Raw genomic sequence first — 72,089 nt, 5'->3', positions numbered from 1 at the left:
AGTAGAAATCAACATCAAGGAAATAAGCAACTCAGTCAAAAATATGGTGTAAGACTAAACAGAGCAGGAAACACAGATAGCTGAGAAACACCCTTAAACTATTCAACATCCTCAGTCATCATGAAAACGCAAATTAAAACTACTTTGAGATCTTTACCCAGTCATAATAGCTAAGATTTAAAAGAAAGGAACGGCATATGCTGGCACAGATACACAGATACAGGGAAAGGAAAACACTTATTCATTGTAATGGAGTGAGAACTTGTACACAACTATGGAAATCAGTTTTCTAAAGAAATTGAGGTTCCTAAAGACAATGAAGAAGAGAGAAAAAAAGAGAGAATGAAAGAAAGAAAGAAAGAAAGAAAGAAAGAAAGAAAGAAAGAAAGAAAGAAAGAAAGGAAGGAAGGAAGGAAGGAAGGGAGGGACAACTAGAAACAGATCTATCAAAAGATCTGTACCAAGGACTTCACGTAGTAAGAGAGCCAAGGACTTCATCTTACTACAGAGATACTTGCTCATTCATATTCATTGTCCCTCTATTCATCACAGCAAAAGATTGTAAACAGCATAAATGTCTACCAAAAGATGAACTGATAATGAAAATATGACATGTTTACACAATGGAGTATTATTCATCTGCTAAGAAAAATTTAATTATGAAATTACAGGTAAATGGATGGAGCTGGAAACAATCATCCTGAGTGAGGTAACTCCAGACCCCAAAAGACAAATATTGCATAATTTTTTTATAGGTGAATGTTAGCTTTAGATATTTGTGATTCAATTAGAATAATCAAAGAAGTGAGTAGCTAGTAAAGGACCAGGAAGGGAGGAGGGTATTTTCTTCCATGAAAGAATAAATAGAATATAGTGTTATAGAGAAAGGACAGGAACTGGTAAAATGAGGAGGAAATATGAGAGGGCAGAGTAAAGGAAGGAATGCCTGGCAGGAAATTAACACTATTGGTTTTTTTTGTTTTGTTTTTGTTTTTGTTTTGTTTTGTTTTGTTTTGTTTTGTTTGGTAAAGCCATATAGAAATCCATCACTGCAGAAGCTTCCTAATATAGTAACATATACTAAAGAAATGTAAACGGAATCACCATATAACAGGGACACAATGTAACCAAATAAAACTTTCAGGGCAAGGAATGAATTACATCTCCTGAAGCCATTGGCCAAAAGAATCCCATAGACTATCTCCTCCCAAATCACAGGCAGTTGGCAAATCTATGGTTTTCTTTTATGGTTAGAATAATAATGACCTCTGTAGGCTCGAATATTTGAATACTTGATGCCAAATTGGTGGAACCATTTGGGAAGGTTCAGAAGATGAGGCTTTGTTTGAGGAGGTGTGTCACTGGGAGTGAGCTTTGAAGTTTTAAAAGCTCACATCATTCCCAGTTAGCTCATTCTCCCTCACTGTTGTATTTCAAGATGTGAACCATCAGCTACTGCCTGCCTGCTGCCATACTCCCTTTCATAATGGTCATGAAAAAATATTATAGGATTTACCAAGCAACCCTCTGATACCATAACCTCCAATTTCAACACTTTATGTTGTAAGTTACATTGGGCATAGTGTTTTTATCACAGAAATAGAAGATAATAAGAAAGTTCCCCTCTACAACCTCACAATAAGGCCCTATTACTGAAAGTCGCACTTACTTATGTCACCAAACACATAGATATTTAGCCCATGCTCAATTAAAACCTTTATCCCTACTGATTAACATTTGTGGTGCTGGAAAGCACTTTGTATGTTAGTGGAAGAGAAAAATAATCATTGGTATCACCCAATTACAAATGCTGCAAACTACAGCAGCAACCTACCTGCAAGGTATACTGATGTAACAGTGGCCCAAATGTCATGGGATTAACAAAGCACTTTTTGATTGGATTTAAGACCCATGAGATGGAATTCATTCTTCATACTACTAAACTGGCTGAGGACCCAAGTCTACATAGGCCCTGAGGGGAAACCACTACTATTATTCTGCTAAAGGAAAATAGCAGTAAAATGACAACCAATTACATATTGCTATACCTACAGAACAGTTCACCACCCAGACCTCATCAAGGAAGGGTGGTGGTGGTAGTGGTACTGGTGGTGGTGGTGGTGGTGGTGGTGGTGGTGGTGGTGGAGGTGGTGGTAAAATAGATGGTAGTTAACCTATACCCCAATAGCTTGACAAAGTGTAGAAATTGAGAGACGTAGAAACCTTCAGCCCTAAAGGGAATCTTTTCATCAGTCTCCTTCTTTCAAGGTTCAGGGATCTATGTCAAAAAGAAAGTAAAATGAATGTAAGACCCAGAAGTGATAGATAACTCCAGGGGAACAGCATCTTCCAGGACTGATACATATATGAAATCACAGAGAATTTAATAGCACTCACAAGATTTGTACAAGTTCAAAGCAGGGGGGAGAAATCCAATCATGAAGAAGAGGAAGTGGACACAAAGACCCACCCCTTGTCAAGAATCTATTTGCAATCCATTGGGAATATCAAGGACATTCTTGGTCAGGACTCATTCCCAGGGATAGTTAGATACTCAGCCAATGAAAAACAAATTTCTGGGGTTTTGTGCTTTTTGGTTTGGTTTGGTTTGATTTGGTTTGGTTTGGTTTGGTTTGGTTTTGATTTTTTGTTTTATTTTGTTTTGTTGTGTTGTTTTGCCCCATTGGGTTTTTGCTTAATATTTGTTTTCTGTTTATTTGTTTAGTTTTGATTTTGATTTTTGTTTGTTTGGGGTGTTTTGTTTTGTTTCTTTTTGAGAGAGCTAGAAAAAGAAAGTTTGGTGGATAGGAAGGTAGTGAGGATCTTATAGGAGTTGGGGGAGTAAGAGTAGATGGAGGATGGTAATAAAAACACAGCATGCTTTGAAATGAAATAATTTTTCAATGCTTTAGATGTAAATAATTGGTTAATAAGAAACCAAGAAAGTGGAACAAAGAGAATTTCATCAATGTAGACTGAATACCTAAGTGTACATTTTTTAAATGCTACCAGATACTGGTACATGGATTGTATTGGGAATATAGCATCTACTACTTGCAATAAAAAGCAGAAATCTAAGTACTTCTGCTCACTCCATCATGTCATTGGGGTCACCTTAGTGACATAGTGCTTAGTGGCCTGCTTTGTTTTCTCTTGTGTGGGAACCTAAGAACCTCACTCCCTCCTTGCAGTGGACAGATATAGTATTGTGGTAGGCCAGGTGACAAAGGGCACAGATTTAAGCATAGGAAAAGGGTACATAATGAATCTGAAACAGAAAAGGATATTCTCACACAAGTTTTCAATTCCATCATAGACTGTTAAGACTCTTTATCTTTTGGTAAGGAAGGCCCAACTCGCATTCTTATATAATAAGGAGATGAATGTTTCACATATTGGATTGTCTTCCACTACAAAACAGCTGTTCCTCAGTATCCACAGAGGAGAGGTTCAAAAACTCTGTTTTACCATTCCTTCCGCAGACACCAAAATCCATACATGCTCAAATTTCTTTTATTAAAAATGGCCTAGTATCTCTATAAAACCAACACACAGTCTCATATCCTTTAAATTATCTCTAGGTTACGTATAACACCTAATGCAGGCCCAGTGGCATATAAATATGTACATTGCATTGTTCAAGAAATTTTAGCAATTAGAATTCTACAGATTTTCAGTATGTATACAAATTTTCTGAGTTTTTTCACCCCAGAGTTGACTAAATCTATAAATGCCAAACCTATAGATGAGGAAGGCTATCATCCATGCCTGATTTGAACGACCTACTTTTCCTATAGAGACAAAAAGTTTTAAAGATATACTTTCAGTATAATTTGTTAATCACTACAAAGTGAAAAATCTTTAAGCAAGCATATTCTAAGAATAAGTCTTCTTCATTCCTTACTGGTTGCTCATCATATAAGCATTCTGGCAATGATAATATAGAACAGAAAAGTGGCAACAGCAAGTCTCAATTATACAGAAGTGTCAAAGATCAATGAAGAATTTTCTCCTAAGAAGTGAGAGTCACATGACACAAATGCTTAAGAAAAACAAAGAGAAACACTAAATATGAAAGAGAAAAGGTACAAGATGATAGCATCAAAGAAGCACTGTGAAGATAAAAAATAACTTAAGGAAGGAAAGAATTATTTTGGCTTCTGGTTTGAGGTTACAGTCCTTTGTGGCCAGAAGGTGTGGTGACAGGAAAATGAAGCAGGAAGATACAGTGCCTTATTTCTCCTTTTCAATTGACATATTTCTCCTTATCATTCAGAGACTTCAACCAATGGGGTTGTGTCACACATCCCTACATGCAAGGTAGGTTTTTTCTCCTTACTTAAACATCTAGAGACACTTTCAAAGATGATATTTCCATGGTGATTCTTGACAAGTTGACAATGAAAATTGACCATCACAGTAGGATAATGTTTGAAGTAAGAAAATGCAAAATCAGAGTTTAAGTATTATTTTAATTAAAAACTAAGTTATGGTCATAATTTTAATCCCATTAGAGATAAACCTCAAATATGAATAAAATTATATCATTTTCTTCAAAGATACAGCCACCAAATTGCTTGTACTCCACTGAATTATCTCCTACCCACACTCATAGAACAACGCTAATGAAACTCAATGTATCACAAAAACTAGTTCTAAAAGTATAAGGGGGGTTAGTTAAGAAAGGTGGTGTCTTCAGGGGTACATATGTGTGAGAGACTGACAAAAATCTAATAAATAGGTACTTAAGGGTCTGGGCCCGAGCATAGAGCAGGTCACAGGCGGCAGCTCCGTACCCAACCCCAGAAAACCGAGAGGAAGAGGGACTCGAGGAGCTTTAACTCAGGCAGCATCCCAGGTAAGGAAAAGCAGCACTTGCCACAAACAGGGAGCAGCCGGGACCCACTGGGACCCAGGAATTCACTCCTGGCCCGGAGCAGGCTCCATCTGGTCTGGGCCGGGCCGAGCACTCGGCAGATCCCAGGAGGCAGCATCCCAGGTAAGGAAAAGCAGCACTTGCCACAAACAGGGAGCAGCCGGGACCCACTGGGACCCAGGAATCCACTCCTGGCCCAGGGTGCGGGTTCCTTCTGGTCTGAGCCAGAGTAGGCAAACTAAGGGATCAGCGCTGCACCCAAACTCACAGCACCCAGAGGAAGGAGGGATCCCAGAAGCTCTAACCCAACCAGTGTCTTAGGCTAGGAAGCGGTAATACTTACCCCAATCGGGGAGCAACCAGGACCCACTGGGACCCAGGAATCCACTCCTGACCCAGAGCCTGGGCCCCCTTCCGGTTTCCACCTGAGCACGGAGCAGATCTTGGGCCTCAGCTCTAACCCCAGCAGAAAAACCCATCCCAAACAACTCTGACACAACCTAGATAATAGGAAAGAGAGGCTCCAGTCAGAGACAGCACAGATTGCACAAAGGCAATCCAGGTGGCAAAAGGCAAGCACAAGAACACAAGCACCAGCAACCCAAGGTACCTGCCATCATCAGAACCTAGTTCTCCCACATTAGAAAGTCCTGAACTCCCCATATCACCAGGAAAGCAAGAACTACATCTAAAATCACTTCTAATGATGATGACAGAGGACTATAAGAAGGAAATAAATAAAACTATCAAAAAAACTTGAGGAGAACACAGGAAAACAGGATGAAGTCCTTAAAGAAACACAAAAATCCTTTAAAGAATTACAAGAAAACACAAACAAACAGATGAAGGAATTGAACAAAACCATCCAGGACATAAAAATGGAAGTAGAAACAGTAAAGAAATCACAAAGGGAGATTACCATGGAGATAGAAAACCTAAGAAAGAAATCAGGAGTCATAGACACAAGCATCACCAACAGAATACAAGAGATAGAAGAAAGAATCTCAGGTGCAGAAGATACCTTAGAAAATATTGACACAACTGTCAAAGAAAACGCAAAATGCAAAAAGTTCTTAACACAAAACATCCAGGAAATCCAGGACGCAATGAGAAGACCAAACCTAAGGATAATAGGTATAGATGAGAGTGAAGATTCCCAACTTAAAGGGCCAGTAAATATCTTCAACAAAATTATTGAGGAAAACTTCTCTAACCTAAGGAATGAGATGCCCATAATCACACAAGAAGCCTACAGAACGCCAAACAGACCAGATCAAAAAAGAAATACCTCCCGTCACATAATAATCAAGGCACAAAATGCGCAAAACAAAGAAAGAATTTTAAAAGCAGTAAGGGAAAAAGGCCAAGTAACATATAAAGGCAAACCTATCAGAATTACACCTGACTTCTCACCAGATACTATAAAAGCCAGAAGATCCTGGACAAATATCATACAGACCCTAAGAGAACATAAATGCCAGCCCAGGCTACTTTACCCAGGAAAACTCTCAATTACCATAGATGGAGAAACAAAGACATTCCATGACAAAAACCGAATTTACACAGTATCTTCCCACAAATCTGGCCCTACAAAGGATAATAGCAGGAAAGCTCCAATACAAGGAAGACAATCATACCCTAGAAAGAGCAAGAAAATAATCCTTTTCCACCAAACCCGAAAGAAGATAACCACACAAACGATGTCTCCACTATTAGCAAAAATGACAGGAAGCAACAACACCCTCTCCTTAATATCTCTTAACATCAATGGACTCAATTCCCCAATAAAAAGGCATAGGCTAACGGACTGGATATGCAAACAAGACCCAGCTTTTTGCTGTTTACAGGAAACCCACCTCAGCAACAAAGACAGATACTACCTTAGAGTAAAAGGTTGGAAAACAATTTTTCAAGCAAATGGCTCTAAGAAACAAGTGGGAGTAGCCATTCTAATATCGAATAAAATCGAATTTCAACTTAAAGCTATCAAAAAGGAAAAAGGAGGACATTTCATACTTGTCATAGGAAAAATCAACCAACATGAACTCTCAATTATGAATATCTATGCGCCAAATACAAGAGCACCCACTTTCATAAAAGAAACCTTACTAAAGCTCAAAACACACATTGCACCTCACACAATAATAGTGGGAGACTTCAACACCCCACTCTCAGCAATGGATAGATCATGGAAACAGAAACTAAATAGAGATACAGTGAAACTAACAGAAGTTATGAACCAAATGGACTTAACAGATATCTATAGAACATTTCACCCTAAAGCAAAAGAATATACCTTTTTCTCAGCACCTCATGTTACCTTCTCCAAAATAGACCATATAACTGGGCACAAGACAGGCCTCAACAGATATAAAAAAAATTGAAATAATCCCCTGCATCCTATCAGATCACCATGGTCTTCAAAAATGACAAAGACAATGGAAAGTCCACATTCACATGGAAACTGAACAACACCCTACTCCCTGATAATCTAGTAAGGGAAGAAATATAGAAACAAATTAAAAACTTTTTAGAATTTAATGAAAATGATGACACATCATACCAAATCTATGGGATACAATGAAAGCAGTGCTAAGAGGAAAATTCATAGCTCTAAGTGCCTACAAAAAGAAACTGGAGGGAGCATACACTAGCAGCTTGATGATGCACCTGAAAGACCTAGAAAAAAAGAAGCTAATACACCCAAGAGGAGTAGACGGCAGGAAATAATCAAACTCAGGGCTGAAATCAAACAAATAGAAGCAAAAAGTACTATACAAAGAATCAATAAAACCAGGAGCTGGTTCTTTGAGAAAATCAACAACATAGATAAACCCTTAGCTACACTAATCAGAGGGCAGAGAGACAGTATCCAAATTAATAAAATCGGAACTGAAAAGGGTGACATAACAACAGAAACCGAGGAAATTAAAAAAATCATCAGATCCTACTACAAAAGCCTATACTCAACAAAATTGGAAAATTTGGATGAAATGGACAATTTTCTAGACAAATACCAGTGACCAATGTTAAATCAGGACCAGATAAACCATCTAAACATTCCCATAACCCCAAAAGAAATAGAAGCTGTCATTAAAAGTCTCCCTACAAAGAAAAGTCCGGGACCAGACGGTTTTAGTGCAGAATTCTATCAGACCTTCAAGGAAGACCTAATTCTAATTCTCTTCAAAGTAATCCACAAAATAGAAACAGAAGGTACACTGCCCAATTCATTCTATGAAGCTACAATTACACTCATACCTAAACCACACAAAGACCCAACAAAGAAAGAGAACTTCAGACCAATCTCCCTTATGAACATTGATGCAAAATTACGCAATAAAATTCTAGCGAACCGAATTCAAGAACACATCAAAACAATTATCCATCACGATCAAGTAGACTTTATCCCAGGAATGCAGAGTTGGTTCAATATATGGAAATCTATCAATGTAATCCACTATATAAACAAACTCAAAGAAAAAAACCACATGGTCGTATCTCTAGATGCTGAGAAAGCATTTCACAAAATTCAACACCCCTTCATGATAAAAGTCTTGGAAAGATCAGGAATTCAAGGTCCATACCTAAACATAGTAAAAGCAATATACAGCAAACCAGTAGCCAGCATCAAACTAAATGGAGAGAAACTTGAAGCAATCCCACTAAAATCAGGGACTAGGCAAGGCTGCCCACTCTCCCCCTACTTATTTAATATAGTTTTGGAAGTCCTAGCCAGAGCAATTAGGCAACACAAGGAGGTGAAATGGATACAAATTGGAAAGAAAGACGTAAAATCTCACTATTTGCAGATGATATGATAGTATACTTAAGTGACCCCAAAACTTCCACCAGAGAACTCCTAAACCTGATAAACAACTTTAGCAAAATGGCTGGATATAAAATTAACTCAAGCAAATCAGTAGCCTTCCTCTACTCAAAAGATAAACTGGCTGAGAAAGAAATTATGGAAATGACACCCTTCAAAATAGTCACAGATAATATAAAATACCTGGGTGTGAACCTAACCAAGCAAGTAAAAGACCTGTATGACAAGAACTTCATGCTCCTGAAGAAAGAAATCGAAGCAGATCTCAGAAGATGGAAAGATCTCCCATGCTCATGGATTGGAAGGATTAATATAGTAAAAATGACTATTTTGCCAAAAGCCATCTACAGATTTAATGCAATCCCCATGCAAATTCCCACTCAATTTTTCACAGAGATAGAAAGAGCAATCATAAAATTCATTTGGAATAACAAAAACCCCAGGATTGCGAAAACTACTCTCAGCAATAAAAGAACTTCTGAGGGAATCACCATCCCTGACTTCAAGCTGTACTACAAAGCAATAGTGGTAAAAACTGTGTGGTATTGGAACAGAGACAAGTGGGAGGATCAATGGAATAGAATAGAAGACCCAGAAATGAACCCCCATACCTAAGGTCACCTGATCTTTGACAAAGGAGCTAAAACCATCGAGTGGAAAAAAGACAGCATTTTCAACAAATGGTGCTGGTCCAACTGGAGGTCAGCATGTAAAAAAAATGCAAATTGATCCATACTTACCCCCTTGTACAAAGCTCAATTCTAAGTGGATCAAGGACTTCCACCTAAAACCAGCCACACAGAAAATAATAGAAGAGAAACTGGGGAAAAGCCTGGAACACATAGGCACAGGAGAAAAGTTCCTGAACAGAACACCAATGGCCTGTGCTCTAAGACCAAGAATTGACAAATGGGACCTCATAAAACTGCAAAGCTTCTGTAAAGCAAAGGACACAGTCAATAGGACAAAGCAGCAACCAACAGATTGGGAAAAGATCTTCACCAACCCTACATCTGATAAAGGGCTAATATCCAAGGTATACAAAGAACTGAAGAAATTAGACTCTAGACAATCAAAGAACCCTATTAAAAAATGGAGCACAGAGCTAAACAAAGAATTCTCAACTGAGGAAGCGCGAATGGCTGAGAAGCACCTAAAGAAGAGTTGAGCATCACTAGTCATCAGGGAAATGCAAATGATGACAACACTGAGATTCCACCTCACACCAGTCAGAATGGCTAAGATCAAAAACACAGATGACAGCACATGTTGGCAAGGATGTGGAGAAAGAGGAACACTCCTCCAATGTTGGTGGGATTTTAAACTGGTACAACCACTATTGAAGGCAATCTGGCGGTATCTCAGAAAATTGAACATAGTGTTACCTAAGGACACAGCTATACCACTCCTGGGCATATACCCAAAAGACGTTTCAACATACAACAGGGACACATGCTCCACCATGCTCATAGCAGCCTTATTTATAGTAGCCAGAAGTTGGAAAGAACCCAGATGCCCTTCAATAGAAGAATGGATGCAGAAAATGTGGTACATTTATACAATGGAGTACTACTCAGCTATTAAAAACAATGAGTTCATGAAATTCTTAGGCAAATGGATGGAGCTGGACAATATCATCTTGAGTGAGGTGACCCAATCTCAAAATAACATACATGGTATCCACTCACTGATAAGTGGATATTAGCCCAAAAGCTCACAATTTCTAAGAAACAACATATAGACCACATAAAACTCACATAGAAGAAGGAAGACCAAAGTGTGGATGCTTTGGTCCTTTCTAGAAGGAGTATCAAAAGTTTCAACCAGAGCTCCTAAAGTCTAAACCACCAGCCAGAGAGCACAAAGGGAGGGACTCATGCACCTGTATAGGGAATTGAGGGTGACCTAGTTAGACTACAGTGAAAGTGGAGGGCCATGGTCCCCAAAAGTTTGGATCCCCTACTGTGGGGGAATTTGAGAGCAGGGAGATGGGACTGGGAGGATGTTTGGAGCACACCCTCACAAAAATTAGTAGGAGGGGGTATGGGAAAAGAGGTTTTAGGGGAGAATGGGAGAGGAGATAACATTGAAAGGTAAATATGTATAATATCCAATAAAAAAGCCACACAGATAAAGTGTTTAAAAAAGAGAGAGAGAGAGAGAGAGAGGGAGAGAGTTTACTTATTTTTAAATTATTGTCAAAGGTTTCTAGGAGTTGCTAATTGGCTAAGATCCTATTTTAAGCTCTCCACAAAAGAATTTAAGTCTCTGTTCAATATTCTCAAGAGAGATGTAAATCTTAATTTTCCTCAACAATTAATTAACAAAAGAGAGGTAATCTCACAAAAAGTAGAAGAAGCTATTACTAATCGATATATTATATAGTCTGATTAGTTGTCAGTGGTGCTATAACAGTCCTTTGACAAAAGATTATTAATATAGATTTATATATCCTTAAATAGGGTCTTCATGACTCTCTGAGTGTGGAAGGAGTGACTGTTGGCGCTTCTGCCCTGATTTTACAAGAACTATGAAAAGTTGGCTTTAAAAACAAAAGAGGGGGAACGGTACCCCTCAGAAGGAGTCCCCCTGAAATACTCTCCATCATGCCTTGTTCACTTTTATCTCTCTAAAGCTGAAAGCTCATGGCAAATCTGCTGCTGACTGCCTCTGGCACCACTGAGACCAACAAAACTTTGCCAAAGATATGGGGAAGGACCCTCTTACCCTTAAAGGGAATGGCCCAGACCCAGTTCCCTTATGGGGCCGAGGATTGATATGCCTGTCTCATACCACAGAAGACACAGCTAACTGGCTACCAAAAAGATTAATAAAAAAAAAATACCCCCACAAATCCAGGCCCAACCATAAATATGATGAACAACAATTTACATCCAGGGAAGAGAAATCTCCCTGAGAATTCCCTTCTTTTTCCTTTCCAGGTAAAAATGAATCACCCGTGATGTCTGCTGTTGGAAGTTCTAATCCAGATACTGGCCTCCAAACTTACACTACTCAGACCTTTGAAGGGCCACTGACAAGAACATCAAACAGCTAGAGATTGCAATCACTAATCTGAAGAAATCCCTTGTTTTGCTGTCTGAAGAGATCTCCTAAAATCGCAAAGATCCTTATTGGACTTGATTTACTCTATTACAATAGAAAAGGCTGTGTACAGCTCTTGACTGTGTGCAGCTCTTAAGAAGAAGGTTGCCTCTACATAGACAAGACAAGGAGGGTTAAAGAGAGCATGAAACAGGCCGTGAAGGCCATAAGAAAAATCAGAGAGATAAAGAGACAGTTGAAGGCTGGTACAAGAATTGGTTTTCAGCCTCTCCAAGGTTGTCAACCCTATTTCCTCCCATCTTGGGACCATTATTTGGGTTCTTTTTGCTTTTTTCTGCTGGTCCCTGGCCCTCAAATAGGAGGACTAACTCTGTGATACAACAGATAAATAATTTGGTAGCAAAACCTACTCAGATACATTATCACTAGTTAGCTATGTCGGACCACGAGACTCAAGATGAGGTTGTTAGTTTATCAGGGTGTTTCCAAAACCCATCTCCACCCAACCTAAAAGGGGGGACTTCTGCCCCTAGACCAAGCAGAGAGGGGCCACCCAGAACCCCCTCTGTCAGGCGATCTGAATTCTTTCTTAGGTTGCAAGGATAAGCACTGCAAGGGAATATAAATAAAAGATAAAAATACCTATCTGGGTTCCCTGAGGGACAAGCCTGACTGCATAGGGGTTGATGTCAAAAGTATCCCCCCTCCAGGAAAAAGACATCGGGACGGATATGCCCTCATGCCTACTGGACAATGACAGGGTGACTGGAGCCATTACAAGGTCCCCTTCAAATACTGGAGGTCAGACCTCTATCCCCGCCTTCGCAAGTTTAGAATTGCCACAACCCTTCTATACTTAGAGAAGGGAGGAGATGTCAGGGGCAGCCCTGCTTACACACTGAAGGTCTAAAATCAGCCATAGGCCTAAAATACATGTATACATGTAAATAGGCCTGTCATACATGTATACTAACACCAAGTCTTGGGTCTCAGTGGAAAAACATTGAAACAGATGGCTATAAGCTAATGTAAACAGGCAGCTTTTATGGAAATTTATAAGCCTGAGTAGTCATAGATCTTGTAAATAGGTAGCCTTGGCAGACAATACCAACTTAGATAAGGACAAGTGAGTCGTAGGCAGAGTCATAGTGACTTGTCCCCTGAACCTTCCCCGAGCTGATACCTGGTTCTGATGATATCTGTATTCCTCCTGATCACCCACACTCCAGTCTTCCCCACATCCTGCCTTTCTGTGTTTATAACCCCTGTGTGAACGAATTATGATTTGAGAAAAAATAAATTATAAAAAAAATCTAATACATATACAAACAAAATTAATGAACAAAAATGGAAAGGGAGATCAAAAGGTTGAAATGGAGACAGAGAAACTGGAAAGAGAGCAAAGGGTACAGACATTGAAACCTGCAAGCTGAGAAACACATCTATACTTTTTTTTTTATCATGACATATAGCTTTTTAGTTTCCTCCTGTCTCTCTTTTTTACAGAAAGAAAGAAAGAAAGAGAGAGAGAGAGAGAGAGAGAGAGAGAGAGAAAGAAAGAAAGAAAGAAAGTTATCTTTAATCTTTTTTTACAGTCCACTTGTTATTCCCCTCCTTGTCCCCACTTCCACAGTTCCTCATCTCATTCCTCCTCTGCCCTGTCTCCAAGAGGATCTCTCCATCCCACCATTCATCCTACCAGGCCTCCCCACTCCCTGAGGCCTCAAGTCTCTTGAGAATTAAGTGCATTTTCTCTGACTGAGTCCAAACCAGGCAGTCTTCTGCTGTATATGTGTTGGGGATCTCATATCAGCTGGTGTATACTGCCTGGTTGGTGGCTCAGATCGGAGAGATTTTAGGGGTCCAGGTTAGTTGAGACTCCTGATTTTCCTATGGGATCACCCTCCTTCTTAGCTTCTTCCAGCCTTTCCCTAATTCAACCACAAGATCCCCTGCCTTCTGTACATTGGTTAGGTAAATATCTGTATCAGTCTCAGTCAGCTGCTTGTTGGGTCTCTCAGAGGGTAACCATGCTAGGCTCCTGTCTGTAAGCACTCCATAGCGTCAATAATAGTGTCAGGCCTTGGAGCCTCCCCTTGAGATGGATCTCAAGTTGTGTCTGTTACTAGACCTCCTTTCCCTTAGTCTCTTCTCCATTTTTGTCCCTGCAGTTCTTTTAGACAGGAACAATTCTAGGCCAGAGTTTTTGACTGTAGGACGACAGCCCCATCCTTCCACTTGATACTCTTTCTCGTGGAGGTGGACACTACAAGTTCCCTCTCCCAATTGTTGGGTATTTCATCTAAGGTCCCTCCCTTTGAGTCCTTAGAGTCTTTCAGCTCCCACATCACACTTCAGTACTTAACTGGAAATGTGACAGGATCTGCAGATTACAACTGTGTCTTTTCAGAGTAGAAGAAGAATAAAGACCAAGTATGGGGTTATTTTCAATAGAAAAGACAAATGATTTTTGAGTTATATGATCCTTTAAATACTTTTTTCTATTCATATTTAATGTACTCATGTCTATAGCTATACATATTTTTTAAAAAATCACATACTATTTAAAGTATTTGACCTTTACAATATTATAAGCATCATTGAACTTGATTAAACATACACACACAGTGCTGGAAGCTCACACATTCTTATCAACTATTCTTTCAACAATCTACACTCACTCTCCTTTACATTAAGTTTTAATGCCCATTTAACATTTCCACAACAGGCAATATAAGCTTATTCAACTATCCTATTGTGAGCAACATTTGAATTTTCAATATTTCAATAGATACTGCTGTACAGACTAACACTGTAAATAATCTCTGCCCCTACACATGAAAATTTCACTATGATTTTTCTAGAACTTGAATTTACGGGTGAGACTGTAACTCAAATTCATAAACTTCATCATGCATTACTGCATTGAATGTGGCAACAATTCAAACTCCTTCAGCCTCATGGCTGTTACCTAGGGAGATTTGTATGGGTTACATATGACAGTGACATGCTTCTCTCCCCAAGTTTGTTAGTGAGCATTCTTGTGATGTAACAATGTACCAGTTGCTTCTATTGTTTCAGATTATCAGAGGTAAAAGCTAAAAGATGGAAGGACATGTTAAGTTTGAATGTTAGGTTCACTTGGTAATTGGAAGTAGATCACAGATTTATCTATTCTATTTATTAGTAACATGAATAAAAATAGATAAAAGTTTCTTCATTCAATCACCTATTGATCCATCCATCTTACCAAAATGCACACTTGATAGCCATGAAAAAACTGTTCTGTGGCCTCAGGAATTATAAATTTAAAATAGACTTTTTCTTAATTTCTGTTCTATTGCTGTGAAGACAAACCATGATAAAGGCAATTCATCAGAAAAAAAAAAAGTTTAAAGAGAGCTTGCTTGTAGCTTCAGAAGGAAGCATCCAGGCATAGTACTGGAACAGAGAGAGAGAGGGGGGGGGGGGGGAGGAGGGGGGGGGGGGGGAAGAGGAGGAGGAGGAGGAAGGAGGAAGAGGAGGGGGGAGGAGGGAGGGGGGGAGGGGGGGCGGGAGGGAGGGAAAGCGAAACTAGCTTTGGTATGGGCTTTTGAAGTGTCCCTCAGTGTCTCAGCTAGGGTTTTACTGCTGTGATCATGCCTCATGAACAAGTCAAGTCTTCCTTCTGTTCCAGACATTTTCCCACCTCATTGATTACATTCCTGACTATTGCACCCCAAAATTCTGCTCAAATAGACACACGTACTCACAGCCATCTACAATTCTATATTGCCTTCAATCTTCCTAACTGTAGAGTACAAATGGCTATAATAAATACACAGCTAAAAAGAAATTTATACATCCTATCACACCAATAAACAGGCTAAATGCTTTCAATGATCCTCGAAACAAGATCTTGGCTAAAGAATAAACAACAACAACAAAAAAGGCAGTTGGCCCTTCTCTGTAGTGTTTTCTTGCTAGCTGTTTGGCTTTCTTGGATAAGGGTGAGATCTGTTCTTTCTATGCTACCATTTGGTCATAGAAAGTGGGTATTCTACCTGTTCCTTCATCAGCCAATCATAATAATAAAGGATGTTGACACGTACAACCTAGCCATACCCTGTGTTCATCATATCTATCTTACCAGTGTGACTTCTCGGTGTTGTTTCTGTAGTGAAACAGAAGATCACTTAGTTTGTATGCCTATTTCAAAAGTTAATCCTGACAAGGGTACCTCTAAGACAGCACCTTCCTGTATCCCTTTACTTGGTGCTAACTATATAGAGATTAGAGGTAAATGATACACCATGGCTTGTCTTAATTCCAATTCCATGAAGCCTTAGGAATGGATTTGAACAATAAATGCTGCATAAGAATGACACTGCTATTACTCTGCTTCCTTTTATCTATTTCCACACCCTCCCTAGCTCTAGTTCATGTAGTCATTCTACACTTGGTTGGATATTTTTAGTGCCCATATATGAGAAACAAATACGTGGTATTTTTTATTCTGTGTGGCTTATGTAATCTGATATCCTCCAGTTTATGAGATCCTCAGATTTCTGTATTGTTATATAAATTATGTTCTGTGCGACTGAATAATATTCATATACATGTATGCATACATAATGTATATATATAAAATATTCCATTTTCTTTGTCCTGTTATCAAATAACATTTAGATTGACTATATACTTAGCTATTCTGTATAATACCATATTTAGAGAGAAGCAATAACTTCTGATATTCCACAACACAGTGGGATAACTGTAGTTTAGCATTATCTAGTGTGTATTTTGTGAAGATCTAAACAACGAAATTTGAGAATGACAAACACAGAGACATTGTGAAAATTAAATTCCAATTACCTTCATTGGATCTGTGCACATTTCATGCATGTGCTGAAAACGAACACTAACGTCCTTTAATATGGGCAATTCATATATATTAGCTATATATAAATAAGATAGTAAAAAGGTTACAGAAGACATGCCCCCACATATCAAAGCATTTACCCAAATATTTAAATCCATATGAAAACTCTAGCAGCTGAAATGTTCTATGCATCTCAGTGACTAAGTGAAATTCTGAACTTATACATGGGTTTTAGTGTATGTGTGTGTGTGTGTGTGTGTGTGAAGCAGGTGTCATTCCATGTGTGTATAAATGTGTGTGGTATGTATGCATGTGGCACATGTGTATGTGTGTGGTATGTGCATGTATGTGTGATATGCGTGTATGTGTCTCTATACGTGTGCACATGTGTGTGTGTGTGTGTCTGTGTTATGTGCAGACTTCTTGCAAAGAAAATCCCTCCTAAAGTGTAAGCGATCCTCTTGTTGCTCAAGACCTGTATTGATCATGGCTATAGAGATAAATTCAACAAGCTGTGCAATGGCGTGTCGGGAGGTTGATGGTCTTATGCATCCAAACCCCACAATACTCCACACAGCAACATTCTTTTAGAAAGGGAAATGACACATCTTTCATGAAGAAGCCAAGGTAGACAGTGAACTCTCTCCCTCATAATTCTTCTTACTAGTCTTTCAGATTTTATAATATGATATGCTCTGAACCTTTTAGTAGAACGAAGGTTTCTCATTTCAGCCTAACTGCTGCTAATCTATTCCAAATGTTAACAATTCGGGTAAGGTCTGGTAACCATCCCTGAGCTGAGCTGATAATAGGAATAGAGCTGGTCACCATCTGGTTTGGTTCAGAGGAGAACTTGCAGCCTAATAGTGCAGAATTTGAGTTGGAAGTCCCTTGCATTTCATGAATGCCACAAAAAGAATTTAAACAAACGGCACTCCCCAATAGACATGAGTCCTTATTCATTGCTCTGTAGGTTTGCTAAATATGGAATATCATATTACTAATTTTAGCAAATTCTAGGGTACATAAACAGGCCAAAACCTCTTAACGTAAATTATGCCAGAGCTATTTAATGATAATTTACATGGTGATGCCTTTTCAGAGTTATGACAGAAACACATTTTAGAAATAAAAAGCAAAATTTAAAATTGTGTTTTTCTTTCATGCCTTTCTTCCCAATGCTGCTCTTGTAGATCTATAAAAATGTGTTCTATTGTACCACATCATGCATAAATTAGAAAATCTGATTTATCTAGAACTACTAGTGATTTTTAAATGGGCTGTTGGTCCAGACTAGAGAAGTGTATCACCAGTCCTTTTCAATTACAAATAATTTCAGCAACAATCTAGATTTATACAAAGGAATCTTTCTTCTAATTATATTAAATTATAACCAGATTCAAACTTGTCTAAGAGTTTGGGAGCTCAGACCATGGATATTTAATAATCTGATCCATGCTCCTCAGAGTCTCATTGTGTTGCCAATACTTTGAATTATGCCTGGCACAGTAAGCATCTCCTAAATGAATGAAGCCCGAGAGACCTATATGGAAATTAGCAAAGCTTTGGACAACATTGTTCTACTTCTTGAAAGTTCTGCTCCTTAGCCAGGGACATTTTTTAAGTTAATCAGAGAATATAAAGGTTTTACAAGCCTGGATGGCTTAGGCCTCTGTATGTATAACATCTACACTGGCAGATTAGCTCTATTCCCTGTAGATCAATTTCTCAATTATTTATGTATGTATTCCATCCTCAAACAAAAGCACAAATAGGGGAGATAGGATTCTTTCACAAACTCATTTGCTGTATGTTGACACATGTACAAATACCTCAATTCCCCCTTTACTGCAAGAAAACAAAATTTGTATAGGCACTTCCATGTCAGAAGGAAAAGAGCCCAAGAGAAGGCACAAGAAACCAAGAGCCATTTGCTTATACACTCAGGAATCCCATAAAAACACTAAAATAGAAGCCATAGTCTATATGCAAAGGATGTGATGCAGACCCTTGCAGGCCCCGTGTGTGCTGCCTCAGTCTCTGTGAGTTCATACGTACTTCGACCATGTTGATTTACAAAGTATTGTTTAATTGGTGTCCTTCATCCCCTCTGGTTCTTATACTCTATCACTCTTCTCTTCCCTGAGTCTTGAGGGGAAAAATTTGATTTAGGCCTGAGCATTCCAAAGACTCTCATTCTCTGCATAGTTTCTGGTTGTGAGTTTCTGTATATGTTCCCATTTACTGCAAAAGGAAGCTTCTCTGGTGATGGCTGAGTAAGGCATTGATCTGTAGGTATAGCAGAATGTCATTAGGAAGCATATTATACCTATATATTCGGGTAGAACGGTTGTATTTCATTATTATTGTTAGTGGTGAGAGAAAACTGTGTTTTTTCATGGATTAAAAGGTTTGAATATAAGGCTGAATTTGCAAGACCGAAATTTTAAGTCATCAAACACAGGTTTCTGCATTTATTTTAAGGCAGATCCATGTTCAAAAGTACTAAGAGTGATATAAATTTATCACTAAAGGCCTTCAAATTTGATATTTTAAGGTCATCTGATGAATGATCTTCCCAGAATCCTCTGAGATTAGGCAGTTCTTTAACTTTATTTTTCTTCTATGCCTTCTAGCTCATCTCTCTGCTCTAAAAAGGTCCTCTCATCTTCTGGCCAAAAATCTAACATCTATGATGTCTGCTTTTCTTTTAACTGTGTGCTTTTTCTGATTTGTATAATTAAGCAAGGTTGAGGTCAAGCAGCAAACTTATTTCTCGGTTCTGTTTTCTTGCTTTTCTTTCCAAACTTTCTAGCCTCTCTTTTTCAAACTCTGCACATCATGTATCAGGAGCCTGTTGTGTGTTTGCTTTGACATCTATTAAATCTAACTCTGCTGATGGGAGTGGTACCTCTGTAGCATAGTATAACTTGTGCCAATAAATCCCCCATGGTACCAGGAAAATTCTTTTGTACCGTGATGAAGGCACCTTCTAAGAGCCAAGAAAGGAAACACTACTCCACATCTACACCTTAAGAGAAACTTCATGTACTTTGTTTTTCTTTTCTATCTGACAGCTCTGCACTTTAAGAAGTGAAGCAGAGTTGGGTCTGTTTAATGCTTGGAAAGAAGGCAGAGACACTCAACAGGGTAGGTTTTCAGCCCACCCCACATCGTGCTGACCTCACCTGTTAGAACAGTGTGGCAGAAAGTTAATACAGATTCAAGAATGCTCTATACATTCTAAGCTCTCACTGTGCCCCAAATCTCAGGAGAGATTTTTTTAAAGACTCAATTCTAAAATTCTAGAATTGAGTTTCCTGATAAACATCTACTTGTCCATAGTATTTGGAAATGTACTAGAATGAGAAGTAATATCACTCTGCTTGAAAGGTAAAGTTAAATATGTATATTGTAATGTTGGAAATATCTCTCCCCTTAGCCTGCTGTATGCTCAAATGCTACTGATACAACACACTCATCTCTGCTAAACACTCCCTTTCCATTAGGACTACCCAACTCTTGAATTCAAATTATCACCACCTTACTGAGTTGTCTTCTGGAACTCAAAAAACGGGTACAAGCATAGGTCTGACAGTTGAATCTTTAAAATGTGTGTGTGAGCTGGCTTTTACCAGGTGACTGTCTTATTTCATAAAATCTAAATCTTCCACAGTGCCCAACATCCTTCTAGCTAAGTCATTCTGTGAAAAACAAACAAACAAACAAGCAAAACTGTCATGAATGAAATGGCAAAAGAACAGAGCTCTTAGCTTTACAGAATCAAGAACCTCAATCAAGGGAGCAAACATGGATTTAACTAAAAGAAGCTAAGGAGGTTTGTTTTGTTTTGTTTTGTTTTTTTGTTTTAGTTTTTTTTGTTTTTTGTTTTTTGTTTTTTTGTTTGTTTGTTTGTTTGTTTTGTTTGTTTTTTTTGTTTTTTCGAGACAGGGTTTCTCTGTGTAGCCCTGGCTGTCCTGGAACTCACTTTGTAGACCAGGCTGGCCTCGAACTCAGAAATTCGCCTGCCTCTGCCTCCCAAGTGCTGGGATTAAAGGTGTGTGCCACCACCGCCCGGCCACTTAGTGAGTTGTGAAGAGAAAAATAAACCAATTACCAATAAGCTAAGGAGAACAGATCTTCCCATGGATACAAATGCGATTCCACTTCTTAGATTCTAATGATTTTGATTAAAATTTGAATTGCTTTCTTGTGTATTCTCTGGGTAAATTCCAATTGTTAATGCAGTTCTTTATTATACAGAGAACTTTGTATACAACCATCAGTAGTTTATTACAGAACAAGGCTGTAGAACGTTTGTCTGGGATTTGAGTTCTTTTTTATACTCAGGCTACTCCATCTGCCTAACATTTGAAAAATTTTTGCCTTCTTACTTTTGAAAGGAAGTATGTGGCTTTTGGTCTATGTAGAAAGTATAAGCATTTTTAAAACATATGTTATCAAGAGATAAAATTCAACAGTTCCAGCTTTCCTTTTGTATAATTTATCCCTTTAGAGTCTTCCTCTTGAATTTTTAATTTAAAAAAGTTGCTTAGACTGAGGTACCACGAATAGATATAGCTATGCTTTAAAAAGAAAGTGAAACAACACCTTTCACAAGAGTCACAAATAATATAAAATATCTTGGTGTAACTCTAACGAAACAAGTGAAAGATCTTTATGACAAGAACTCCAAGTGTCTGAAGAAAGAAATCAAAACAGACCTCAGAAAATGGAAAGATCACTCATGCTCATGGACGAGGAGGATTAACAAAGTAGAAACGGCCACTGGACCAAAAGCCATCTACAGACTCAGTGCCATCCCCATCAAAATTCTAATGCAGTTCTTCAAAGATATGGAAAGAGCAATTTCATATGTAATAACAAAAAAACTTAGGATAGTGAAAACAGTTCTTAACAATAAAAGAACTTCTGGGGAAACCATGATCCCTGACATCAAACTGTACCACAGAGCAATAGTGATAAATACCCCATGGTATTGATACAGAGACAATGTACCATTAGACTTGAGCTTTGTGCAAAGTGACAAACATGGATCTATTTTCATTTTTGTACATACAGACTGCCAGTTAGACCAACACCATTTATTGAAGATATTTTCTTTTGTCCATTGTATATTTTTGGCTCCTTTGTCAAAGATCAAGTGTCTGTAAATGTGTGGATTTATTTCTGGGTCTTCAATTCTATTCCATTGATCTATCTAAAACGATCCTGAGATTCCACCTTATACCAATCAGAATGGCTAAGATCAAAACCTCGGGTGACAGCACATATTGATGAGGATGTAGAGAAATAAAAACACTCCTCCACTGCTGGCGGGATTACAAACTGGCACAACAACTCTGGAAATTTATCAGGGGGTTCCTCAGAAAATTAGAAATAGATCTACCTGAAAACTCAGCTATACCACTCTTGGGCATATACCCAAAAGATGCCCCACCATACCACAGAAGCACATGCTCCACTATGTTCATAGCAGCCTTATCTGTGATAGTCAGAAGCTGGAAACAACCGAGATGTCCCACAATGGAAGAATGGATATAGAAAATGTGGTTCATTTACACAATGGAATACTATTCAGCTATTAAGAGTGAGAATATCATGAGTTTTGTAGGTAAATGGATGGAACTAGAAAACATCATACTGAGTGAAGTAACTCAGACCCAAAAGGACATGCATGGTATGGTATGTACTCACAAAAAAGTAGATATTAGCCAAAAAAGTACAGAATACCTAGGATACAAGCCACAAAACTCAAGAAGATTAATAAACAGAAGGGCTCAAGTGAAGATGTTTCAACCCCACTTGGAAGAAAGAAGAAAAAAATGACAGCAGGCAGAGGGAGGGAGGAACCTGAGTGGGAGACAGGAGAGGGAGGGAAAAGGAAAACATGATCAAGTAGAGGGCAGTGAAATAGGAGAGAAGCTCTGAGGGCCAGTACATTGAATGGAAATATGCAACTAGGAGGTGTGGAGCGGGTCCTCTAGAAAGTACCAGAGACCTGGGAGGTGAGAGACTTTCATGACTCAAAGTGAGGGACCTCAGATGAAATGCCCAGCACTGGGGAGAGGGAACTCCTAGAGTCTGCCTCTAGTAGAAAGACAAGACATCAAGTAGAGAGTTGGGGTTGTCATCCCACAGTCAAAAACTCTGGCCCAGAATTGTTCCTGTCTAAAAAAATCTGCAGGGACAAAAATGGAGTAGAGATTGAGGAAAGGCAGTCCAAATTGAGATCCATCTCAAGGGGAGGCTCCAAGGCCTGACACTGTTATTGATTCTGTGTGCTTATAAACAGGAGCCTAGCATGGCTGCCCTCTGAGAGATCCAACAAGCAGCTGACCGAGACTGATGCAGATACCTACACCCAACCAATGGACAGAAGGCAGGGACCCCTGTGGTTGAATTAGGAAAAGGCTGGAAGAAGTTGTGATGGAGGGCAATCCCATAGGAAGACCTCAACTAACCAACTAACTGGGATCCATGAAATCTCTCAGACACTGAGCCACCAACCAGGCAATAAATAGGAGCTGGTCCAATGCCCCCCACCCCCACCCTGACACATATGCAACAGAGAACTGCCTGGTCTGGCCTCAGTGGGAGAAGAGGTGACCAATCCTTGAAAGACTTGAGGCCCTAGGGAGTGGGAAGGTCTGGTGGGAGGGTGTGTGTGTGTGTGGAAGGGGAACATTCTTTTGAAGACAAGGGGAGGAGGAATGGGATGAGGAAGTGGATAGTGGCAATGAATGGACTGTAAAAAAATAAAAGTAATTTTTTAAAAAAGGATTTACTAAGGAGAGAGCTTGCCATGTAAGCATGAAAAGCTGCTTACATGAACTCATGAAGTATATGTTCAGATACCCAGAACCAATGTAAAAAAACAAGCTGAGTGTAGTATCTGACTCGTAATCCTGACACTGGAAGAAGCAGACAGGACATCCTGAAGCTTGCTGGCCTACCAGTCTAGCTGAATTGAGGAGGGAGTACTAGGTTGTTAGAGATCCTGGCTTAATAACAGAGGTGAAGAGTAACTGAGGAAGCCATGCAACATCAACCTCAGGCCTTCATACAAGTGTCCACATGTGTCCACATGCCAGTATACCCATGATACACACACACACACACACACACACACACACACAGAGTGTGATAAAAAATAAATAAAACAGAGACACTAGTTTATATTCCCAGTCTACAAAAATAATCCAGATCTTATTTTATCATTTATTCTTAAGAATTAAAGGTCTGAGAAGCAGAAGGCAACATTTAGTATGGTAATGAGCTGCCTCCTTGCCTCATTTCCAAATGCAAGCCTCTTGTGGAACAGTTGTGTCTAACTTCTTCCCACCTCTTACATATGGGCCAGTCTCTTGTTTTTCCAATGAATATTTTCACCCAGGGTTCCACTGCAGTGTTGCTAATCTCATTCATTTTCTTGCTAAAAAGGTTTAGCAATTTTGTTGAGCCTCAGTAATATTTTAAGTCTTGCATACAACTGTGTGCTAAGTAGAGAAAGTAGTGTTATCATTTATAGATGTGCCAAAAAAAAAAAAGGTGCTCTTCATTTTCTTGGTTTCATGCGAATCTATTTGACAGTGTTATGAATCAAGACAAATCTGAATATTCCCAAATAGAAGTTATAAGAGTTAGTTTCCTATTAAATATTGTAAAGGTGCTATTCTCACAAAAAAAGAAACATCATCTTCAATATGTGTATTCCTTGCATTAAATGGATTTTTAAAAAAATGTTTCACGTACCTTTCTGAAAGAACATTTCCAGATGTCATAAAATCCAAATTCTGGAGCATTTAATATAGAAAAATATCTGTAGATTTGAAATGAGCGTCTTTATCAGAATCTATGAATCAAAAAATGAGAAACAATGAAATATAACTATATACATGCAAAATAAACTATAAATATAAACTATGCATGCAAAATAAAACATAAATATATTTCTGTTGTTGTTCAAGTCTTCCCATATATTGAGAATTTTCAAATTCCATTAAAGATGTACAAGTAAGAAATACAAGTAAGAAAATTTTTTACAAATGGTGGGGTATCATAAGATCTAAATATTGAAACCAAAGTTTCATTTGATGGAAAATCAGGGTGCTAACAAAGAATGTAGGCCACTACTATTGAAAGTCTAGATACTAGTTTAATAAATAATATTTTAGCATCTTAAAAAATATTCTAGGGATTGAATCACATATTACCGTAGCATGTATGGTAATTTCCTCACCATAAGGACAAAGTTGAAAACTTGTGGAAAGACCTTTGGGCTCACTCACAATAAGATATTTTCTATATGGGACTACATTTGATCTGCACCACAGTGAGTACTATAAGCCACAGACAGGCTTTTGGATTTCCCCCTACAATATGACCCCTAGAAGAACTCTGTGCAGAAGAGAAATACAAGCTCAGTTTAGAGCTACAAAAATAGGCATTGTTCATTGTCCATCCTCAGAACAAAACTATCAAAAATAGCAATATCCAAACCCATCTTAAGTTCTCAGTCTTAGTTCTTTGTCTCAGTTAGACAAAATCAAGACTACAACAGAGGTCAAATATTACATTCTGTTAACAACTGGCTCAGTGGATAAAGACACCTGTCACTGAAGCTAGCAACCTGAGTCCAATCCACAGAACATACATGACAGAAGAAAAAATTCTTACAAGTTGTATTCTGATCTCCAATTCAAGCCCACTTTCTTATACACAAACTAGATAAATATACTAAAAATATTTTTAAAAACCAAACCAAATTCTGTACCTTCATGTCCAGTACTGGAGTATGTGGTTGAATAATACAGACTGCTATTGGAAGGCCAGGTGACCGCTCTTGTGTGCTGACCATTTGCTGCTTACAGTTCTCCTTCACAGATATTACATGTGTCTCAAACACTGGAATTACAGTTGTGTACCATCATGTGTAGCCTTTTAAAAGCATAAATGCTAGGTATTCAAACTGAGATCCTTGTGTATCTTTGACAGCCATCCCTATAACCTCAACTCAGCGTTTTGCTCAACATTTCTATCAGCATTTGGCTTTCTGAGCTCTCTGCAGACAGCATTTAAGGTGTATCTTATTTATTCTAAACTGTTCCCACAAACCACTTCAGAGGCTTCTGAACTACATGGTTATACAGTCACTGAAAGACCCTGCTTCTTGCACCCGGTGTCTAAACTAAATAGACTCTTTGCAATTGTGACAAAATATTTGACAGAAACAAAGGTTAATTTTAATTCAAAGATTTCAATCTAAGGGACCTTTCCTCTGCATCTCCTGACCCTGGTGATATAGCACCTGTATTTCAGGAAAGCCTTTTATCTTGTGACAGCTAGGACGCTGTCTTGGTTGTTTTTTCCTGTCAACTTGACACAAACAGAGTTATCTGGGAAGAGAAACCTCAACTGAAAAATAATATCCAAAGAATGCCTGTAGCCAAGCATATAGAGCATTTTCTCAGTTATTAACATGTGAAGGCTCAGCTCACTGTGCATGATGTCACCCCTGGGCAGGCAGTCCTAGGTTGCTGAAGCATGTAGAACTTAGCAAGTCATGAGAGGCAAGCCAGTTATCAATGTTTCTCTATGCCTCTGCTTCAGTTCCTGAATCCTGATTCCTGCCTTGAATTCCATCAGTGATAGAGTGTGACCCGAGAGCTTTAAGTTAAAATAAACTCTTTTTCTCCCCAAGTTGCTTTAGGCAATGGTGTTTTATCACAGCAGTAGAAACCCTAGCTAAAACAAAAGCAAAAGGCATATGCTTGTGGTGAATAACTAATTTTTTTAAACTCTAATCTAAACTCAATCTAATGGCTAGAACTTAAACACTAATTGTATGTTAGTTAAAAGTACTTTTCTGCCTGTGTTTTTAATACATTAGTTTTTGGTTTTCTAAGGTATTTTAAAGAAATTATTCAAATGTCATCTTCTTTATGATTCCAATTTAAAAGAGGGATAGTATTCCGTGTAGGTCACATTTTAAAGGCCACATTCCTATTTTAAAAAACTTGTAATAAATATGTATGTTACCTCTATTTCATTTCCTATTAAATGTTGTATCATTAAGGTAGTCACATACATAAATGAAAAATATTTTTTACTAGACTGTGTGTCTCTCAATACAGCCAGATCTTAAGTTTTAATATTTGTAAAATTCTGCTAATGTCCCTCTTTTTAATTCCTCCATGTTTCCTTCCGATGCCTTAGGCAGACTACTCTAAGCGCTGTCTCCACCACGTCAGGTCTGCTTCAAGTTAACAATAGTAAGACAATGCTACTCCCAACATTTTAGTAAATTTCAATTACGTAAACAATAAAGTATACATTAACCAGTATAATATACAAGGAAGGCTTTGGTAATGCAACTGTTTTTCTATTTCTTCTTTTAGATTCCTGTGACATTCTACTTTTTTTTCATTTTTTTATTGGATGTTTTATTTACATTTCATATGTTGTCCCCTTACCCCAACATTCTACTTTTAATTTGATAGATTCTGAACTGAATTTTGTCTGGTAATTGCTGGGGATTGTGTTCATATATTTCCCTTGTTCATTGCTGTTTTTTAGTTTACAAATGTGCACTGGGTTGTACTAAATGGTTTTCTTCACCTGTTGACCAAATATCAGCATTGCACATTTTCATGGATGTTCTTTAAATTTTTTAAGTTGCCATCTATTTAAAAAAGACAAAATATGACCCGACCAAATCAAAAAGTCTGCTTAGTAGTGGTGTTGAGTCACAATGGCTGTAAGACCCATAGTAAGACAGAAGTAGAAGCCACAATCTTCCAGAATTATAGAGAAAATCAAGGTGATTTAATTACTATCAATCATTTTGCTCTCCATTATTTAACAAACATGTTGTCTTATTTTTCTGGCCTTTAAATTATGTTCTTTGAAGCCCCCCCTACTGTATTGTCATTTGTGGAAATCTAATATTTATGAAATCCTTAAACATGATCATCTTAAGACTTTTCTGACTAGAAATCAACATCAGTTATGTACTACCAAGTCAGAGTTTGGTATGCATTCTGAGTCAAACTCCACTAAGCCCTGAGTATGCAAGATAACAAGGAGTATCATACAACACTCACACCATAAGACTCATTTCAGATGAGAAAGCAAGAAATGCTATTCATAATACCACAGAATGTGGCTTGCCTCTTTTTCATGTTGAAATCTGTTTTGAGGACTCTGACAATTGTACCACCTCTGAGTTCTATCCTTCCTGCTTATATTGCACACAAAGACCAGTAAATTATATTTTCTACATTTTCTTTCCTTTATAATTATTTTTATTCAACTCTCAAAATTGTAATAAGTCTTACAAAACCAGTCCTTAACTTCCTGCTCTCCTCTCTCTGAACTAAAATTTTCTTAAACCATTATTTGGGAATTTTCAGGTCACCAGGTTCTAGAAGATCATGATTTCATAAGAAGACAGTTGTATTTGTCTTAGAATGGACATGAAAGCTAATTTTTAAATTCTCACTTAAAAATGAAGCACTCGAGTAACCTGTAAGTACTGCAGAGCAAACATTTAAAGAACTGTTCAATGTCCTTAGCCATTAGGGAAGTGAAGTTCAAAACTATTTTGAGATTCCATCTTATATATGTCAGAATGGCTAAGATCAATAATACAAATAACAGCTTATGCTGGTGAGGATGTGGTATAAGAATAATATTCCTTCATTGCTGGTGAGAGTGCAAACTCATCTAGCCACTGTAGAAATCAATATGACTGTTTCTCAGAAAACTGGGAATCTACCTCCCTCAAAATTTAGTAGTACCTAGATATCTATTGGACATACACCTAAAAGATGTCCAGTCCTAGCATATGGACACCTCAAATCTGTTCATTATTCATAATAGCCAGAAACGGGGAACAATCCTCGACCAAATAATGGATAAAGAAAATGTGGTACATTTACACAATGGAGTATTACTCAGTTGTTTAAAAACTGACGTCATGAAAATAGCAGGCTAATGGAAGGAATTAGAAAGAAAAATCATGCTGAGAAACACAACCCAGACCAAGAATTACAAACATGATATGTATTGAATTAGAAGTGGATATTAGCTGTTAAGTACAAGATAATTATACTATAATCCACAGACCCAGAAAAGTTACATAAAGAGCAGAGGTCTAGGAGGGATACATAGATTTTGGGGGAAGGAGAACTAGAATAGATTTTGTGGGTGGACTAGGAGCAGGTGAGAATGGGAACAAGAGAAATCAGGTTGGGATAAGAGGGATGGGATGAGAAACCACAGGGAGAGACAACTGGAATAGGTGAATATTTAGGGGGTGATAAGAAAATCTAGTGCAGTGGAACCGTCCTGGAGTTGATGAGGGTTAGCCTAGCAAGCACTATGAAGGATATAGAGCCTGAACTGGAAATCTTCTGTAGCCAGGCTAGGTTCTTGGTGGTGGGACTGGGACACCAACCCCATCACAAAACCTGTGACCCACAACCAGTACTGCCTGCAAAAATGCACTAGGGCAATATGGCTCTGAGCTTGTGGAAGCGGCCAATCAATGACTGGTCTAACTTGAAGTCCAAGCCACTAGAGGGAGCTCATGCCTGACACTGCCTGGATGGCCAGTATCCAGAAGCTGGATGGCTCAGAGACCAAAGGTAGGACCAAGCACAACAATGAATGACAAAAATGAATAAATGAATGAATCAATCAATCAGTCAATTAGTGTGTGTGTGTGTGTGTGTGTGTGTGTGTGTGTGTACATATGTCATAGATGGGTGCCGAGTGATCATGAGAGAGGCTTTCTCCAGTAGTTGGTGTGAGCAGATGCTGCAACCCACAGCCAAGAATTAGGTGGAATTCCAGGAACCCTTGAAGAAGAGGGGGAGGAAAGGGGGGACCCCTTGAGGAAGTGGGGTGGGGTCAGGGACACCATGAAAACATGGACCACAGAATCAGTTAAGCAGAGCTCAAGAGAGGTTCACAAAAACTGAAGCCAGAACCACAGAGACAGTATGGGTCTGCGTTAGGCCCTTTGCATACCTGATGTGGTTGTTTAGTTTGAGGGGTTTGTTGGACTCCAAACAGTGGGAGCATAGGCATCTCTGACTCTTTTGTCTCTTGTAGGACCCTTTTCCTCAGACTGGTCCTCCTCATCCAGCCTTGATATGAAGATTTATGCCTAGTCTTATGGTTTCTTGTTATGCTGTGTTTGATTGATATCACTGGTAGGCCTGCTCTTTTCTGAAGGGAAATGGACAGACAGTGGCTCTAGGGGAGAGAAGAGGTAGGAGGTGGTGAGTGGGAGGAATGGAAGCTGCTGTAGTGATTTAATGTATGGGAGAAGAATAAAGCAAAAAATCCAAAAACATAGAGTTAAAAAAAAAAGAATGTAAATGACCAGTGACAAGTCCATGTGCTGTCACAGCTGGTGTGTGAGTCAGAACATCTCCACTGGCCATCAGGAAGGCACAAACATTACTTAGTTTTAAAGTTACTTCCAGTCTCTTACAGTGACATTTATATGCCTCATCAATGCTTGATGAAAGATAACGCAAGAAAATGTCGCAATATAATAAACGTGCAAATTTTTCCTCGAAATGATCTTAGAACCATGTGCTTGTCCATTCATAATTCTTTAAAGTATGTCACTACTTCTTTATGTAAAAGTGATACTGGTTAAATATAGTGATGATTTTATGCACCTGAACTTAAATAGGAGTAACAACTGTCACATATGGTACAGTTGTGGAGATACACTAGCAAGTAACAACTGTCACATATAGTACAGTTGTGGAGATACACTAGCAAGTAACAACTGTCACATATAGTATAGTTGTGGAGATACACTAGCAAGTAACAACTGTCACATATGGTACAGTTGTGGAGATACACTAGCAAGTAACAACTGTCACATATAGTACAGTTGTGGAGATACACTAGCAAGTAACAATTTTTCTCACACACCGTCTCCACCGATCAAGGTTATCTACAGGAAGAGAACAGAGTGCATGCATTAGAAAAGATGATTGACTAAAATGGCTTACATTGCTATGGACTGGATAATCCAAAAATGGACTGCACACTGGCAGGTTGAGAACCCAGGAGCAGCTCATTCCACAGAGTACATTTTTGAAGGCCTGGAAGATTCCTGTAAAATCCAAGTTCTTCAGTCCACGGAGGAACAAAGATGGATATTTTGATAGACGTGAAGGGTGTCAGCTTTAGTAAAAATGATGGGATAGTTACACTTTGCAAAGGGGAGCAAGGCAGGAAGACAGTGTTCTCCTGCAACCTACCCTCTTTATATGTGGACTGAGATTGGAAGGGGCTGTCCCACTCTTGTAGAGTGTCTTCTTCCTCAGTAAAACTTCATGAAAATTTCCCCCCAGAGATCTACCCATAACCATTACAACACAATTTGAGAATAAAATAAAATTCTGAAAGTTTGCTTTTGCTAAAATATCTGTATAACATGCCACGGAAAAACCAGAAAATAGGCTTAAATTCTTGAGGTGTCAAAATCATGCAATATTATGAAAGAGGTTATTCATTTAAAAAGTTCAGAAATAAGCATCTAATCAGTAGCACATAAAAGCAACTGTATGCAACATTTTAAGATTCGTTTTTGCTTTTTACTGTTTTAGAAAATGATGCATCATAATGTTCTATCATCCAAAAAAAAACTTACTACCAGATTTTATTGAGCACTGTCATGAAACTTTAAGTGTTCTTCAAATGAGCAGAGATAAATATTTTTAATGAATAAGTGTGGTTATTTAAAATAAAAATATAGAAATAGAAGACAATATTGAAATTTAAACCAATCAATTCTCTTCCATAAAACTACAGTCAGTAAAACATTTTTCTTAGATAAGGGAAAAAATGTAAGAATTGATGTCACTTTTGAAATCATGTATTTTACCTTTAAAAGAAAGCTTAACATTCTCTTTAGATTCTCTTTAGCTGTTATAGTCTATAATAATAATCCCCGGTGGTTTTAGTTGTATATTTCAAAAGTAATAGTAATAAAGATACTGTCCCACAGGTACTTTATAATAGATGAAAATTACACAGACATTCCTTATACATTTTAAAGTGTGTTGGAAATACCTATTCTATTCTGCAGACGTTGGGCCTTAGCCTCACGTCTCCCCTGGCTTTATAAATGCTTTATCCTAGCAAGAAGGACATACAATCTGTCCCTTTAAAATGTTTTGTTTTCTCATCCTTATAATTGGGGCACGCCATGTAATGGTGGGACATTCTGGGAAGGAGCCACATACTTTTAATCCTAGCACTCGGGAGGCAGAGGTTCAACACCAGCCTGGTCTACATAGCAAGTTCCAGGACAGGCAAGGTTACATAGAGAAACACTGTCTTAAAAAAAAAAAAAAAAAAAAAAAAGACCGGCATGCAAGTGATCACAAAACCTCCCAGCCCTTTGTATCAACTTCATCTGATGGTGCTATACATCGTAAACATTCATTTATGAGACGCTGGACTTTCACTCTTGCATTGACTTCCCGGAAAGTTGGTTAGTTATTTAAAAAAAAAAAAGAATGTTTTTCTTATTGACTGTCTTTCAAACTAAAAGAAAGCTCCATGAGGGCAAGAGCTAAGAATGAGATCATTATCTGTGGTTCCATTTTCCGTTTCTTCCCTCAGGGTGTTCAGACTCTGCCGCATACCAGGTAGGGAAGAATGGCAGGCAGTTCAGAACTGATTGGTCAGCAGGATCCAGGGCTGACAGTGAATGCAGCAGGCAGAAGGCTTCCTCTGAGGATTTTAGTGTCACGGCTCTCTTACACCCTATTCAACGAAGTAGCTCGTTCAGACAAGGTCCAGTGAAACAGTTTATGCACGTACACTTTATTCGGGTTAAATCAAGGCTATACACATGAAACTTGGAGAGTCGAAAGGGCTTCCTAGGTGAAGTTTCATTGGCTGAGTGTTCTGGAGATACTTCATTTGCATGTAGAGACATTCCAGAAAAATCTATCCTGTAATTTTGCCAAAGATTTCATGACATTCCTCAGGTAGAAGAGATTGGGGGTAGGACTCTACAGGTCAGGTGGAGAAGAGGAAGACCTGCTAAGAAAAGGGAGTACTCTATTTTCCACCGAGCTCAGGAAAGCTGTCCGGATATGGTAGACTACAACCTCAGTAGCGAGGTGCAACAATGATCTATCACACTTTTTACACATATGTATCATCATATCTTGGACATGAAACATTATAAGTACATGATTAATCAAATGCTGTCTTCAATACTGCAAACATTAAAATTTAAAAAAAAAAACACAAAATTACAGTGGATATAATTTATATACCTATGTTGGGTTATGGTTGTCAGGAGGCAGGATGGGGGAAGTTGACTGTGCTTATCTGCCTGCTGTCGCTGGGCGGGTGTTAGGCTATAGGAAAGCCCACCAGACACCACCCTGGGGGTGAGAAAGCACAGTCTGAGGTGAGAGACAGCTGGAGTTGGTTGCCCCCTATCCGCCCAACCCCCCCACCCCCCCACCCCCCGCCATTTGGTTCTCAGACTATTGGACATTCAGGCACCGCTGGAAGCAGCAGCGGAAGAAGGTAGAATGGAGTGGGGTCTGAGGGCTGAATCTAGCCTGGGGCCTGGGGAATAAGCAAGGGGGGGGGGAAATCTGGCTGGTCCCGCCAGGGGACTCTTTGGCTTGACAAGCAGCATTCTTAGACTTGGGCTTGGTGGTTGTCACTGGGAGTGTAGACAGGCCTTCTACTGGAAATTAGACAGTGGCTCTGTAGGCGATGGCCTACTCCATGGCTCCCCACGGCAGATCTTGATGAAAAAAGGCAGTCTTTGGTTTTAAGATATTTATTGTCATTGCGGAAAGTGGTTGTGTAAAACCGTACGCCACTTCTCAGGGTGGGCCTAAGATTAAATACCTTTTGCAGGAAGGAGTGTCTGAGAAGGAAAGCTTATTGGCTAAGCCCTCCAGGCCTTTAGGTACCTCCTTAAAATGGAGATCTGTCTTGAGATCTGTGATTTCAGGTCACATCCTTTCCTACCTGTGGGAGGTTTGGGGCGTTACCTTTATGTGACTGATGGCCGCAAATCTATGGTGGGCTGCAGCTAGTGACAGGGGCCTGGTATCCAGAAATAGGCAAAGCGCCTACCATCCTTTGAGGGTCTCTGGGGCTTCTAGCCTTAGTTCAACCAGGAACCAGGCTACCTTTCACAGCCTCACATCCCTAAACATTAATTCTTTATATTAAGGACCCATACTAAAGTGTTTCTGTATTATTTATAGTTCTTGGGATGCCTGATAATAGTTGGATGATGATCAAACAGGGCTATGTAGTAGACATAAGCAGACTTGTAAAATCGGACTGCACGACACATATGATAAATCTAAACCGAACACTAGAATTTATTTTTAAGAAAAAGATAGCAGACACTAAGAAATTAACTGTCATTTCTATCTTGATTCTTGCATTATAACTGAAAGCAGAAGTTTTAATTTAGTTCATTTAGATTTTTAATTGCAGTTGGGTGATATAGTAACATGCTATAATCTCAGTCCTTGGGAGGTTGAGAGAAAGGGATCAAGCATTCAAAGTTAGGTTTGGTGGTACGGAAACCATGCCTCAAAAATCTGAAAAAAATCTCCCACTTGTTTAAAGTAAATGATACATTACATGCTATTGATGATTCCTCTTTGGTAAACAAAATTGAGATATTCTACATGGGCTAATTCCTCATATTAAAATTCCAATTAAAAGCAAGTGCCCTGTCAACTGACTGAGTGTAGCGTTCTTGATCTTCTGGATTTTTATATTATTATAAAAGCCTGCCCCATGTATAGAACAAGGGAACACGCCTGCAGCTCCGGTTTGTGTTCTTGGAATGAATAGATGCTAGTAACAAGAAGCTGCAGCTTCACTGCCAAGAAGTCAAGTTTAATTTGCTTTCCTTTCCCTTCTCTTCAACCGGCTGAAACACAAGTTCCACTGCAAATGCAACAACCACCAAACACAGATGCCATCATAAATATATATTGTGCCAAGCAGAAAACCCTACACTGACGAACAACAGAGCTCCCATAGCAACTGCAAGATACTCTGGGCAGCAGCATAAAGCCATAAGGCAATATTATAAATAAAATGTATATATCTTTTAGAACTGAAAAGTAAGTTTTGGTTTAAGGGTTTTTTTTTCTTTTTTTTAAGCCACTGACATTTACTGTAACTTGGTGGATAATTTTCTGTCTGGTTCATATTCTTAGCAGATTGGGAAATTTCATAAATCTTTCACTCTGCATTTCTGCAAAATGTAGCTGCTGTCAAGGAGTTCTGCTGGGCTTTAAGCAAAATTTGTCATAATCAATTAAAAATAAACCCAGAATACAACTTTCAAATGTTGCTAATTAAATTCACAGTCTGATAACCTCACTTTGCATGTTGAGAAGCTTAGCACTTCTCTGATACTCCTTGCGGACATCAGTTGGCATGGAGACAAAATATGAAGTCAGCACACTTTCCAAAAGCATTCTCTTTAGGACAAGTATATGTTAGAGGAAAAGGGAAATTGAAACAAGAGACATTCTTACTGGGAGCTTTTGCTCTAGTTGGTAGAAAACACAGATTCAGAACAGCAGCAAACGAAAGCGCTGTTTCAGCAAGCAACCTGAACTCAGTGTGGCCCATCTCGTAAGCAATATCTTTTGTCCTCAGACATTCCAATCTCGAAGTAAAAAAACTGCAGCTGTTATAAGCGCCATTTGTAAGAACTATGAGGAATGGGGATTTTTTTTTTTTCAAAGATAGGATTGAGGATTTGGGTAGTTGTAAGTAGTTAAGGTTTCAAATTTTGAACTTTTTTTTTATCAACGTTGATGAAATCTTTATCATAATCTCTAGTATATAGCAATGCTTTCTCTTTTTATAGCATTGCCCAGCTGAACAGCCTAGAGAACTCAACATCTTAAGCAATACTGTCTCCATTAAAGACCTTTGTTGTAGTGGTGAATTGTTAATCTGCTCTGAGCTCCAGGCCAGTGATCACACTTCTTGCCACCCGCCAGAGTTCTCTGATTCACAAGTGAAAGAAACACACAAGCAACCTTTATATATTGATATGCCATGACTAGCTAAATGGCAGGGCACTTCCAAACCTCCCCAAGGCTAGCACACACTCCCCTCTGGTATTCTTGAGTTAACAGTTTCTAAATCGATATTTTTATCTTTGCTGCCGAGTTTTCCTTCTGGGAAGCCCTTCCTATGGGGTTGCTTTCCTTTTGCACCGACATTGCTGGATGATTTCTTTCCTGAAGCTCTTAAAATTGATCTCTCTGATTTCATGTCATGGTGATTTCTTCCTTCTCTCTTCTGCATTTCTAGGCCTGGAATCCTAAAAGTCTCACAGATTTCACCGTGCCCAGCCATTTGCCATTGGCTCTTTATTGACTAATCAAAAACCAACAGGAAGTAGGGACCCTCGTCGTCTGGAGAGGCGGATTGTGGTGTGATTTTGGGAGCAGAATCAAGACAAAGCATTAAAATCAATCTCCAACATTTCATTCCAATGAATAAATCTTAAAACCGGTACTCCTTAGTTTTTCTTTTTTCTTTTTTTTTTGTTCCAGGTTGACATGTGTATCATGTCTGCCTGCATACTGGTAACTTTTCTCATTGCTGTGACAACAGAAAATTCAAAGAAGGATTTTTTTTTTTATGTTCATGCTTTAGAAATGAATACAGTCTGTCACAGCAAAGGCATGTCAGCAAGAACGTGAGGTGATACTGCCTAAGAAAGCAGAGGGTGGTGAGGAAGTGGATCCTGTCTATGGAACCTCAAGTCCTGCCCCATCTAATGCAAATGCACTTCTTCCAGGAAGGCCCCCACTACAGGTTCCAAGAACTTCTAAAGCAGCAGCCCCAGCTGGCCACCAAGTGTTCAAACACATGAGCCTATGGATGCTATTCCAAATTTAAACAATACTACTTGAAAAGCCACAGGGATCAAATAAAAGCGTTTTAAATTTACATTTCTATAAGCATTTGAAAATGTTTCCTACTGGAATACAGGCTAATGTGCATCCAAAATGCAAATTCCCATCATCAAACCTTATTCAATGACTATGCCCTCAATTAATACAATTACACTTATAAATCCATTGAACACGTTAAGGATAAATGTTGCTGTGCTTGTTAGACATACACATATGTATTGTTTTATGCACATTATTTAACTAATAATCATACATTAAAATTAATCCTAAGGCTTTAAAACTTGTAACTCTTGAACTTAATTTGTTATTTGTTACAAGTGGACATATTAAGTGAATTGCTGAATGTGAGATAATTAAATAAGAAAAACATCCATCAAAAATATAACACCTTTAGGAAAGTTTGTTGTCAAAAAGCTAGGGCACATATATTACAAGGTTTCACAATTACTTTAACCTCTGGCAAGATCTGAATAAAACATGATCGCATTTTGTAGTTTAAAATAACACCAACTGCCTCTAAATTGACTGCCTTGTGAGTCCTCAATGGGAGAGGATGGCCCAAGTCCTGCAGTGACTTGATGTGCAAGGGGCTGGGGGAACACAGAGAAGGGGGCTTCCCCTTCTTAAAAGAGGGTATGGGGGAGGATTTGTCTGAGGGGCTACTGGGAGGAGAGCAAGGGCTGATATGGGGTTGTAAAGTGGATAAATTTAATAATGATAAAAAAAATAACACCAACCTAGCCTGAGGGTTCTATAATTTAAAAAATGTAAACACTAGGTGGCGGACTTCTACAGGCTTGTGAAAGAAAAAGTATAGAACTTAAAAGCTTTGTTGTTATTTCAAATCAATGACTGCTAAATTACAAATTTTAACTAATCAACTAAAATTGATATTTGTTAATATATTAACTATAAATATAATGCTATTAACCTAAGTTAATGCTGTGAAATATGCTATAGAATAATATTTCCTTGTGGGGAGCAAAAGTATATGATCAAGAATGTGAAGTCTATAGCAATTTCCACCTTGAAATGAAAACAACTATTTTGCTCAATACCTTTAACTGTCCTATCTTAAAACAGTTCTCTTTCTAATATTTATAATGGTTTTTTGCAGGAATTGAAGTCATATGGAATATATAAAATTAATTGTTCTATTTTAAAATTGTTCTACATATTCACAAAATGATATTTTTTGACAACTAGGTAGCTGTCAGACACACTAACCAGAGCTCCCAATACTGGAAGGTATATTTGCTACCCACAGTCTTAACTGTTACTGGTGATCAGTCATTTGTTACCATGTAGAAGGTACTATTTGGAGTTCTTTTTAGTAAGACCTGTGTGTGTGTGTGTGTGTGTGTGTGTGTGTGTGTGTATACATACACATATAATAATATATATCTTCAACATTTTCTCACTACCCTGATTCCCCTCATTAAAATTTTGATTATGAGAATGATAGGCATCTGTATTCCAGTAGTTTGGTTTAAGTCACTGAGGAGTTACCAAACAATGGGGCTGTATTGTCTCTGATCCTCTCTGACCTACTAAGAATGACAGGTAGGCCAGGAAACTGAAATTAGATCCAAAATCAGTTGTCATTTGAGCTGAACGTTTAAAACCAGTGGTTCCTTCTTACCACTCTGGAGACCTTCACTTTGATTTCCAATTGATATGGACAGCCAACACTGTTACAAGGGGTTTCACAAGACGTGACACATTCATCTTTTCATGTAATTCATAACCCATTTGCCTAAAAGGTACTTGAAAATAAATTCAAATCACAAAGGACACTCAATACATTATCACACGTTAGATGGACAGTTCTTCAAATTTCTAATTCATTCTGTTATATATTTTTGATTTGACTATCACATGTACAAGTTTCCCTAATAGTGACTTTCTTGTAAGAGGACTCTCCAAAGTTATATGGCAGCCATTTGTAGAAGTAGAGAATTTTTTCACGTATCTAAAAATCTTAAAAATGAATTTTATAAACTGGAGAGATGGCTCTACAGTTAAGAATACTGGTAGCTCTTCGAGAGGACCAGAGTGTGATACTCAGCACCCAAATGGCAGCTCATAACTATCAGTAACCACAGTTCCAGGGAATCTGATGCCTTCTTCAGGTTTTCATGGGTCCCAGATATGTACATAATGCACAGACAATAATGAAGGCAAAACACCCATATGCATAAGATTTTTAAAACAAATTTTAAATTCTTATAGCTTTTAAGTTCTTCTTGTGAGTAGTAGAGATGGAAATACTTTTTTAATGAAGGTGACTTCTAATTTAGTTTTTGAGGGATATCCAAATCTATTATAAACTGCAGAAGAATGATGACTAAAGAACTTTAGTCATTGCCAGGCAGTGGTGGCACGTGCCTTTAATCCCAGCACTTGGGAGGCAGAGGCAGGAGGATTTCTGAGTTCGAGGCCAGCCTGGTCTACAGAGTGAATTCCAGGACAGCCAGGGCTATACAGAGAAACCCTGTCTCGAAAAACCAAAAAAAAAAAAAAAAAACAAAGAACTTTAGTCATTTTTACTTTCTGCTGTGCTATACTATGTGTATTGCGGGGCGGTATTAGATACTGTAATACAAACCATGTATCTTCCCTACATCATGATGATTATAATTTGTTGCAAAAAACCTGCAAATATGAATGTATACTGATGTGTACCTATAGACATATAAGCAAACATTTACATATGAATATCAATAGGCTACTTTATAAATGTCTAATGTTTCTTATGCTATTGAGGGCAAGTAACATAAATAGAAATAATTAACCTTAATTTCTGAGAAATTAAATACTGATAAAGTTGCTTAAAAGTAATAAACTCTTCTTAAATTAAAAAGAAAAAATACTCCAAAATATAAAGAACATATATTTCATTTCTTTATGATACTACCTAGGATGAAAGGTTTGTGGTAAAAAAGTTTGAGTTGAAAAAATGAAAGAGATACAAAGCAAAAAGAGAAAAGCACAGTACAATGAACATTAACATAAAAAAGTTTAAGCAGCAAAGAATGTAGCATACAGATCTTCACAGCAACACGTCTCCATCGTCCAACAGCAGCTTAGTGTAACAGTGGTTTTCCAGTTTTAGTGGCTGTCAGGATTACCTTTCAGATATACTACAACACAGACTGCTGGAATTAGGAGGGTACAGCTCACTTGATAAAGCATTTGCCTAAGTGTGTGCTCAAGGTCAAGGCCCTGGATTTGATCCCCACCCAACTCCTACAAATAAAGCTACATGTAAACTCTTGGATTGTATTTCCCATCTTGTAGATTAACGCATTCTAACCAGTTCCGCAGTAACTACATATACACCTAAGAATCACTAAGGTCTGTTAGAACAGATCAGATTTTAGAAGTGACTTTCCTTGCAATTTCTCTTGCTGGTCAACAAAGTAAAGGTGTGAGGTTACTCCAGTTCTGTAGTCTACTTTATTGGGATACCTCACTGTGAATAATGCATTTTACTGTGTGTGCTAGGACTGCATAATGGGACTTGCCCATGCAAGGCAAGCAACACAGCAGAGCTACATACCCTGCCAGCTTTAGACTCCATTTTGTGAAAGACGGTCTTACTAGGTTACTCAGGCTGGTCTTGACAAAAGCTTCTCCCACTTCCAGGATGTTATTTTCCTAATTCACTAATACATATACTACACGCGGACACAGGCTGGGATATCTTCTAGAAGTGTTCAGTCTCACAATTTATATGGCCCATTTTGGGTTAAGTTTTTTCCATTAAAGTCGGTTTGAGACAGATACTTTTGCATTATTTTTGTTAACTGTCAATAACTATTCCATTGTACTTTTAAAAGTTGCTCCAACACAAGTCCTCCATTGTTTTCAACAGCACTGTCAAAATCAAATGTCCATCCAGCTATGTCTATCGCTTGGTTATGCTTTCCCACCCATCTCCATCCTGACCACTCCAAGACTCCGCTCACTGCAGCCTTGTATCTTAGCATCCAGCATCACCCGCCCTCAATGTCCCTGTCCTCAAGTGCTCCTCCAGAGTGATACCCTTTCATAGACTGCAGAATCATCTTTTAACCCACAATAAATGTAGGATCTTGACAGAAATTACATTAAATCTATAAAACCACTTTGAAAAAATGACTATTAATATGTCAAGTCCTTCAATCCAGAAAAACAATTTTTTCACCTACATTTTAGTAGCACGAGTAATATGCATCAAAAATTCCTCTATTGCTTAGCTGAAGATTGAATTCATGTATGAGTTCAGTACATTTTGGAGGCTACCTGAAACCTTTTCTGTGGACAATCGTTTTAGTGGGAAGGAGATGTAATTCTTTCTTCCTTTTCAACTTATAAGCCTTTATTTCCTTTTTCTATGCTATTATGTGGCACAAATGAAGAAAATTTGTCATTGCTCCAAATCTTACAGAGAATGTATGTAGTTTTCATCAGTAAGTTGCTATTGATTCTGCTCATCAAGTAGGGGAAGTTTTCTTGTTTCTGAGGCTTTATCTAAATCATAAATGAAAACTGAAGTTTGCCCAATGCTTTTTCTATACTGATCTAGTATTTTTCTATTATGATAAAATATATTGATTTTCAAATACTGAATCAGCCTTACATTTCTGATACAGCTTATACTCATGTCCTGTATCTGTCACAGAAACCAAATTCTGTCACTGTCTGAACAAAACTGTGCACTGTAAATAAAGAAGAAACAGAAATTGTGTTCTTAAGTTGAAATTTATAAATTATTACTACTAACAACATACTTAAAGTTATTGGCAGGAAGTTACTTTAAAAATACCTTTAAAGATAAAAGGAAACCACGGAGAGCAGTTACAGGAAGAACTAAATTACTTACTACACAAATACAACTTCAGAAGTGCATTTGTATCTAGTGAGTGGTAAGGGGATCAGAAGGAGAAAAGGTGGACGTATGATGTGCAGGCATGAGGTTCTTTATGGAGAACATAAATGTTTCATGATGCTGAGGATGCAGTTAGTAGGTTTGTATACACAAAACATGTCTCTTTATGCTACAGATGAGTGGTGAAAAATTATCTTCACATGGGCAGTTAGCTCACAGAAGACTGCAAATTTCTGTTCCTGGCCCATGAGCTTATAAGATACCTTATGAAGATACCTACAACATGAAAGATTAGATAAAAATCAAAAACAATTTTCTGGTACAAAGAATCATTTAAACAGTTAAAAGTAGCTGATAAATGAAGGTAGATGTCAATATTTCCCCTATCCCCTACTCACAGATGGGGAATAACCAGCCTGCTGGAGAGCTGCAGGAGCTCCGCAGTCAGACTTTCCTAACCTATCGAGATGAGCAGAGTCCTGCTGAAGGCAGCGTCCTGGCTATGCACAACTCAAAGAGAAAGACAAGAAGCTGTAGTAAAGAGGTGACTGTACAGAAGAACAGTAAGATTTTATTTCTAAAGATAGTTAAGGTTTTTCCCTCCCCCCCCAAACTAAGGAGATCCCAGTGATAAGAATGTCCTTGATATTTCTATGATCCTAATATATATGCTAATTCACAATTAAAAGTTTTAATAAACATAATGTGTAAAAGGGTTAATTCTAAATGCTTAGCCCATTATTAACTTTGAAGCATTTTATGGATAAAAATGTCTTCTTAAACAAAAAGTTCACAGCAATATCATCAATTTTAAAGAATGACACAATTTAAGCAAAATTTATTAAAGCAATTTGAAAGAAAAAAATCAAACAGCCCACTGAAATGTACAACAAACTCCAGCCTGACATTGTAAAATACTCAAGATCATTTGTTTCCCCAAGCTCTGTATTTGTATGTGTCTCCTCACCAATGAGAAGAACTTAGCTGACAAACAAGCTATACAACTATACCCGAGTTACGATACAACAGAAGAAACTCGAATTTTCATACATGAGTTTAATAAACCATGGTTTATTTACTAAGGTGTGGGGTGATATACGAGGATGGATATACAATCAATAGGTCTGAAATCTCTGTCCCATGGGCTACCTCCATCCTCTCACTTACTAGCAGTACAAGGCAAGCTGAGGTTTATTTAAACACATTCTTTATAATGACCTCTTCAGAGAAAATTACAATACAAATAGCACTAGGCATTTAGTAAATTAGGTCACAGGCCACGAAGTTCAACTGTGCAGTTTTGAAATCTAATGTCAAAGAGTTCCTGAGACCTTAAGACTGAGTGATCTGCAATGTCTCCAACATGTCTTCAACTGCCTTAAGAGAGTATTTGGTTTCCTTCTTACTTCGACCTGCAAACTAATTAAAAAGAAAAAAAAAACAGTTCAATTAGGCTCAATTTCATTGCAAAGTTTAAACATCACACATCATCTTCATATTGCAGAAGAAAATATTATTTTATCATTCATATAGAAACCACATGTGCTTTAAAGTATGAGCAAACTCTTGAGTTTTATGGATATTTGCATTAGGGTTTCAGCTTCAGTTGAAGTGTACAAATATTTCACTACAAACTTGGGTAGTTTAAGCTGATTTTAATTAGCATGATAACCTATAAAAGCTTAGATTGGATTTTAAAACTACCCTAGGTTCAGACTCCAAAACATTTATGAAGTATGGAATGGCTTAGATGAAGTTTAAACACATACATATAGAGAGGAATAGAGTTGATATCTACTTTTCTACCCTGTAGATGGATGTTTGGAGTTTCAAACACGGTACAGAATACATGAAAGTATCTTAAACATTTAAAAGTAAAAAATGCACATATTTAATGTATGTTATTTAAAATAGGTCACATTTTCAAGATTTCAGATTTGTTAGTTAGCTGGATGATACACACACTTCTTGCCTACTCAGTTCTAATGCATCTTATAAAACTAATTGGGATTAAATTTTATAATGAAAACAAAAAATAGCATATCAAGTCCTAGGTTCCTGTATACAAAAGCAAATTCATAGCTTATTAAATTCAAAATTCATACACTGAGGAATCAGTGCTGACTACCCCATGCTGATTTCAAAATGAGCTTTCTAACTGTGCTGACAATCACCGTCATTTGCATCAGGTCTGATTTAACACAACAGATTTACCCAATAAGTGAATGTTCCCTGAGAGGGTGGGGGAAAGTCTATTAATCTGTAGTACTTATTTTCCCATGGTTGTGGTATTAGCAACATCTAGTATTCCTAGTTAACACATTTTTCAGCAACTGTCTTATGACAGTAAGTACTTAACATTTGATTTACTATGTGTTTTTTTTCTTTTGTAATGAACTGAATGTGGCAAATGACCTGTTCCGAAGAAGGAATGAGAGCACAGATTACAGGAGCACAGGCTTCATGTCTGGAAACCTCCTCTGACCTGACTACACTTAACACAGTAAATCCCATAGCATTAGGTGCTGCAGCTCAGTCTACTTGACAGATGAGATAATACAACAGCATCCTAGACACAGTGAGGAAATGTAAGGCACCAGCCTGCCATAAGGCATCACAGCCTAAAGGACGGAAATGTTAAAAATAGCAGTGCTGTTTATGAATTATGGTAACAGTATCATATTTAAATCTTTAAAACTTCTGTTAGCAATTAAAGAGAAGAGATGCTTCTCATGTGATTATCCACTTGATAAAATTTACCTTTGTGGGATTTATCAGAGCAGAAAGACTTTTCTTTTACCACTGCTTACTCAGTATAAGCAGGAATGGCTCTAATTAAATAATTTATGAATTAATTTTGAGGAAAAGCTTTTATGGGATTGGGGCAAGGGTATACAATAGGGCACCACAGTAATAATTATTTTAATTTCTTTAAATAAAAAGTAGAAATAAAAATTTGTGAAGCCTTAAAAGGATTTTTTAATTTATATGAAACATACTTTTAGAAGTAGAAGCATGATTTTTTTTTTTTACAATTAGCCAACTAAAAATACACACATAGGCTAGTGACACCACTATCAACAACCACTGCAATTTAGGATAAGCCAAGCTCACTCATTCATGTCAGAACACACTGAAAAAGGTACACATATAAATCTATCATTTCAAATTCTTCCTGACATGCAATTATTTCTGTCTATTCCAGAATTATATGGCAAATGAACTAATTAAGCCAGGATCTCATTTTTTTCCTCAAATCATAATTTAGTTTTCCATTTTCCAAAAGCACACTAATAGACCCACATCACCGTTACGTAACAGCATGGATCGCTGGCAGGCAAATGTAAAGAAGTGCTGATCTGGAGAACTGTCAGTAAGTTCACCATAAACTCTCCCTGAACACCAAATTGAAATCTCTTCGAGACAACATGCTAGACCAAGTTTCTAATTAAAGAGCAGGCAGTGGTCACATTTTGTTTCATTAAGTGGAAAGCAAAGAAAATCTGATGATAAAACCTCATTTATCAAATTCATAAATATTTTGAAAAACAATGAAGTTAAGAATATATAATTGTTTTATGCTTTGCACTGGTTCATATGTCTAGATATACATTCCTAAATTTTCAAATGCATCTTAAAAATGTATCTAGTGACAAAAACGTGACTCTGGAAGCTATATTTCTGATATTATTCACAAATTTTGTATTTATCACAGTTATACTTGCTTGAATAAACTAATCATGCCTGTATTGTGGATCTTAAAAATATAACAACAAAACTCACCAGGAAGAACACTAAAACATCCAAACAATATAAACATTCTCCAGCGTACTGGTGTATTAGTTACCCAGGATGAGTGAGAAACTGAGGCAGACATGGAGGCATCTACATGGAGACCTGTAATCCAGCACTGTGGAGCCTGAGTCAGGAGGACTGAAACACGGTCAGGGCCACAGCCCGTGTTTCACCAGGCCAGTCACAGCTACAAAGGAAAATCCAGATCCTGCCCACTCCCACAAAACCAACAGCAGAAGAGAACCCCACCTCACTGGAGACTATGGGACTTACAGAGCCATTCCCAGAAGCCCAGGCTCACAAGCAATACTCTCAGAGCTCTTTGTATGAACAGTGAGACTTACAAAACTTTATACAAATACAATGAGTCTAGTAACAAAATAAATACGGGAAAGAGATACTGAGCTAAACGGACAGGGTCGGAGAGAGGACAGAAGAGGAAGGGAGAAGATGAATATTGAAGCAAGGACAAATGTCACCAAGAACAGGGTTTAGGTCTATGAACAATGGCTTAAAATACCAAAATGATGTCAACTGGGAAAGTGGGTCTCCCAAAGTATGGGAAAAACGTTTGTTTAGAAATGTAGGGGCTTTCTATAACTGAAAAGATGGTGTAGGAAACCCAAAGAAATCAAATTCTTCAGTTTAATTATTATAGAGTATTTTACATCTAAAACAAAGAAACAAATAGGGCCAGATAAGATATCAATTACTCACATGAGATTATAACTGAAGAGGGTGTTAGAATTATGATAGCACCTGTCTGTGTTAGAGGAATCATATTGTGATTTTAGAATAGCAACCTTAAAGGTATTAGATTCCTGAGTTGACAAGAGATGTCATTTAACCAGTATGTCCCCTCAGAAGATTAATCTTTCTATACTTTAATTTCCACATTTGTAAAACAGGAGATACAGGCCAATGGTATGTAATTTATCAATGCTATATAGGCAGTACATGTCATAGACAAATTTGGAACCCAGAAAATATAGATCTACCATTTGTGATTCTTTTAAAAAAAATACTAGATATGCATATGGATAAAAACTAATCCTACTTCAATTTATAAATAAATTTTTCCTAATGAATAGAAATCTTAAATGAGAAACAAAAAATATAAGAGTGTCATTCTTGACCCTGCAGTATCCGAAATATTCTTACACAAAATATACAAACTAAAAACTATAAAGGAAGTCATTAACGAATTTGAACACATTTAACTTCAGAAGATTTACTTCTCAAACTCATTTCAAAGAGAACAGAAGCAATTAGAAATGTTTGCTACATATACATCCAAAACATGGATCAAAAATTAAAAGTTATATGAACAGACAGAAAGACAGACTTTATGAAAGAATATATCTAAGTTACAAGAAAAGAAGATATCTAAGTAATACAGCACAACAACATGAAGCAACACTAGGTGCACATGAGAACTGTTAGTAAAAAGACAATTCTCTAAAAGTACAAATGGGAGGAAATACTGATTTAGAAAGCCGTCCTCCCTAATATACACATTCTAAATCAGTGTTACCAACTATGTCCATGCACCAGATGTGCATATATACTAAGACCAAAAAATGTGTACAAAAAATTAAGTGTAGAATCATTCCTAATAGCCCTAAGCAAGAAATAAACCACACATTAGCAATTAATAAGTAAGAGACTCGGTACAACCAGAATGACTAAACTGCAGACATATTTATGGGTGACCTCAAACCTAGCAGTGAATTAAACAGAAAAGGCAAAACAAATATGGTATGGTTTAAGACCTAGTGGGGATTTGTCAGGACTCCTGAAAAGGACAGAAGGAATGCCCATTGGGAGGACCTGCTAAGACATATTGTTTATACTTACTAGCCTAATACACTTATGCCCTGTTGTTTATTGAAATGCCTATTGATAACTTAGGTTCTTGTTTCTGCATATGGAATAATTTAATAATGGTTTATTTTAAAAATGTATTCATGCTATGTCATGTCAAAAGATCAATCTCTCAGTAGCTTGTTGTTTCTAATAAAAACCTGAACATACACTGTACATGCTATTAGTTTATGTTATTATATTAGTCCTATCTTTAAAACACACACATAAACACTACAGATATAGGCCATGCCAACTGTATTTGAAGAAACACAGAGTAGCTATTTATAAGCATTTTGAGTTGTAATATGCTAACAGAACTAAGATTTTTCTATAATATATAATATACATAAATAAAGGTTATTTTCATAATATAATTAGGGGGCACAGCATTTTTTAATGGCCCCAATCTTCTCCAACCAAGGAATGCTAAAACAACATGCAAACCAAATGAACAGAAGAGAACACCAGCCCTCTAATGACATCTTTCAAAAACTACATCATAAGCAATTTTCTACACATTCCCATGTGACCACATGGCCAGTGGCAGGCAGCAGGATTGCAACAGACAAGTGGCTTTAGGTTGGAGCAGAGGAGGAGAAGAGAGCAGATGACTCCTTATATTAAATGAAAGCCACAAAATTATGAACAAACATTAATCCTCCAAAGAGTAATATCTGAAGTGATGAATCTACAAACAGCCAAAACCAACCAACCAACCAAACAAACAAACAACCTTGACAAGTATCTTCCCAAACTTGAAGTCAGAGGCACATCTAAAAATTGTATGTAAACATGACTAGACAAATTGAACTAAATATAAGACCTCAAACTAGCAGCCAATACTTCTGTTTCTTGAAGCATAAATACTTCAAAGCATGAAGAAAAACAGTAACATCCGAACTCAAACTGCACAGGACAGAACTGTGGAACAGGAGGAAGAAATGGTCCAAGGAAGCTAAGGAGGAGCTAACAGCAGAAGAAATGCAGCCGTGGATACCACGGGCTGAGAGCCACCAGAGGACTCCAGGCCTACAGAACTCATTGGGGTGTAACCGAAGACCAGAGTCAGAAAATCCAAGCCAGGCTTAACTGGGACAAAGACCAAACACACAGAGCAGTTATAAAGGAGTTCTCAGTAACAAAGAGAGGGCACAGTAAGGCCAGGAAAGCTACCTTACTTATCACATCCCCATGCCCATCCCACACACACAGTTCCCAAGAGTCCAGGACCTCATTCAATGTGGGAAAAAAAAAAGAAAAAGAAAGGACATGAACAAACACCATAGCATATTATTATGTTAAATGACAGAATCACAGAAATGCATTTATAATTGGACTCTTGAAACAAGAAAGAAACTGTATTCCTAAAACTATCCTTTCTCAACAGGACTAAATGCTAGAAACAACTGTTCTGTACATTTACAAAGAGTGATGCCAAAACAAGCAAAATATGTTACATATTGATTTAAAGATAAACTTCCTTTGGACAAATAAGCAAAAGTCTAACTCACTTGTGAAAGTCAGGGCGGCAATAGGTTTCTGGACATCATTCTACTAAAAAGCCACTAGGAAAATATGGTTAAAGTATGTAAGTAAGTGTTAGCCAAACAATGTGTAAACTGTTAAAGGGTTTTATAATTATAAATGCTGTCAAAAATATACAAGCAGGTATTTTTCTCATGAACCAATTTTCCATGAAAAAATTCCCCTGAAAAAAAATTCCCCTAGAAAGGAGCTCCAGAACACTAACAAACCAAGAGGTCTGACAGAAGCACTGAGGTGCACATAGACAGGGTAGGCTTCAGGAAAACATCTGCCTAGTAGGCCATTAGGCCTTTCTTTTGCCTCTTTTTATTTCCTGAGGTATATCTGATCAAAATGCATTCTCAATTCCAATGTGCTTCTAAGCTGCATCTGCTAGTTTAATGCCTGTGTTTTGTAATTCTTTCCTATTTAACAAATGAGATTTACAAATTAAAGATTAATTATATCATAAAACTAATAGATTGCTTTGTTGAGGAAAGATTATAAAAGAAATATTTGTTAAAGGCCTAAGGCATTAGAAAAAATATCCAGTAACAGACATTTAGCTTTGTACTTTCAGAGATCAAAGTGACAAAGAAATACATCCAGTAATATACATAACAAACTTGCCAGTACTAACCTGATAAGCCCTGTTTATTTGATTAGCAGCCCAACTAGCATATTTAATGTTGTCTTTTTTCATTTTTGCACTTGCTTTTGGATTAGAAGCAATATGACTTGCAGACTAAAACAACAACAAGAAAAAAAACATGAAAATTAAAACTCTTTTCTAGTTAAGATAATAAAAACATGAAAGAGTCATAGCTGTAAGGAGTTGATAACAAGTTTTAACACTAAAGCAAAACAATTTTAAAATAAGAATAATGTTGAATGAAATCAATACTCTAAACCTAAAACATAAGTTAAAATGCAGCATAGTCCAAAATAACAAGACAAAGAATATTTTTAAAGTATATCTAAAATTACTTATATATTTACGTCAGCTCTTAAGGCTAAACTCACTTTCATATGGAAAGATACTTTATATGAACAAAGCATTTTACTTAGGTTACTGTTGTTATTTCTTGCTACTAGAAGAATAACAAATCTCTAATATTATAATTATCAAATATTAACAAAGAGATCTCAAAAGCAATGTAGCACAACTTCCAATATTAACAGGTGAAAAAATATTCAGCCAATAGAAATAATCTAATTTGAACAAAACAAGTAATGGAAATCTCTGAAATAAAGAAGATATTTATCTCTTCCTGACTTGTCTTAACACTGTACCAAGAGCTTTCCAATCATATTCTAAAAACCTGAAGAGTCACCACAGTTTGATCTACCTTTAATAACAATGTAGTTTAATGAGAAATCCTTAGTCCAATATCTATTAAACAACCTATAAAGCTCCAAAATAAGAGACTCTTATTCTTTCTGGGAAGAGGAAGCTTGAACGTTGGTCATATTCCTAAATATCTCCTGTCTTTATAAGGATCTGTCTTGGAGACTTAGGAAGGGTTAAGTTTTTCTTTTATACCCGGTCTCCTTCACAGTCTTTCCATTCGTTCCTCTCCAGGCAGCGGGTTATCTGTATTGTAACGATTTCCATACCTCTAAGAAATGCTATCACATTTTTGGTATGAGCTTAGGCAAATATAGCACCTGAAAAACTGAACAGTCAACTTCTGCGGCTGGGATACCAACTAAACATAGTAGCATTACAGTCAGCTTTGAGGAAGTTATTTATATTTGTATCTCAGTTGCACCATTTGTGAATTTCAAGTAACAACTGGAGAATTTATTTAAATGGCTGATGTGAATAACTGATTTAAATAAAAACTAGGACTCAGAGCAATGCCCAGCATCGCACATGCTCTGTATAAGCAAGCAGTTGTGACTAATCACTGTCATGGAGTTTTTAAGACGGTTGATTTATTAGATACTGCTAACAATGGTACATCTCCAAGCCACTGGAACTGTTTCTGGTAGAATTGAAAAAAACTTCCTTCACATTGTTTGAGGCATATTTTAATCTTAACCCATTCGTAAAAATCATCTCACTTGTTTCTTCCTATTGCTTTACTTTCAAACGATTCTCTTTTGCTGGCTTCAACAAAAAGACATCCATCAAAGAGTCCATAAAAAAAAAAAATAAAGACCAGTGTAATATTGTCAACACTAATTAGACTCTTAGTATATTCGTAAAAAGAGTATATGAATTTGAGAGTGGAAGAGGGGGGCACATAGCAAAAGGCAAAAGGAAGTAGAAAATGAATTTTATCATAACATTATATCCATGTTTGAAATTCTCAAATGATAAATATTCAAAAATAAGCAAGGAAAAAAAAGGTAGAGCACAGTTTCAATGAACTAAGGGAGCCTTTAAAGTTTCTTTTCTTGCCTTTCTGATTGCAAACAGGTGCTCCCTTCAGCACCGTTCTAAAGTCCTGCAAACTGTCCTGCTTCCCATGGCTTTTGTGAATTGATTCTTTGTGAGGCATGCCGAAATGATGACTATTTAATCTCACAAATAATTTGCAAACTGCTTTTTTAACACTTTTAAACATGTTTAAAACGTGATATGCTAGAAATTTATTTTTTTAATAATTTTTATTGACATGGCTTAAAATATCTTTTATACTTATCTCCTAATTAGTAAAGAAGTACAATAAAAATGGGCACAAATCCCAAGAATATCAAAATGAATGGATAATATATATTATATAATATACATTATGCTTTAGTTTAACTGTTTAATTCTGATATGTCAAATATATCTCAATTGAAATGTCAAACAGCAAGAATGTACTAAAAATCAAAATTATAGCATTTTTTACCTTCTTGTCATAATTAACTATGTTCATCAATAGAATACAAGCAAGCATGGAGAGACTGGAAGGACAATTCAATGCATTTTAAATGACAGATTCCGTAAAGTGATGTTGAACACGCACATCCACTCACCATATAAAGCCCAAACAGAGCTCTCATGTTTCTGTTGTTGAGTTTCAGTGCCTGTGCAAAATACTTTCTTGAAAGCTCGAGGTTTTCAAGTCCACCTTGGGTATATTTGACCTGTTAAAAGTTACAGATTGCTGAAACCTGTTTATTTTACTACTTTGAAATGTAGCATGTTCCACCATACATAGGCATTATGTAATGAGAACAGAGATTCTCTAAACAAATGCAACATGCTAAAAGAATTCACATTAAGGTAGTTAATCTAAAATGTAAAACACACCCTCACTCTTACTGACCTATTCTCTTCTACGAACATTAAGATCTTTGAGTAGCTGTTATATCTAAAATGTCACACTAAAAAGCAGAGCACAGTTTTTGTATCAATAGCCTTGCTGTTACACACTGTATTTTTTATTGCATGTATTTTAAATCTAGATCTTGATAGAAATTCCCTATTTTACATGTGTACTTTAGAAATGAGAGCAATAGTCTTTTTATATTCTTTATAATGACATATTATGAGATTCAGTTATAGTTATACTATGATTCTTTATAGTATGCAAATTAAACACATATTTCTAACATGTCAACATTCTAGTTTCCGAGAATATGTATTTAAAAACCATCATCTTTATAAATGTCTCATAAACAATTAAATATTGACAACTATGATGTAACTGATTCAAAAATAGGAAAGAAACACATACATAGAAACCCACAAATACTGTAATAAATTACAATCAATTTCAGTCTATCTAATCTTTTAATTGAAAAGAATTTCATTTCAATATTTACATGTTTTAGCTTTATTCCCTCACCACTCAGTAGATAGACTTGTCTAATGGGAGGAAAATAGAATTAGTAACATACAACAGACAAAAGCAGCCAAATTCGACTCAATAGTGTTGTAGTTGCAATACTTACTTCTGCATACTGCTGACAGTATAAGTGGTTATGTGGATTTGTCATCATCAGCTCCTCTAAGCAAAAGGCGGCTTTGGCATAGCTGCAAAATATTAATGGGATATATTGATTTTAAGTTATAAGTTTTCACAAACACACCTTAAAAACACATTTAAAAACTTAGTGACATTAGGTATTTTATTTCTAGAACTATTTAAACCGATTTAAAGCATTTGTTGATTCAAAATATTAATAACATCAAAACTTTTATTGAAATAAACAAATCTTTGTCTAAATCCCAAAGTAACCTCCGAATCCTCAATGGATATTCCTTTGCTACAAGTGTGTTACTACCGAGGCATGTCCACATGAGTAACACAGGCCTCCACCCTGGGAGCTCTACCTCTATAAACCCACTCGTCAGTCAGTATTAATGTTTAAATAGCGTAGCAGAAGGCAATACAGTAATTAATGAAATAGTGTCTAATTGCCTCACAGCCTTACAGACATCTATATCAATATGTTCTACTGTAGAGACTGCTCACTAAGTTTATATTCAAATATCAAGTCAAAATAAAATTATGTGTTTCTAAAGCTATCAATAATAGATGAAGTTAGTTCTGAAATGCCCTCCACTATTACTAAATCAAGTGGTGCTGAAAACCTATGGGGATCTGTCAGAAGGGTTTTAGTAAAACAGCATTTAGAACATGTGATTATAATTCACCTTAATATATTTTCTATGCTTAGAGCTATGTACTCATCCTAATTATTTACAGAAAATTCTAAAGAATACTTAGACATTGCAAGATTTAATTTCACTGTGGTGGGGATCCTCCTCAATAGAACAAGGCTAAGTAAGGTTATTTTTAGTATTTGTTATCAATATATAAATATTGACACTTGGTATCTTTCCTGAAATATATACAGTCTAAATCCACACCGACCTGCAGAGTAATATGTAAATTTTATACAATACTCATTATGCATCCTGCACTACTCAAAATAATTAAATGTATTAACCCATTTTATCTTACCAAAACCCTAAAGCATAAAAAATTTGTTATAATTTCCTAGCAGAGAACAGAGGCACAGAGAAGTAACTATAACCCAGGCTGTCCCACTGCAGAGAGCCGCTTTACAACCACTACCTGTCTTACGTTCCTAGCTTCACACACAACAAAAAACTATGTTGATATAGTAACGAAGTATCAGTGGGTACAACAAAAAATCTCACAAAGACATCAAAGAACCAAATGCATCTGGAAACTCCTAAAAATCATATTTTACATTTCTGGAGAATCTGGATATAGATTCCCATCCAATATCTGCAGCGTTTTAGCCCTTCTCATTTTTATACCTAAAACTTAGCATTTGTTCTTGAAAAGGTATTCATTCAATAAGTAGCTGAATGAATGAATGAACACAAATCTGAAACAAACCAACAAATGACACATTTAATATCTACTCATCTAAAAGGTGAGGAGAAAGCAGTCTCTAGTTTAAATATTCAATAGCTAATAAAGTCTTCCCTTACCTACAATGCCACCAAAAATTCAAATTAACGTTAAGATGAAACGTCGTTAAGAGATTTAAATGAGTTTAACTTCACTCTGGTTCTGAGGAAGCATAAAACAAGGTAAGGCAGGGAACACTGAAGGTACATGGGTGGAATCAGAACTAAATTTTGTCATGTCTTTGTTTTACTGGAGATCCTAAGTTTTCTGTATTAGGCATTTCTTTACTTTGAACAAAAAGATTTCCTTGATTATTCAAAAATTTAAAATGTTTTTAGTCATAGAAAACTTTGAAAATTACAAAGAAATTGTGATTGTCTTGTGTTTCTTAAAAAAATAAAATCTAATGTTAGTATTGTAATACATGCTGAAAACCCAGTTTTCTTTTGTCTGATACGTGGTCTTACATGCCTGAGAGAAACAGATCCCTTACCATAAGAAGTGATTCTGGCAGAATCTGACAGAAAGGAAGAATGGCTCCCGAATGTAAAACATATCTCACTATATATCAGTTATGGCTTTTATTCTACACACCATTTTCACTAAAATCATGAATGTATTTTCCACAGTCTTTTGTAGAAGCTTTGAAAATATAGACTTTTGCAAAGGCAACATACAATGTCATCATTCTACTATATTTCTGGTGCCATCTGTGTTTAGTATGAGACCAAAGTTAACTATTAACATAAATAAGAAAATGCCCATGGGAATCTAATTCTAGCCTTTCACAATGACGGAAAGATACAATGTGTTATAGCCTCCAGAGTTAGAGCTAAAGAGGAAAAGAAGTAAGCTGTCACACACTCTGTGGAAGCTGGCACTAAGGCTGTGATATCTGCAAACCTCCACTAGGACTCTGCTCTAATCCTTTCACACTGGGATTTCCTCTTGTCACTACAGCAATAAAAAAGCTAACAAAAACATTAAATATCCAATAACCAAGTTCCTACAGCATTCAACATTCTTGATTACACTTCGTTTTTAACCCAGGCAACAGAATGCCTCTGCTCTGGAAGAGTTGATTCTCTTAGTACTGAGGCTAATAAATGCATACAATTGACTGAATTTTTAAACAGCAGGGAGCATAATACTCTTTGTGTATGAGAACAATTTGAACTCCAAAATCCACAATTTTGATTCCCCCAAAGTAATAGCTTAGGAAAAGGCTTTTCAGATTCTTAAAGAATCCCATTTCTACTAGAAAGAAAACCTTATTTTCTAAACAAAAATAATTTACTTAAATCAAATGACACAGTTAAAAGATATTCACATAACTAGCAATTTTTATTTATTATTTTTTATTTGCTCATTTAATTAGTTCTTCATCTAAAATGATAAGTGACTGACTTTTTCCAATCTTCTGAAAATCAGTCTACTGAACTTTACAATTTCATTCTTAAAATTCTAAGTGATTGTAACAACTTACTCATGTTCATTGATATAAAGTTCTGCAAGTTCATGCCAGGCTTCTTGGTCTCCAACAAACCTGATACAAGGAAAAAGAGTATGTGTAGATGTTCTATAAATGAACACTAGAAAATCAAATGCAAATTCCATTTTAATTAAAAAAGATTTATCAGAATAACAAAACACAATCCTCTTGTAAAACACTCACTGTTCCAGATACTCATTCAGCTCTCGAATGGCCTCCACATTTTTCCCCTGGGCTTTTCGAATGGCAATCTTACGCTTTCTGGCAGCCTATGGGTTGACATTAATAAAGGATTAGGTCCTCACGATATTTTGTAAAGAAAGTAATTTAACTGTGCAAATTATTATCTCAATGCCAGTGAAATTCCATTGTAGAAGAACTGCTTTAGTGAGAGTTTATAAACATACCCATGACATCCCACTGGGGAATTCAGACATTCCTCCAACAATCACACACACTTTACTTTTGATGCATGCAAAAACGTATGCATCATTTCATCCAAATAAATAACCATCCAAAGTCCTGTAATTACAAGCCAGCAGGGAATCTTAATCTCTACACAACCCAATGTTCTTTACTCTGCCTCATTTGCAGGATCAGTATCTTAAGAGGCAGTGGAGATTAGGAGGAAAAAAATTACACAATTGACACTTGAATGTCATATAAATCAGGTTTCTGACAACTTGTTCACAATTTTAAGAGAAAAACAAATTACTTATGAACCTTTAAAAAATAAAATAGGTGTTAATAAAACTACTTTACAATAAAATTATTTAAAACTCACATTTTAAAGTTATAAAAATGATAAATATATAAATTAATGTTATTAATTTATGCATTCTTCAAATAACTATTAGAAAACTTGTTATCAGGTATTGTGCCAGATAATAAAATGATAAGGATAAAAAAGAAAATAAATCATTAATATAGGAGCTATCTCATGAGAAATATGCATCTTGTACAATTTTACTGCAGTAAGAGCAATGAGAGATATATCTAGGATGTGGCAGCAAAAGGGAAGAGATTCCAAAAAACTAAGGCACAGTGGGAGGAGCAAAAGAAGAAGCAATGAGGACTCCAGGTGACAATACCCATCCTGAAACAGAAAAAGGTGGGGCAGTTTCTGGATGGCCTTTCAATCAGTCTCTGCTCCACACTTTGTCTCCTTATATGCTCCCGTGAGTATTTTGTTCCCCCTTCTAACAAGTATCGAAGTACCCACACTTGGTCTTCCTTCTTCTTGAGCATCATGTGGTCTGTGAATTGTATTTTGGGTATTGTGAGCTTTTGGGCTAATATCCACTTATCAGTGAGTGCATAGCATGTGTGTTCTTTTGGGACTGGGCTACCTCACTCAGGATGATATTTTCTAGTTCCATCCACTTTTTTAAGAATTTCATGAATTCACTGATTTTAATAGCTGAGTGGTACTCCATTATGTAAATGTACCACATTTTCTGTATCTGTTCCTCTGTTGAAGGACATCTGGGTTCTTTTTAGCTTCTGGTTAATATAAATAAGGCTGCTGTGAACATAGTGGAACATGTATCCTTGTTATATGTTGGAGCATCTTTGGGGTATATGCCTAGGAGTGGTATAGCTGAGTCCTCAGGTAATACTATGTTCAATTTTCTGAGGAACCACCAGACTGATTTCCAGTGGTTGTACCAGCTTGCAATCTCACCAAAAATGGAGGACTGTTCCTCTTTCTCCATATCCTCGCCAGCGTCTGCTGCCACCTGAGTTTTTGAACTTAACCATGTGACTCTAAGTTCAAGAGACACAGTGAGCTGCTGGGCTCAGACAGCACTTTGTCTAAAGGATTACAGGAGCACCAGCTCTAACTCTGTGAAATTCAAATACAGGATATACAAAACAAACTATGACTTGGACTAAGTGACCTTATATTATGAACATGATTTATTGCTTTGTGCAATAGCTTCTCTACAAGATACAGACAGAGAAGGAAAAATGGATGAAAGCCTCCTTAACCTAAGAGAGTTACACATAGTAGAATGGAAGTGCATTGGTTTGGTTCTGAAAAAAGGAGAAAAATTAGAAGAGACTCACTATTAAGCCTAAGAAAAATACAATGAAGCCAACAATACTTTACTAATGACATATTTTAAAAAATATATCTTGAATATTCAACTCACGCTAAAAGCCAACCACACAAAGGTACATTCAATTGTTTAGTTTTTTCTCAGTGGGGGACTTTGGAGATTTGCTTTATTATTTAAAACAAAAGCATCAAAATAAATGTGAAATTTAGAAAATCTCAAAAATTCACATGTTAAAGCTTTGAAAGTAAGTCAAGCCAATAAGGCTCCTAGAAGACTAGTACACAGTGGAACCTTATCCCAAGTACTGAAAAGGAGGGCAGAACCCAACTCATTCTCGCATTTCTGCCCTCTATCCCCCCGCCCCCAACCCCATCTCTGTTACTTATTTATTTATTTTGAGACAACAGTTTTATTAACCAGCTCAGGTTAACACTGAATTCATCCTCCTGTCTCAATCTTCCAAGTCCTAGCATTATAAGAATAAACTGGCCAACAATACATCCTGTATCTGACACTTTTGCATCCTCATTAGGGCATATAGGATATTCTCAGAAAAGTTCTCAAATAATAAAAGGGCAAGTAAACACAGGAAAGCCAGCCTAGGAGATAGATAGGATGTGAACAGAAATGTTCCTGTAAGCTCTTTCCAATTAAGATAACGTGGGAGCTATGGATAGGCACAGCTTTACCTGTGTATATTCCCCAAACCTGGGAAGCTGACACAGGAAGACTGAAGGTCCAAGGCCACCAAGGGCCAAAAGTGATCTCCAGGTTAGCCTACTTTACTGTGCTTAAGAGTTTATGTCAACTTGACATAAGGAAGTCATCAGAAAGGGGCAAGCCTCAATTGAGAAAATGTCTCCATAAGATCTGTCTGTAGGTAAGCCTATAAGGGCAGTTTCTTAATTAGTGATTGATGAGGAGGTCCCAGCTGTGGGTGGCGCCGCTCCTGGGCTGGTGGTTCTGGGTTCTATAAGAAAGATGGCTGAAGGAATCATGAGGATCAGGACAGCGAGTAGCACTCCTTCATGGACTCTGCATCAGCTCTTGCCTTCAGGTTTCTACCTTACTTGAGTCCTATCCTGACTCCCTTTAGTGATGACAGTTATACAGAAATATAAATCAAATCAAATCTTGCCTCCACAAGTTACCTTTGGTCATGGTGTTTCATTACAGCAATGATAACCCTAGCTAGGACAGGTACATAAAGAACATGTCCAAAACAAACAACACACACAAACACTCACTGGTTTAAATTTTAAGATCATGAATAAATATTCATCAAATTAGTTACATATCTTTAAAAACTTATACATGATTGGGCTAAGCAGTAGCAAGTTTTGTGGAAGACATGACACATCTTTTAAAATAGATTACTTGCAGAGAAATAACCTCTAGAAATGGATGAAATGATTACCATATCTCACCCAGTAAAACACAATTTACAAGTCCCCAAACTCTAGATTTCAAAGGCACAGTGGCAATAGTTCCAATATAAAACTTAAAATACCTGATCAATGACAAACACACAGGTGCAAACGTATGCACACATGCATGCAGAGAGACATTCACATGTATGCATCTTGTCTGTGCTTTTAAAACCAAACCAAAACAACAACAACAACAAAAAAAAAAAACCCTTTCTGAAAGCAAACTAGAGTAAACCAACCTAAGGGGAAAAAGACTTGAGCTCAAGGGCTTGTTCAATTTTTTTCTCATGTATCATTTTTTTATTAAAGTTTTTAATATGAGTATCCAAAACTTTTAAAAGTCTGAAACTTAAATGTAATCGTATTCTTCCCTTCCCTAAGGAAGCCTTGCAGTTACTACTGTGAAACCTTACACCATCCACTTGGATTTAATATCTTTCTCCAACTCACTGTCTTTGTTTCCTTTAAGCCTCACTCATTCCTTCCAGCCTCAGAGGGTCACAGCTCATATAGAACATCAGAAAAAGAATCAAATCTAATCAAGCCATTTCAAGGTTCAAAAGATGTTTGTCATGTAAGGAAGCCTTTTGAGAGGTAGAGACAAGGCAACACTGTATGGAATGCACCCTCTGCACGGCACCGGCAAACATTCCATGTTTCTGAAGGAATCATGAATGTGCGTGAATGAAGTGAGTCTTGAAAACTGTATGTTTAGATCCATTTCTTCACTGAACACAGCAACACAAGACAAGTGAAGTCTTCTAGTAGATCTGTTAATTTTAAATCTTGATGGCTTTATGTTCTCTTGAGTGACGCCTAGTATACTGATTCCTAAGAGTAAAAGAACCGAGCTGGGTTTTATTGCTATGTAATGAGAAATACTCAAGAGATATCTGGAAAAGAAAGGAGGAGCTTGGGAAGATCTGACTCGAGAAAACTGAAAGCAGTCACATTGTTACCTAACTAATGGGATCTACTTATTGTCACCTCACCCATACTCTGAAATAAGATGGATTTCTCTTTTAACCAGTCTTAAACACCACAAGAAAATCCATAAAATATGAAAAACAAGACAAAGATAAAGCCATGTTAAATTATAAACTACCAGCTCTTTCTTGCATGTGCTCTTGAAGATGAAAACCATGGTTTCACAAATATTCATCAGTAAGCTACATCCTCAATCCTTGCCTTTAAGTGAAGTAATTTATTAAAATATCCCCACTTAAACTAAAGCAGAAGTAATATGTTTGATTCCACAAAAACAAATTATTCAACAGTCATAATAACTTACATGCGATAAGCATAGGAAACTCAGAAACTTAATTTTACTCTTTTTCAATATATGGCTAAATGGCAAAGGAAGCCAGTACATTCTTAAATGAGTTAAGTACTCATACAGGCACTTTAGCAATAGAAAAGTGGTACTTTATAATTTATGCTATTTTATGAGTATGGGACCCAAGTCCAATTCCTAGCACCATAGGGTGGCTCACAACCATATATAACTCAAATACTAAGGGATCTGATATTTTCTTCTGGCCTCCACAGGCACTAAACACCAACTGTGTACAGATTTACATGTGAGCAAAACACCCATACTCATAAAAATAAAGCAATTTTTAAAACTTGTTTTATTCTAAAAATATTTTCTTGCTGAAGTCACATCAGTACATGGAAATACAGAGAGACATAAAGATGAGTATTATCTACAACTCCCCTGAAACTTTCCATTTAGTCAAAGACAGACAAGCTATGATATCAGTATATAAAATTAAATGTTACCACATTTAAAAAGACAACTGGAAATTCTTAAACAAATAATTATTCACATTGATTTTTAATTCAAGTAGTAAATTTTTAAAAAATGAAATAGATATACTAATACCATATAACAATTACTGAGATGACTTCTTTCATTTTTAATTATGATAACCAAAAAGCATTTGTACATACTAAATGGTACTTCATAAGCCTTATAACATTATAGAAATAGAGCCTTGCTGGGGTTTTATGTAAACATAGTCTGCACTCCCCAAGTTTTAACTAACGTATTTTTTACATAAAACAAAAGTCAAATCTTATTAAGAGCATCAAATGTGTTTAAAGTAAAAGTGGCTCAGCTAATCTATTTAAAAGAAAAAGAAACAGTCTGATTCTATGAACAGTGGTTCAGTATTTCCTCAAATAACTCATTTTACCCTTACATTAATCATTAAGTCACCTTCAGGGCAATGGACAAACTTACAGTGTTAGTTGGATCTTCTTGCAAAATTCGGTCATACAGTTGTATAGCATCGTCATATCTATTTAAAAAGAAAGAGATATATATTAAGAATCATTACCTTAAGTGTCATGATACAGAAAATATTAAGTAGGGCTTTAACTCATTCATAATCGCTATGCAAGTCTCCCTATTTTCATGTAATGATAAAAGTATATTTAGTCTATTTTTTATGAAAACAAAAAATCATAAAGTATGTACAGAAAAACCTTCCATAAAAAACATTAATTTTACATACATACAATAGTAAAAACTAGAAATCAAGGCTAAAAAAGAGTTTTTATTTTTTGTGGGTTTTTTTTTTTTAGAGTTTTGAGACTGTGGCATTAAAGTCATGAACTACAGCAGAGAACACAGAAACACAATGCATGAGAAAAGCTGAAGGTAGAAAAGAGGCCATCAGCTACATCTTAGAAATAAAGAGATAAGATTTAAAAACAACAGCAGACTTGGGTACTGGACATACACTGGAACTGGCAAACAGAATGAACATGAACGCAGTATGCACACATATTCAAGGCTCAGTGGGGAAATTTGACAAGATGCAAAACAGATGACAGTTAGAAACATATGGACCAACACTCATTTCTCTGTTTCTAATGATCAGGAAAACCCTAGGATAGGTTCTTTAAAACGCCAAACAGCAAGAACGAATTCAAAACTCCTGACCACCCAGGTACAGGTAGCACTGGTTAGCATTTCTCACTGTCTGTTACAGTGATGACACTTCCTACGGATACAGGTGGACAAATTTAAAGGGTATTGCAGCCTCCAGTTTGACCCCATGGGCAATTCTCTCAAGAATATATATTCAAATTGCTCGTATTCAGTTTGATATCAATAATACCAAAACCTACTATTTCTTATTTTCGTATTTTTTGTTTTCTTAGATTGAAAACAACTTGGAATAAAAGACAGAAAACCAAGTCATATTTATCTTTCCCTTTACTTCTACAATGTTATTGATAGCCTATTTTCTATTTCTTAATTTTTTTTACCCATCCTCTATGTTATGCTATCATTCGTAACAATAGTATAAGAGGCTCAGAAACTATTCTTCGATAGACTATAATCAAATAGAATGTTTTTACAGATAAGTCCAAGGGTTGTCATTTTTTTTAATAACCTAAAATGCTCCCTTCATATTTTCAGTAGACCCGCATTTATAAGGCACATTAGTGGTACACAACCTTTAATTGCCTGTTATCTCTATCTTCAATCCTAGCCAAAATCTCCATCTAACCTTACACTATAGCCACAGAAACTCTTAATTCTCCTGGACTTCTCTACAGATGTGCTTCTGATGTTTCAACACAGGTCCAAATAGGTCCCTGTCCGTATTTCAGTTGAAACAAAGCATCTCTTCTTTAGATTTCTAGGCTAAATGTATTTTTCAAAACAGACTTATTTTTCTAAAAGGTTAAAATATGTGGTCTAAATGATGATCATGCATTTCATGTACTTTGAGAGTGTATGCATGAGTATGTGTGTTTTCCTCACAGCATACGAAGATGACAATACCCTTATTTTAGAAGAATAAAGCTGAAAAGACTTAATATTGATTTGTCAAGTCAAAAACTAGAAAATTCTAGAACTGGAGTCTAAACTCAGTTCTTCTAATAAAGAATGACCTAGTTTCCCTAGCCAGAAGTGGAAATGAATTACACTTCATCCCAAATGCTGCATCCTAGACATATGGGTAGATTTGTACTGAGAAGCACCCTGATGTCAAACAGAGCTCAGCAGCACAAAGCCCTTCTGCATAATGATGTCCTATGGACAGAGCATCCGCATCTGCAGGTAGGATTACACTGTTCACTAGACGTGTTTACCTTTCCATAGCTTCAAATCGCATGCCCGTTAACCGCTTAACTCTGTGACTACCAGGGAATTGTCTTCTTAACTCCTGAAGACAAAACTGAAAACATAACCAGTTAAACAAAATAACAACTTGAGCAGCTGCAGGTACATCTCACAAATAATCCATTAAAAAATGACCTAATGAGTTTCTACTGGGTCCCAAAGTATGTAGTTTCATTTACTGTTTTATTGATATGGGTATTGTATTCATTTTCTTTGTGTTCATGATACTAGAGAATGAACCCAGAACCTTTTACAAGCTAGCCAAGCATCCTACCACTGAGTTATAACCCTAGCCTTGCACTTAAAGAAACATTCAAAACTTGCTACAGAAAGCACTCAGTACATGCCCCACAGTAAACCTTAACTACTTACTAGCTTATAACTCATAAAACAAATATAGAGCAAAACATAGTTAGCTTAAATACTTACCAATGCCAAGTCATCCCGACCATAGTCTAGGGCTGCAATCATCACCTGTTCATATATGATCCAAACTAGATATATGAGATGGAAAAAAACCCTGAATTTAATATAGAAATTTCCAAAACAGAAATTAATAAATTCTTCTACCTTTAAATATTTAAAAGATATTAATACTAATTTTGTTGCTGAAAATTAGTAATTATATTATTTTTGAAAAATATTTCTAGAATTTATTTTTTCATCATTTTACTTGTTTTTAGAATTATTTTATTTTTATTTATTTTACTTATATTTATTTTAATATTTTATAGTTTATTATTTACTTTATTTTAAAATTATTTTTAGAAATAAAATTTTTTAAGTTTAGACTTAAGAATGTATCTTTATGCATATTCAGCAACATAAAATTTTCTGAAATAAGAATAAATATTCAATACATGCTAAATTCAAAAATTCTCTATGACCAGATTAGAATACCATTCTGAAATATACTTTGGCCACACATCTATTAAACAGCTTTGTGCACCTTTCAAACAAAAGTGCTTGCTTAATGACTTTACTACTGCAATGTTTGAGTACGCTTGTTCTCTACAATCTCTGACACTTGAAGCCTGCATAAATAACTAAACACTTACTGTCGTCCCCAAGCTTAGAAGCATAATCATTAATTAATTCTTCTCCAACTTCCATAATTTGCTCACTATTTCTTGAGTTTTCTTCTCGCCATTTTCTCATTTTATCTCGCATTTCTAAAAAAAATATATAAATAATATTCAAGTCCTTTACACATACATATATATGAACATATGATAGATGTCAAAATACTAAATGAAATCAACTATTTACATAAGGAAATGAACTCCAACGTGGAGGCAAATCTGTGATGTCGCAACCATCTTAAAATGTAAAGAACATCACTTCATGGGTCCGGATACAAGGCCCACTATCACTTTGGGCAACTGTAGGTCTTAATTGGAGGGGTGAGGGGAAATACAGACTAGTTTTAGGGTTTGGTAAGAAGCCTAAAGAGATCATTTTCTAAATAATAAAATGAAAGCATACAATTATATACAGATATCTCAAAATATTCCTTGTGGTCTTTCAATTTACTTATGGATATAAAATTTTCCAATAATTTTCATAATACTGAGCTAACAACAACAAAGGGATATTCACCTCACATTTCCTTAATACTAAACTGCCAGGCAAGGAAGTAAACAAGAAAACAATAACAACAAAGGAAATGTTGGATTGAATTTAAGAGACAACATGAATGTCAGTTAAGATCAATTGCATTGTTAGCTGCATTGATAAGACAGGAAAACAACTTTGCAAATTACAATTCAACAGGAAATTCTGGACTAAAGAGCTTTACTGTGGTTTAAATGCCTCTTCTGAGGTTCATGGGTTGGGAATCTGATTCTGAATACAACCAGACTGTGGCAGAACCTTTAAGGTGTTCTTGGCTCCTTATGGCTTCTGTCCTACTGAGTGGATCAATACCCTTATCACAGGAGTGAGCTGAGAGGAGTAAAGTTATCTCAGATGGGTTATTTATGAAGAAGAGTTCCTGGATTTTTTTAAAAAATGAATTCAACCCCTTATGTCTTGCCTGTACACAGCTTTTGTCCTTCTCCAGTTGCTGAAAACCAGAATGCCTTCCCCAGAACCACTGGCCAAAAATAGGTAAGTAAATAAATAATAAATTAAAATAAAAATCCAAGTCTGGAGAACTACAATCTGAATATAATAAATACAAAAAACAAAGTATTTTAAAAACATTTTTAATCTGGTTCCTTTTACACAATATTAAAGGCTAAATGTTTACAATTTTTCAAGTTAATTAAAAACTTAACTAAAAATCCCAAGACCTTACTTGGCGAGGGCCTATGGAAGGCAAGCAGTGCCCTCACAAGGTGTAAGAGGCTCTGTCTTCTCTACTTTCTGCTATTAGTTGTCTATTCCTCACTAGACACTGGATCTGCTAGGACCTGCCTTTCCACTTCCTATCCTCCAGAACCATATGGAAACACTTTATGGTTTAAGATATCTACTGTGGTGTATTCGTTATATTGGCCTGTACTAAGACATATAGCTAAGGTACAACTAAGTATCTACCTGAGAACATACATCTTTCTTATTTTTATCTGTACACATAGATCAAGAGTACAAATGCAATACTCAAACTGCTGAGCTTCAAGTCTCAACACTGACATTTTCTACCTGATATTTGCTGAGTTAATCACTGTATTTCAACATTCTTATCTACCAAGTGAAGATAAAAAAATAATACTCATATAATTTGGCTATTGTAGTGAGCACTATTAATTATGTGTGCTAAAAACAGAATTTTTGTTCAGTCTTACACATATTGCTATTTTGATGATTCTCCCTCAGTCAGCCTCTATTCAATTATAACTGCAAACACTATTTATCTTGTTCTAACTACAGTATCTCTCGCTTGCTCTGCACTTTGCATTTCTATCAGAAAATTTAAACTTGAGACAAGAAACTACCACCTTATGGCCAACATTAGTAGCCAATTGTTTTGCAAGCAAACTTTTATTAGAACCTACATTTTGGGGAGGTTTTGTTTTTCTGTGCTGCAGTGGTACAGGAAGAGCCAATACAAGCCAAATAATACACAAAGCTGCTGACATTTAGAACATTTAGAGAGAAGTACTAGCTGATTATTCATCTATACTGATGCTTGGCTCCAGGCACTAAGAAGCAGAAAGAGCAAGGGATGTAGTTGAAGGACTAGTATTAAATCAACTCTGCCTCATCAACATGAAAGTAGTGATTTGGGAATTATCACTGAACATTCCTACCACTTTGGTTAATAAATACACAGGATTACAGGCTTTATAGGTCTCTCAGGAAACTTGAACAGCAAAACCAAGAGCCCATGTTTGGAAAGCGCTGTGGTTTGGGCTTTTGTTTTGCTTCGAAGCTGATTTTGAGTTCTATTAAAAGTTCATACACTCACGAACTCCTTACAGGCATTGCTACCGTCTTTCATCCAACTTCATACACACGTTGCCCTATTTATGTAGTCTGAGTTTAGAACTCCTACTATCAAGTAACTTTCAGAATACATCTAGCAAACATAAAGCGCTACAAACGGTTTGGCTACCTTAAGTTAAGTAATGTAAGGGAAAAACCTCTAGCTAGAAATACAATTTGAGGAGCATTCCTCCCTTGAGTATACTTTTCTTTTTAAGTTGTTTCCCAAAGGCAGCACACTCTGCAAATCCAAGATCGCTTTATTACATACTTTATTATATAAGCTACTCACCATTCTCTTGTACATGCTATTAACTGTTGTCTTTGTACTAGGGGTAATAGCAATAGGAGAGGTTACAGAGGGCTATCCTGTTCATCTTTCCCTAAGGACTAGGTCTCGCTGTGCTAAAACACTCGGACCACAAGAGATGAGGAAATAGCCGACTTCCTACTTTGCTTCTTTTGTACAAAACTCCTTTCTCCCTATACTTCCTCCATTCCAATATAAATTCTCAAAGACCATTTACACATTCACTTATATGAATCAGTATATACTTTTTAACAATTATTCATAATCCTACGAATTTGGATCACGAAATCAGTTACAGGATAATGAAACTGCCACGGCTCTTAATAGATGGGGTGAGTACTAAATTTGAAGACAAAAAGATAAGTTATTTCAATGTATAGAAACTTCAGTAGAAGTGTTCTTCCAAATATCTATGACCGTGCACTAGGGAGATGTGAGTCAATCTAGTGTGTTACAGCACTTGGAGACAAATGGATGCAGAGAACCTATCAAAAGAACAGTGTGAAAAGAATAAAGTGAACCTAAAAGAATACTATTAAGAAACAAAAGTAAGGGACTGGGGAGAAAAACAGCTCATCTTATACAGTGCTTACTGCAGAAGGATGGAGAAAGACCTTAATTCCAATCCCTAGAACCCTTGCAAAAAGCTGGACATGGCAGCACCCTCCCTTAGTTATGGGAACAGACAGGTGGATCTTGGAGACCCAATGGCCAATCAGTGCAGCCAATCGGTGACTTCAAGGTGTAGTGAGGCAAACTGTTTTGAAAAACTAGGTAGAAATCAACAGACAAATACCCCACAGGAACTGACAGCATCTACATGCATACACGCATATATCATGTACACACATAAACATACAAAAAGATACAAAATCAAAATCTTGCAGAGAGGGGGTTATCCAAAATGGCAAGTATAACAGAGATGTATAAAATACAAACATTTGAATTGGCACAAGGTTTTCCTAGCACCTTAAAGAAAAAGCAAGACACAGAAACCAAACTGTTGATACATATACAACACAGTCCCTACTCCTTAGGCTCAGAGAAAATCCTGGAAAGGGGGCAGAAAAGTTGAGAGTCAGCAGATCATAATGTCAGCTGTGACACTGTGTCTTCTAGGTATGAGAGGAAAGCCGCATCCATGAACTGTCAAAACTGTGGTTTCTTAAGGGATGAAGTAAAAAGGACAAACAAAATTCTCTACAATATTTTTAAAAACCTCATTTCACACCTATTCTATGCTAGGCACTACACAAGGTACCATATCCAGCTATGCCTAAATATATACACTCAAGAAAGTTGATTACTTTCCTTACAAGTCTAAACTGTCTTTACTACCCACAAATTTTTAAATAATATTCTAGATAACAAATGCTTTAAATCATCTTACAAAATGAACTTTCATTCTATTCATTTATATCATCTATTTGAGACTTAAAAGCCTGTTAAACTTACTAAAGTCTTTTTTATATACATTCGTATTACAAGAATAACGGGCTGGGAGATGCTCAGTGGCTCAGAGCTCTTGTTGGGTAAGAGTCCTTGCTTTGCAAGCTTAAGAACCTGAGTTGAATCCTTTACAAAACATAAAAAGCCCTGTTTGGCTCTAACCCCAGCAACTAGGAATGAGGGTAGAGGAGGAGCAATGGCTCACTGGGATTTGCTATCTACTAGCCTGGCTTCAAGTTCACTGGAAAACCCTACCTCAAATAAATAAGGTAGAGAGTGTGCAGCAAGATACAGGACTTCCTCTTCTGGCATCTTTGTGTCTATGCACATCCACACTCTCATGTAGGACATATAACAAACACCACACAGAGACATACACACACACACACACACACAAAAATAGTGTTCTTTGAACCCATTTATAATACTGATAGAGTTCCTCGGGATACAGCTGACACTGTCCACCATATCCAAACAAACCATCTGAGTGACATCTCACCAACCACCCACACTCCCATGAAACAGGTTTTCAGGAAAATTAAGCCTTCATTTTACAAAATAAGGAAACTGTGTTCTAGACCCTGACGTGCCTAGGTTCACATAAGCTAATGGGCAGAAAGCTAGAAAAAAGCATGGACAACTTAGTAGTGTTGGTTGTTAACACTTTCAATAATTCAACCAATCAATAAATCATTTCTTCCCTGTGTCAAGCACTAGTTACATAACAGTGAGCACAGCAGGCCTAGCTTCTTTCATTCTAACAGAGAAAACACTCTGAGGTAACACAAGCAAGCAAGTGCTTCAATGGTAGGAAACCACACAATCCAGGAGCAGGTTTTGTTTGACTCGGTGGTTTGGATTTTCATTTTCTTGTTTTCCCTCTCTCCTCCTTCTGTAACTATGGTGACAGGGATGAGCAGATGTGAGTGTCCTGTTGAGCATAACTCTGAGAGACGAGAGACGAACGTTTAAGAGTGAGGAGTGAGGCTGTGAGGGGAGTACACTGTTGGTGGAAGGAACTGCCTGTGCCAACCTCGAAGACAAGTGCGTAGCAATTTAGGCCATCTAGGAAAGACAAGCTGAACCAGCTCAGAGATGGACAAACAGTGGCTCCAACTAGATGCCACCAAAAGCCAGATCCCTCAGCAGAGTGACATAATTCTATCACCCAACAACAAAATCTTTTCTCTCAGGTAAACAGCTTATTGACCACTTTAACATAATTTCTTCTTTTGCTGCTCAACACGTTTGCCCAGCACTAACTATTCCAAATCTAATTATATCACTACACTTTAGAATGCCCACAGGACAGTATGAAGCTACACAGAATCATTTTGCTCGCCGACAATGACATTATCCTTGTCCCTTGACTGTATACAGTAACAGATTTTAAAAAGCTATCCTTTACATACCTTCACTTTACAACAATCGTGAAGTATTTACAACATTTTCTTAAACCATTGAAAGGAACACCCACTAACCTCTCTCCTTTATAGCTGAAGGGTACAGGTTGACACGAACGTCTTAAAAAATGAATCCATAGGTTTGTTGTTCCATTAAACTGTAAACTCTTTGAAGGTTGGGGCTGTGTCTTATTGACATACAGAAGAACTAGCACTGACTTTTTGTATTCAATATAAAATCTTTTGCTCCTCATAATATTTGAGATTTATTCACGATCAAACGACTCATGTAAATTTCACTCTACATGCTAAAGAGCCCACAAAGGCATTCGATGGGCAAACTGACTACTGAAGTACGCTGAACTGTGCCAACTGCTGAGAACATGAACAGAAATCCTATGCTTCTAGAAAACTCATTTATTTCCTTAAGCATGACTCCCAGCAACGTTTGTTTGTTTGTTTGTTTGTTTGTTTGTTTGTTTTTGAAAGAGATAACAGCTCATACAGAACTGATCCAAGATTTGAATACTTTATTTAAGGATTCTCCCTTCTTGGTCAACCAAGGCAGTAAAAAACTATCACATGTGAACGCATGCCTCCAAATTAACCAGTTACATTCTCCTTCAGAAAACGAATTAATTGGCAGAAAGTAAGTAAGAAGCTATGCTGTGTGCGCTTTAAGTAGGTTTTGCCAATGAAGTTAAAAGGGGAGACATTCAAAACCCAGTTCTGAAAACAGAACAAAATACAAAGTGCATGTTGAAGAAACACATTTGTTTATGGATCTCCCACACATCTTTTCTATACTCTTTAACCCTTCTAAACACTTAGCACAGGCCTCACCGGACCTATCTCTTGGCTTCAAACAAGCTTCAACACATTGATCCCGCCTCCTCCACGCCTCCCAGAAACCACATGCTGTGTGACAGTCGCAGCCCCGTGTTCCTCCTGCCTCCTAAACGAAAGACGACAGAACCTGTGCGCAGAGTGTCAGGTGGATCGGTGTACAGACCAGCAAACGCGACACGGTACGCCGCAAACCGGGGCCAGGCCCAGGAAGGAACCACCCCAGTCTCCACTCGGTTCGGCCAGTTGAGGGAGAGCTGCCCGGCGGAGGACACCACGGGGTACGAATCTCTCCGGGGATTCTGGGTATTTCTGAACCATTCCTCAGGGCTTTGGGTCTTCCTGGACCCTCCCCGCCCAAAATTACCTTCCCAAGTCACATCGTAACGCTCAGTGACCTTCGCCATCTTCCTAGAACTCAGTGGTGGCAGGCGAGAGGGCGGGGGGACGCCGCACGTCACCCGCAACCGGGCAGTGACAAATGACGAAGCTATGTTTTATTGGTCGATACAGGGAAGTGGGCGTAATCTTCCTTTCATTTGTACAGCACTCACGGGGAAAGAGGGCGGAGCCAGCGAAGCCTGAGTGGCCGAACTAGCGGGGCGGGGCCTGGGGCGGGGCCTGGGGCGGGGCCTGGGGCGGGGCCAGAGGGAAACTGCCTTTGCTGCTGAAGGAGTCTGTGACAGACAGCTGAGCTTAATGGGCTGAGGTATTTTTCCTGAGATTTTATCAAATGTAGTGTCTTCAGCATCCGCCGCTCCAGGTTTTTCATTTTCCTTTACATAGATGTTTTCATTCTTTTCACGGTCCTCAAGTCTGTACTTTATCTTCAGAGACCTATGAAACTCAACATTTTGGTCAAATATTTGCTCACTCCCAACTTTCCTGTATATATCATGGGAATGGCTTTCTATGTCCTTTTAATGTTCAACTAACAGAACAAGCAAGGTTTGTAAATGATATGAAGAATCAGCTGCTATTCTCGTTTGCATTACCATGCCCCAAGAGCCAAGGAATTTTATGTTCACAGAAGGGCCCTGCGGCAGACTTGCATCCATAGTTAATGCCCATCTTGTATTTAATTTCTTTATTCTTTGAGACACAAGTCTAGATTGGAATCTGCATAAGAGCAGCCAATGTGTAAGTACTTACAAAGAATGAATAAAAGTGAGAATAAAGATCCTTCAGCACCTAAACGTTGATTCTGTTCACTTGTCTTGCCCACCAAAAACTTACTTCGAGGAAAGACTGGACCACCTCTCCTTTAGCAAAGATGAAATGGCTGAATTGCACATCCCCAACCATGTATTTAATATTTCAAATAGTGATTACATTGTAAAGAGGATATGTAAGGTAGGGGTGGAGTGTATGAAAATGTTACAGATATTCAGTAACCCAACAATTAGGAGTTAGTGAAGAAAAGGCAATAGAGTTAAGATTGAGAGAGCTGTAACCCACAGCCCAGCTGGTGAAGGGTGTCTGTTTCTTTGTTTTCCCAAGCCT

The 72,089-nt window shown here is 37.1% G+C and overlaps 1 protein-coding gene across 1 annotated transcript; it reads right to left on the bottom strand.

Annotated features, from left to right (window-relative positions):
- Positions 1 to 42,312: 42,312 nt before the first annotated feature.
- On the bottom strand, positions 42,313 to 71,057 carry Emc2 (ER membrane protein complex subunit 2). The gene is made up of 11 exons (XM_028766041.1): positions 70,954 to 71,057; positions 64,208 to 64,321; positions 63,579 to 63,643; positions 63,119 to 63,204; positions 61,251 to 61,308; positions 55,696 to 55,781; positions 55,507 to 55,566; positions 52,585 to 52,666; positions 51,664 to 51,774; positions 49,334 to 49,438; positions 42,313 to 42,927 (listed from the first exon to the last, which is right to left on the bottom strand). The coding sequence occupies exons 1-11, from the start codon at positions 70,991 to 70,993 to the stop codon at positions 42,841 to 42,843; spliced, it is 894 nt and encodes a 297-aa protein (XP_028621874.1). The 5' UTR covers positions 70,994 to 71,057; the 3' UTR covers positions 42,313 to 42,840.
- Between the last annotated feature and the right edge of the window lie 1,032 nt (positions 71,058 to 72,089).

Source organism: Grammomys surdaster, unplaced genomic scaffold (assembly GCF_004785775.1).
Source record: "Grammomys surdaster isolate TR1022 unplaced genomic scaffold, NIH_TR_1.0 63, whole genome shotgun sequence".
Lineage (NCBI taxonomy): Eukaryota > Metazoa > Chordata > Mammalia > Rodentia > Muridae > Grammomys > Grammomys surdaster.
The sequence above is the reverse complement of the archived record's forward strand: the minus strand, read 5'-3'. Positions and strand labels throughout refer to the sequence as shown.

What these genes read in the sequence shown, in the direction of transcription:
- Emc2 (XM_028766041.1), bottom strand. Translation starts at nt 70,993, where the DNA reads ATGGCGAAGGTCACTGAGCGTTACGATGTGACTTGGGAAG. An exon ending in TTACGATGTGACTTGGGAAG is followed by an intron (nt 64,322 to 70,953) that starts GTAATTTTGGGC and finishes TATTTTTTTTAG; the next exon opens with AAATGCGAGATAAAATGAGA. An exon ending in CTTTATATCAATGAACATGA is followed by an intron (nt 52,667 to 55,506) that starts GTAAGTTGTTAC and finishes AATATTTTGCAG; the next exon opens with CTATGCCAAAGCCGCCTTTT.